General features: G+C 44.1%; 1 pseudogene; it reads left to right on the top strand.

Annotated features, from left to right (window-relative positions):
* Positions 1–22,609: 22,609 nt before the first annotated feature.
* Positions 22,610–34,752, top strand: LOC109028747 (nucleophosmin-like; annotated as a pseudogene).
* Positions 34,753–51,937: the final 17,185 nt, after the last annotated feature.

Genomic DNA, 51,937 nt, shown 5'->3' with positions numbered 1-51,937 from the left:
GAGATCACTCTGAGTTAAGCCTTGCCTCTTCTGCAGTCAGTGTACTCCATACTACCTTCTGCTATCTTGGAACAACTCCTTCCATCCAGAATAGGAAAGAACCCTGGCTTGGAGACAGACAGAACTGGGTGTATCTCAACGGATATCCCCAATAAATTACTTTCATAGATTTTATACTCTCCTTTCCAGCCCCATCGGCTTCTCCCACCCCTTTCTCAGCCACTGCCAAAGCCCAAACCAAGTAAAACCAGTGTGCTTGATATAAAATGAGGCTTCAAAGCAAGTCTCCATCCCACCCTACTTCAGAGCAGATGCCTGTATAGAAATTCTAAAGCTTCTGCTGATTTGCATCCAACCTGGCTGGCTGAGCTGGGGCTAGTCACAGCCTCTCCAAGTCTTGGTTTTCTCATCTGTAAAATGGGGATAATACTACCTATCTTATTTGGTAATGATGTGGATCGAATAGATAATGTGTGAGAGGGCTTTGTAGGTGGGAGGACGCCAGCCAGATCTCATGGGACTGCATCTTGATGGTTGGTATCACAACCTTTTCTCTTGCTCCATGTGAGCATCTCATCTCTGTAGCTGGACTGTCCATAGCCAGGCAGAGTGGGGCCTCTCTCCACACCTCTCTATGTGTCCCTCAGTGCCAAGCATACAGGGGGCCTTCAATTAATGTTTGTTAACTGTTCCTTCCCACGTCCCACCATGTTCTTCCCCTTAGCAGTAAAAGACATCACCACCTATCTGGGTCCCCAAGTCACCCAGGAAGTGTCCTTGATCCTTCCCTTTCCTCACCCTCAATGATCAGGACCTATTAGACATCCTGCCTCCTGCTCCATCTCCTACACCTCCTAACCACTGTCAACTCCCACCCTGTCCCCAGAAGAGCCTCCTACCTGCCTTCCTTACCAATTCTCTTGCCTCTGCAATCCATTCTCCACACAGCAGCCAGAGTACACTTTGAGAAACTTAAATCAGATCCTGTTGCTTTCCTGCTAAGACCTTGCAATGGTTCCCACTTAAAATAAAATATCAACTCCTTAACTCTACCTCTAGAACACTCTAAGTCTGTTCTTTCATTAGGACAATGTTCTTTCAAAGGACACCTTCTTGGCGGGAAAGATAATTTATCACTGGACGTAACTAAATTAAAAAAAACAAATTTTTGAAGCCTCTCAGGCTCATTTATCCATTGTGCCTGAAGCTGAGGCGTTAGATCAGGTGGCAGAAAATCTTTATGGACTAAACCCCACGACTTTGATTAAGTCTATTGGAGGCCCCACTGTAGTAAATTTTGGAATTATGTTTCTCTGTTTAACCAGCTTGTCTTTAGTGTGCCGGACAAGTCAAAGAATCCTGCATCAAAATCGAGAGAATGAACAAGCCTTCATCGCCATGGCACATTTATATAAAAAGAAAGGGAGAGATGTTGCGGGAAGTCAGGGACCCTGAATGGAGGGACAGGCTGAAGCCATGGCAGAAGAACATAAATTGTGAAAATTTCATGGACATTTATTAGTTCCTCAAATTAATACTTTTATAATTTCTTATGCCTGTCTTTACTGCAATCTCTGAACATAAATTGTGAAGATTTCATGGACATTTATCACTTCCCCAATCAATATTCTTGTGATTTCCTATGCCTGTCTTTACTTTAATCTCTTAATCCCGCCATCTTCATAAACAGAGGATGTATGTTGCCTCAGGACTCCGTGAGGATTGCGTTAACTGCATAAATTGTTTAAACAATACGAAATCTGGGCACCTTGAAAAAAGAACAGGATAACAGCGATGTTCAGGGAACAAGGGAGATAACCATTAGGTCTGGCTGCCTGACAGCCAGGTGGGACAGAGCTATATTTCTCTTCTTTCAAAAACAAATAGGAGAAATATCGCTGAATTCTTTTTCTCAGCAAGGAATATCCCTGAGAAAGAGAATGCGTTCCTAGGGGGAGGTCTCTAAAATGGCCGCTCTGGGGGGCATCTGTCTTTTACTGTTGTAGATAAGGGATGAAATAAGCCCCAGTCTCCCGTAGCACTCCCAGGCTTATTAGGATGAGGAAATTCCTGCCTAATAAATTTTGGTCAGACCGCTTGTCTGCTCTCAAACCCTGTCTCCTGATAACATGTCATCAATGACAATGCGTGCCTGAAACTTCATTAGCAATTTTAATTTCGCCCCGGTCCTGTGATCTTGCCCTGCCTCCATTTCCCTTGCAATATTTTATTACCTTGTGAAGCATGTGATCTTTGTGACCCACACCCTATTCATACACTCCCTCCCCTTTTGAAAATCACTAATAAAAACTTGCTGGTTTTGCATCTTGGGGGGCATCATGGAACCTGCTGACATGTGATGTCTCCCCCGGACACCCAGCTTTAAAATTTCTCTCTTTTGTACTCTTTCCCTTTATTTCTCAGACCGACCGACACTTAGGAAAAATAGAAAAGGGCCCACGTTGAATATTCAGGGGCGGGTTCCCCTGATACCTTTGCACCTGCCATTGCCTCTGCCCACAATGTTCTTCTCTGTGATCTTCACACAGCTGGCTCCTTCTCCTCATTCATGCTTTTCCTGACCACTCATAGAAAGTAGTGCCCTCCCCTCAAGTCACTCTCTGTTCTCTCCTGATGATTTATTTTCTCCTAAGTACTTTCATGGCTGAATTCATTCATTCATTCATTTGTATGTAGTGTCTGTTTCCTACCACTAGAATGTAAGCTTCATGAGAGGAGGGACTTTTCTTGTTTAGTCCTCTTTGTCTAGTACCCAGAATATTTCCCAGCACATAGTAGGTGTTTAATCCATATCTATTGAATGAATGAATTAATTAATTAATGTGACCTCTCTGCATGATCTGGCCCACTATGATATTGTGATATAAGAAATGTATATTTGGTCTTTGTCCCCAATTTCTGGCACAGAGCTCCTAAAACCCTGAAAATTTCTTGAGAAATAGGGGTTCTAGGTGCATCTCTTGTTCTAATGTTTAGCCTTTGACCCTAGTTTTGACACAGAACTCCTAAGCCCTTGGAACTTCCTGGGTACTAGGAGCATCTTTTGTTCCAAAGAGGTGCCTCTTTGTGGGCATCTGGAGGGGGGTTGGTCACCAGAAAGACCAAGCCATGATGAGAAGTTTGGAACCTTCAGCTCCACCCCCCATCCTCTGGGAAGGGGAGTGGGGCTGAAGACCAGGTTAATAATTAATCATGCTTATGTGGGGAAGCCTGCATAAAAGTCCATTAACTAGGCTGGGTGCAGTGGCTTATGCCTGTAATCCCAGCACTTTGGGGTGCCGAGGCAGGAGGATTTCTTGAGTTCAGGAGTTTGAGACCAGCCTGAACAACCTTGACCTCCTGAACAACTAGGTCTCAACCTAGTGAGACCCCCTTTCTACAGACAAACAAACAAACAAACAAAATCCATAATCCAGGGGGTTTAAAGAGCTTCAAGGCTACTGAACACATGGAGAGAGGAGAGCAGCTCCAAGCCCCTTCCCATCTTCCTTGCACTATGCATCTCTTCCATCTGGCTGCTCCTCTGTATCCTTTGTAATATCCTTTAAATCAATGGGTCAATGTAAGTAAGTGTTTCTGTGAGTTCTGTGAGCTGCTCTAGCAGAGGAAGAGCAGAGGAAGGGCGTCATGGGAACTCCAGTTTTTAGCTGCTTGATTGAAGCACAGCTCACCACCTGGGACTTGTGATTGGCCTCTGAAGTGGGGGCGGCCTTGTGGGACTGAGCCCTCAGCCTGTAGATCTGACTCACTCCAGATGGATAGTGTCAGAATGGAATTAAATTATAGGATACCCTGTTGGTGTCTGCTGGAGAGTTGTTTGGGTGTGGAGAGAAATCCCCACACCTCTGGTCTCAGAAATGAAGTATGGAGAGTGGGTGTGAGAATAGAAGGAGAATACAGTCAGTTTGTGTGTTTTTCCATTAGGCCACCCGCCTACCTCTCAGCCTTGTGCTGGTCATGCCACCCTGAGCACCCCAGTTCTATTTCATGAATGTGAGTGTGTCAAGCCTTTTCCAATCTCAGGATCTTGGCACAGCACCCTTTGCCTGGGATGTGTTCTCCTTCTCATTCTCATCCTCCAGGGCTGGTCTCTGCTGTCACCTCCTCAAGAGGCTTCCCTATATCTGCATATTTCTCCATGGCAGGGCAGTCCTGCTACTCTCTCCTGAAAAGGTGTTTATTTTTCCTCCCCAGACCTTATCCTAATTTGCAATTACATATTTATTTTGTGAGCTTATGTATTTAATGTCTGTAACTCTCTCTAGACTGGAAGCCCCAAGAGCAGTGACCGTGTCTCTTTGTTCATTGCTGTGCACCAAAAACCAGGTGCCTGTATAAAGAACTGACCTCAATAGACATCTGTTGAATGAGTTGATTATTGAATACTATTCCTTCAACATCCCTTGTAACTCAACGTCAAGTGTTTAGTAAGAAGCTGGTTGATGTGAGAAGTGCAAACCACCCCTTAAGACCTCTTAATGTATTAGCAGAAGCTATGCTCCCCATATTGCAGTGGAAGAAAGAGAAGCCAAAGAATTTGCAAGCCTTCCAGAGCTAAAGTGGAGGCTTTCAGGTTCTTCCCTTTCCATTTGGTTATCTTTGGACAGGCCTGGCTCCCAGGCAGAGGTGGAGCTAGTGGCTGCAGGCTGGTGTGGGCTTCGGTCATGCTGAAACTCATATCCTGGAGTCAGGGCATTCTCTGGGGACAGAAAGCACCTTGAATCCTCTCTGGCCACGCGGATTCTGGCCTTGCATGTCTAAACATCAGCCTGTTTCCTGTTTCCAGTGGACTATATCCCAGTGGTAGTTGTTTCTTTCACCATTAACAGGTTTGAGCCTGAAGCAGTTGGCATGTAGTGGGCAGTAGAACTAGAAGGGGAGAGTCAGGCCTAGGTCATGAATGTGGGCCAGGACTGGAAGTACAACCCATTCAGACCCCTACACCTCTCCCTGACCTGCTGTCTTCAGATACCTGACATTCTGCATGGACTCCTTCCCTCCTCCCCACCTCCTTCTCTCTTTCTCACCCCCTTTCTCTCTGTCCCTCTCTTTTTTCTCTCCTTTCTGAATTTCTACACATAATTATTGTTGTACAATAATAATGTCCCATTGCAGCATTTCTTAAAATAGCATAAACCTAAAACTGCCTTAAGTGTCACCAACTGGAGCCTGAAATTCCATACTTCATTAAATTGAAACAAAAATGTCCTCAATATATTGTTAAAGGAAAAAAGCAAGGTGTACCCATTTCGTGTGGCAGATTGAGCACAGGTATTTATCTCCACTCTCTCCTGAAATCCCTTGAAATCACAGTTAAAGGAATAAAATGATATAAATCTACTAGGACAAAGCAAACAGAAGAGGAAATTAAAATAGATAAGAGATGCCAACAAATGTTTGGAAGGTGAAAACAGAATGAGCAGGTGAAACTGTTTGTGAAAACAGAATGAACAGGTGAAACAGGCTTCACAGACCTGAAAAAGCTGAAACCTTGGTCTTTCATGTGGGGCCTCTTTCCTCAAATGTCTGGTGAGCAGGCTGCAGGTGGGGAAGCCCACAGGAAAAAAGAGAACTCAGGACAAAGGACCCTGAAAATGTGCAGGAGTCAGCAGAAAGTTACCAAGTGGGCTAAAGCTGACAACAGTAAGTGTGGGTGACCTGTTGGACCCCTGGATCTTCTTCATCCCCATTAAATATGGGGATGGTCCAGAGGGACTGAAGACTCGGTAATACCTGGCCCAGCAGAGGATGGTGTGGGGGCTGTAGTGGGTGGGGAGGGTGTTAGACTGAAGACTGAGAAGAAGGACTGAGGAATTAAATGAAAGTCTGTACATGGGATGCTCAGAACTTCCAGCCTTTCCCCCCACTAGGCTCCCAGAGCCCCAGTAAGAGGACTGAAAATTTCCTCTCAAGGAAAAGCTGGCCAGCCTAAGAGAAAAGTTACCAAAACTCAGACTACCAAACTCAAATGACATTCGAGGGCCCCCAGCAGAACAGCCAGGTTCTTCTCCATCACCCGAAGGTGGGGACCTTGGATAAGAAGCCCACCAAGCCTCTAGAGCTTCCAGTGGGCTTCTGTTGACTCATATGGAACAAAAAGCCTGGTGACTAGACATTCGAGGAAAGAGTCCCCACAGGAAAGACCAAAATAAAAAAAGAAGGAACTCAGAGAAATCAGAGTGGGCAGCTCCCAGCGATTCTGACTTTCTAACCTCAAACAACTATATTCTGCCCATTAACAATGCATTACTTTTATTCTTAAAAATTACTTTATGATAATCAGTGGGCATAAAGTTTCAGTCAAGCAGGATGAATAAGCTCTAGAGATCTGCTGGACCACACTGTCCCTACAGTCAGCTATATTGCATTGTATACTTCAAAATTTAACAGGGTAAATCTCATGTTAAGTGTTTACCACAAGTAAATAAAAAATTTTAATATGCGTATTCATTGCACACTTTCTAGGTAACAGGTGCTTGCCAGGCACTGGGGACCCTGAGATGAATTCACAGTCCCTGTCCCAGTGGGGTTTACAGCCTGCAGCGTTAAGCATTGCTTTTGGCTGGAGTGATTTCTCAAAAGGCAAATCCCCTGAGCGGTGCAACCCTCTGAGTTATTCACACCTCAGCCTGTTTTCCCCAGGAGGAAGAATTTTTGATCTCCACCATGGGCCCTGCAGTTTTTCTTATCTTCCCCCACATTTTTTGAAGCTGAGACTCCTCATTACTCAAGGTTTTAAACATGCCAAGGCAGGGGGCTTTAGCTTGGGGCCTTGGGCCAAGGCCTGCTGGTCCCTGTGAGGTGGGTTCTACCTGGCCTCTGGGGACCCAGGCACGGAGGACGGGTCTAAGAAAAGACCCTTGTGGGGGCATCTTGGCCCTAGGTTTTCTCAACCCCCACTCAGGGACTGTGCCCAGGGTTCTATTTCTGGGCTTCCACCCACTCCCTGCCTGCTGACTGAATGACTCTAAGTAATCTGTTTCCTCTCCCATGGGTTCCCCAAGATCATCATGAGATGTACTATCACAGGGTCTGAACTGGGCTGGGCGGGGCTGGGCCTGACGGGACACGCTACACATTGTGTCCTTGTGTACTTGTGTACTTGTTTACTCTAACATCTAGGTATTTGAGGGTTCTTCTTTTAAAAATTAGCATTGTCAAAGCTTTGTCTGTTTCATTCATCTTTTAAAGGAAAAAGATCATATATTTACTAAAGGATTCTATAACTTTTAATAAACTGGCAGAAATACTTAAATGGTGACAGTGATGAATTGCTTGAGAGTTAAAAACTCCTGGGTGCCCAGTCTGAAAGAGAGACACACAGTTTTGTGGATTTTACCTCTAGAAGTCCACCAAGTTCTCATGTTGAAGACTGGAAAAAAATATCCTCATGTTACCTGCAAGAGGGAGGGGGAAAGTAATATCTTAAAATATTCCCAGAGCATCTTGTATAACAAAGGCTTGCCCTCCAAGGGAAATTACTTTACCGGAGCCTTATCTTACCTGGGGAAAAATCCACTAGCCCTGTAGCCATCCTGTATCATGTAAGGATAGAAAACACAAAGGTTAAGAAATTATTTTGTAATGCTAAATGACGAGGTAATGGGTGCAGCACACCAGCATGGCACATGTATACATATGTAACTAACCTGCACATTGTGCACATGTACCCTAAAACTTAAAGTATAATTAAAAAAAAAAAAAAAGAAAGAAATGCAGGCAATCTAAAAAAAAAAAAGCAATTATTTTGAAAGCCATGGCCCAGGGACTCAGGTCCAGTAAAATACTGAGATTTAATCATAAGATTATAGAACTCTCGACCGGGGGTGGTGGCTCACGCCTGTAATCCCAGCACTTTGGGAGGCCGAGGTGGGTGGATCACGAGGTGAGGAGTTCAAGACCAGCCTGGCCAACATGGCGAAAACCCTGTCTCTACTAAAAATACAAAAATTAACTGGGCATGGTGGTGCACGCCTGTAATCCCAGCTACTCAGGAGGCTGAGGCAGGAGAATCGCTTGAACCTGGGAGGCGGAGGTTGCAGTGAGCAGAGATGGTGCTGTTGCCCTCCAGCCTGGGCAACAGAGCGAGACTCCGTCTCAAAAAAAAAAAAAAAAATTATAGAACTCTTGCCCTCTCCAACAACTTACCACTACATCAACAAGTCTCCAGCATAGTAACTGGATACAAATTCTGAAAGCTGGAAAACACAGATCTTATTTTTTAAAGAAATACTAAACAATGTAGAACCAGTTTATAGAAAATTAAGTTGGAAGTGTCATTTCTCAGCCCTATCTTCCATTACCTCCCTGTATCATCTGCACTGTTAGCCACTCTTGTCACAGCAGAAGGTCTTCCCTTTTCTTTCATGACTTCATATTCTCACCCTGGCTGTTTCTCCTCAGATATCACTTTAGGCTGCCTTTCTTTTTACAGTCTCTTTTTTTTTTCTTCAACTTTTATTTTAAGCTCAGGGGTACATGTGCAGGATGTGCAGGTTTGTTACATACTGTAAACGTGTGCCATGGTGGTTTGCTGCACAGATAATCCCATCACCTAGGTATTAAGCCCAATATCCATCAGCTATTCTTCCTGATGCTCCTCCTTCTCCCAGCCCCCCACCACCGGCAGACCCTAGTGTGTGTTGTCCCCCACCCCATGTGTCCATGTGTTCTCATCATTCAGCTCCCACTTATAGGTGAGAACCTGTGGTGTTTGGTTTTCTGTTCCTGTGTTAGTTTGCTGAGAATAATGGCTTCCAACTCCACCCACGTCTCTGCAAAGGACATGATCTCATTCCTTTTTATGGCTGCATAGTATTCCATGGTGTATAGGTACCACATTTTCTTTATCCAGTCTATAACTGACAGACATTTAAGTTGATTCCATGTCTTTGCTATTGCAAGTAGTGCTGCAATGAACATGTGTGTGCATGTATCTTTATAATAGAATGATTTATATTATTTTGGGCATATACCCAGTAATGAGATTGCTGAGTCAAATAGTACCTCTGCTTCTAGGTCTTTGAGGAATCGCCACACTGCCTTCCACAATGATTGAACTAATTTACACTCCCACCAACAGTGTAAAAGCCCTCCTTTTTCTCTGCAACCTTGCCAGCATCAGTTTTTTGACTTTTTAATAATAGCCATCCTGACTGGTGTGAGATAGTATCTCATTGTGGTTTTGATTTGCATTTCTCTAATGATCAGTGATGTTGAACTTTTTTTCATATGTTTGGTTGGCTCCATGTATGTCTTCTTTTGAGACGTGTCTGCTCATATCCTTTGCCCACTTTTTAATGGGGTTGGGTTTTTTTTCTTGTAAATTTGTGTAAGTTCCTTGTAGACTCTGGCTATTAGACTTTTGTCAGATAGATAGAATGCAAAAATTTTCTCCCATTCTGTAGGTTGTTCACTCTGATGATAATTTCTTTTGCTGTGCAGAAACTCTTTAGTAAGACATAGACCCTATTTTAAGAAGGAATTATAAGGGAAACCCAAAGATAACAGGGGAGGATAAAAAAAATTAACCAAACCAGAAAACTGGAGGAAACAGGAGCCTCTGGCACTTACAGCTCAGGAAACTAGGGAAAGAAGAGCAATATAATCCTAAAGCAAGCAGAAAAAATAAATAAAAATTAGGGCAGAAACCAACACAACTGAAGAGAGGAAATCAATGAAACCCCAAGCTAGTTCTCAGAAAAGATCAATAAAATTGATAAACCTCTAGCCAGGCTAATGAAGAAAACCTAAATTACCAATATCAGAAATGAAAAACAGATAATCACCACAGATTCCATGGAAATTAAAAGAATGATGAAGAAATATTATGAACAACTTTATGCCCATAAATTTGATAATTTAGATTGAGTCAATTCCTTGAATGATACAAACTAAAACTCACACAAGGGAAAATAGATAATCTGAATAGGCCTATGTGTATTAAAGTAATTGAGTCAGTAATTATTAATAATAACGTCCCAAAAAAGAAAGCTCTGGGGCTGGATGGGTTCACTGATGAATTCTAACAAATATTTAAAGATAAAATTATGCTAATTCTCTATAATCTCTTCCAGCAAATAGAAGCAGGGTAAATACTTCCTAACTTATTCTATGAGATTTGCATCACTGTAATAGCAAAACCAGATAAAGACATTAGAAGCCAATATTTCTCATGAACATAGACATAAAAATTTCCCAAAAAATTAGCAAAATATTATAAACCACAACCAAGTGGGATTTATTCTAGGTATGCAAGGCTGGCTCAACATTTGAAAATCAATTAATGTAATCAATCACACCAATAGGCAAAATAAAGAATAAAAACCATATGATCATATAGACAGATGCAGGAAAAGCATTTGACAAAATCCAATACCCATTCACGACAAAAACTATCAGCAAAGTACAAATGAAGAGGCATTTATTCAAATTCATTTAAAAATCTGCAAAAATCTACAGTTAACATATTTATTTATGAGAAACTAGATGCTTTCTCCCTAACAAAGGGGGACAAATTGGGAACAAGCCAAGCATGTCCTCTCTCACCATTCCTATTCAGCATTGTACTGGAAGCCCTAGCTAATGCAATAAGAAAAGAAAAGGTATAAAGATTGGAGAGAAATAACTAAAACTGTTTTTGTTCAAAGATGACATGATTTTTCTGTGAAAACATTCCACAGAATCAAAAACAACAACAACAAAAACAACAACAAGCTCCTGGAACTAATAAACAATTATAGCAAAGTTGAGGGATACAAGATTAATATACAAAACTCAATTGTTTTTCCGTATACCAGAAATGAACAACTGGAATTTGAAATTAAAAACACAATACCATTTTACATTAGTATCAGAGAGAGAGAGAGAAGAAGAAGAAGGAAAGGAAGAAGAAGAAGAAAGAAAAAGGATAGGGAGAAGAAGAGGTAGAAGGAGAAGAAGAAGGGGAGGAAGGAGGGAAGAGAAATACTTAAATATAAATCTACTAAAATATGTACTATGTCTATGTGAGGAAAATTACAAAATTCTGATAAAAATAAAACAGGTTTAAGCAAATGCAGAGACATTCTATGTTAATAGGTAGGTATAATCAATATTGTTAAGATGCCAATTCTTATCAGTTTGACCTATCAATTCAACACCATCCCAACCAAAATCCCAGCAATCAATATCATGGATATTGATAAACTGATTTCAAAGTTTATATGGAAACACAAGAGGCCAATATTGAAGAAGAAGAAAATCAGAAGACTGACAATACATGACACTTATTTGGAAGATATAGTAATCAAGACAGGGTGGTATTAATAAAAGAATAGTTGAATAGATTAATGTATCAGAATAGAGAGCCCAGAAATAAACCCATGCAAATATAGTCAACTGATCTTTGACAAAGGAGCAAAGGCAATTCAATGGAGAAAGGATAGGCTTTCCAACAAATGGTGCCAAAACAATTGGACATTGTGCTGGGCATCCCCATAACTACCCTCAGGTTGAATGATTCACTAGGAGATCTCAAAAAACTCAGAAAAATTGTTATAGTCATGGTTATTACATGACTACAAATTTATTACAGAGAAAGGATACAGATTAGCATGGGCAAAGGAGAAAAACACACAGATCAGAGTCCTGAGGAGACCAAGATTACGCTTCCAGTGGTCCTCTCCCAGTGGAGTTGTACAGGCAATATTTATTTCCCCCAGTAATAATATGTGACAATACGTTGGAGGTATTATCAACAAGGGAAGCTCACCTGAGCCTTGGTATCAGTCACATAGGCATGTAATATCCATGTGACTGACCTTAGGTACTCAGTCTCCAGCCCCTACAGAGGTCAAATTGATACAGCATTGAACAAGACTTTCACATAAACCACATTGTTAGCATAAGCTATCTGGCATGGCCCAAGGCCCCAGATATGCAAAGACAGGCAGGATATCCCAATGGTGTAGAGGTTAACTGTCAGAAGCAGGTCAGGAGCCAGTGTCTTCTTTGCAATGTGCAGCCTCCTTAGTTAACTTTTGCTGCACAGGCATCTAGATGCCAAGAAAAAAAAAAAAAACCAAACACAGATCTAGCACGTTTTATAAAAATTAGCTCAATATGAATCATAAATCTAAATGTCAAACACAAAACTATAAAACTTATAGAAGATAAGAGAGGAGAAAATCTAGGTGACCTTGGAGATGAGTTTTTAGATACAGCATCAAAAGCACAATACATGGAAGAAAAAAATGGTAAGTTGGAATTTACTAAAATGAAAAACTTCTGCTTTGTGAAAGACACTGTTAAGAGAATAAAAAGACAAGCCACAGATTGGGAGGAAATATTTGTAAAACACATATCTAAAGAAGGATTTATGTTCAAAATATACAAAAAACTCTTAAATGCACAATAAAAAAACATCAATTAAAAATGGGCAAAAGATTTAAAGAAACACCTCACCAAAGGAGATATATGGATGACAAATAAATATACGAAAATATATTTAACATCCTATTGATACAGCACAGGCAAGCCCCCAGATTGGGGATTATCTAGGGAGGGTTCTTGGCTTTGCCTAGGAAAGAATTCAAGGGCGAGCTGGTGGTGTTAAACAGTAACTTTTATTGAAGCGGCAGTGTACAGCAGCAGCAGACGTACTGCTCCTTGCGGACCGGGGCTGTCCCATAGACAGTGTGCCCAGAATAGCAGCTCAGAGGCAGGGCTGCACTCATATTTATACCCACTTATAATTATATGCAAATTAAGGGGAGGTTATGCAGAAATTTCTAGAAAAATTGTGGCAACTTTTGGGTTGTCAGGGCCATTGCATGTCATTAAGGAATTGCAAATTAAAACAATAATGCATACCTATTAGAATGGCTCAAGAAACAAGCAAACTGGACAATATCAAATGCTGACAAGGATATGGAGCAACAAGAATTCTCATTCATTGCTGGTGAAAATGTAAAATGGTACAGTCACTTTGGAAGACAGTTGGGCAGTTTCTCACAAAGCTAGTGTTAACGTACAATCTAGTAATCATGCTCCTGGGTATTTGCCCAATGGAGTTGAAAACATGTATACACAGAAACCTGCACTCTAATGTTTATAGCAGCTTTATTCACAGTTGCCAAAAACTGGAAGCAATCAAGATGTCTTCAATAGGTGAATGGATAAACAAACTGTGGTACATTCATACAATGGAATATTATTCAGCAATAAAAAAGAAACGTGCTATCAAGCTACAAAAAGACATGAAGGAAGCTTAAGTATATATTACTAAGTGAAAGAAGCCAGTTTGAAAAGGCTAAATACTGTATGAACTCAACTCTATTACAATCTGAAAAAGACAAAACTATAGAGACAGTAAAAAGATCAGTGGCCTGGGTGCAGTGGCTCATGCCTGTAATCCCAGCACTTTGGGAGGCCAAGGCAGGCAGATCGCTTTGAGCTGAAGAGTTCAAGACCAGCCTGGGCAATATGGCAAAACCCCATCTCTACAAAAAATATAAAAATTAGCTAGGCCTGTAGCCCCAGCTAGCTAGGAGGCTGATGCTAGAGAATCGCTTGAGCCCCAGAAGTGGAGCTTGCAGTGAGCTGAGATCTTGCCACTGCACTCCAGCCTGGGCAACAGAGTGAGAGTCTACCTAAAAAAAAAAAAAAAAAAAATCAGCAGTTGGCATGAGGAAGTGGGGAGAGATGAATAGGTGAATCAGCACAGGGGATTTTTAGGGGGTAAAAACTAAAGAAGGGTACATGACATTAAGCAAAACCCATGGAACTGTACGTCACAAAGAGTGAGCCCTTAATGTAAACTATGAATTTTAGTTAATAGTAATGTATCAGTATTGGTTTGTGAATTATAACAAATGTATCACACAAATGGGAGATGTGAGAAAACTGGAGTTCACATGGGAGAGAGGGGATTTGGAAAGTCTTTTGGACTACTGGCTCAATTTTTAAATCTAAAATTGTTCTAAAATAAAGTCGGCCGGGCGCGGTGGCTCACGTCTGTAATCCCAGCACCTTGGGAGGCCAAGGCAGGTGAACCATCTGAGGTCAGGATTTCGAGACCAGCCTGGTAAACATGGTGAAACCCCATCTCTACTAAAAATACAAAAATTAGCCAGGCGTGGTGGTGGGTGCCTGTAGTCCCAGCTACTAGGGGCGTTGAGGAGGGAGGATCACTTGAACCCAGGAGGCAGAGGTTGCAGTGAGCTGAGCTCGAGCCACTGCACTCCAGTCTGTGTGACAGAGCAAGACTCTGTCTCAAAAAGAAAAAAATGAAAAGAATAGAATAGAAGTAAATTCTATTAATTAAAAGAATTATGTCTTCCATAACGACAGTTTTAAACCTTACTTTCTAATCTTCTTACTGGTATAGTTTTCTCTTGACCTCCATTACGGCAGTGAACAGTAGTCATACAAGCCATCCTTGCTGTATTCACAATCCTAAATCTTAAAACTTTCAAAATTTCACCATTGACAATGGTGTTTTGGGATACTCTTTCGTATCAAAAATGTTGCCTTATTTTCCTAGTTTGTTAAATTTTTTTCAAATGATAGGTAATGAATTTTATCAAATGTATTTTCTCATCTAATGAGATTATCATGCCTTTTGTTTATCCTATACTCTTTGTGTGTGTGTATGTGTATTTTTTTTTCCTTACCCAATAGTAAGTAAGCAACCAATCCTATACTCTGCTAATACGGTGAATTCTACTGATTGATTTTCTATTGTTAAGCCGAGGATAATATTACAGCAATATACCAACTTGGTCATGATGTATCCTTTGCATACATATTGCCGGATCTTTTGCTAATATTTTCTTTAGGACATTTGCTTCTATATTCTTCAGTGAGATTAATCTGTAATTTCTTTTCTCGTAATATCCTTGCCAGATCATGCTAGCAAGTTAACAATAGCCCCATAAAATGAGCTGGGGTGAGATTTTTTTGTTTGTTTGTTTTTTAGACAGAGTATCACTCTGTCACCCAGGTTGGAGTGCAGCAGTGCGATCTTGGCTCACTGCAACCTCTGCCTTCCATGTTCAAGTGATTCTCATGCCTTAACCTCCCAAGTAGCTGGGATTGCAGGCACATGCCACCACACCCGGCTAATTTTTGTATTTTTAGGAGAGATGAGGTTTCACCATGTTAGCCAGGCTGGTCTCCAACTCTTGACCTCAAGTGATCCACCTGCCTTGGCCTCCCAAAGTGCTGGGATTATAGACATGAGCCACCACACCCAGCCTGAGGTGAGATTTTTATTCTTCTATTCTTTAGAAGAATTTGAGAAAGTTTGGCATTTGGTAGAAATTGCCTACAAATCCACTTGGACTTTTGTTGAGGAAATTACAGATTATTTAATTAATTTTACTTATAGGACTAGTCATCATTTTTATTTCTTCCTGTGTAAGTTGTATTTTATTAAGGAATTTGTCCATTTCATCTAAATTTACAAATATATTTGTATATAATTAATTTATATAATATCCTTCTGTTATCTTTTTGGTGGCTTTATGATCTATAATGATGCGCCTATTTATACTGCTAACTTAGATTGTTTGTATCTTTCTTTTATCTAATATATGTTAGCAATACCTCTCTAAGCCCTGTTTAGCTCCACCCCACAGGTTTTGATTTCCAATATTTTTCTAATATTTCACTTCAAAATATTTTCTTATTTCCATTATGATTTCTTCTCTGATCCAAAAGGTTTTTAGAAGTGTATTTCTTAATTTCCGAACATATGAGGATCTTCTAATCATCTTTTCTTGTTGTGATTCCTGGCTTAATTGCATTGTGGTCACAGAACGTTTTCCATGTAATTTCAACCCTTTGTGTTCATACTTGCTTCACAGCTCAATGAATGTATAGTAAATTTTTGTCAATGTTTCATGGATGTTTGAAAGAATGTGTCAATTAAATCGTTTGTTAATAGTGTTATTTAATATTTTATATCCTTACTAATTTTATGCTTGCTTAAACCATCTATTATTGAAAGAAGGGTGGTAAAAATCTCCCATTATGGGCCCCACTCATGCCTGTAATCCTAGCACTTTGGGATGCCAAGGCAGGTGGATCACCTGAGGTCAGGGGTTCAAGACCAGCCTGGCCAACGTGGCGAAACCCCCTTTCTACTAAAATTACAAAAATTAGTTAGCCGTGGTGGTGCACACCTATAACCCCAGCTACTTGGGAGGCTGAGGCAGGAGAATCGCCTAAACCCAGGGTGCAGATGTTGCAGTGAGCTGAGATCGCCCCACTTCAGCCTGGGCAAAAGAGCAAAACTCCATCTCAAACAAACAAACAAACAAACAAACAAACAACTCCCATTATGATTGTAGATGCATCTATATTTCCTTGCAGTTCAATCCATTTTTTTTTAAATTAAATAAACTCCATGCTTTACTTGTATTTCACTGTTTTCTCCCTAATGTCGTTTTTAAATTCAGGGTCCCATCTAGGATACCACATTACATTTAGTTGTCGTGTCTCCTTTAGCCCCCTCTTGTCTGTGACAGTTTCTCAGACTTTCCTTTTTACCTTTTCCAATACTTTGAAAGTTTTGATGAGTATTAGTCAGGTATTTTATAGAATGTCCTTCAATTTTGGCTTGTCTAGTGTTTTCTTCATGTTTAGACAGGGGTTCTATGTTTTGGGGAGGTAAACCACACAGGTGAAGTGCCATTCTCATTACATCTCATTAAAAATGTAGGTATTATCTACTGGATGCAATGACTCACACATGCAATCCTAGTACTTTAGAAGGCCAAGGTTGGGGGATCACTTGAGGTCAGGAGTTCAAGACCAGCCTGGCCAAGTGGATTCATAGGCAAATTCTACCAAATGCCAAACTTTCTCAAATTCTTCTAAAGAATAGAAGAATAAAAATCTCACCCCAGGCTGGGTGTGGTGGCTCATGCCTGTAATCCCAGCACTTTGGGAGGCCAAGGCAAGCAGATCACTTGAGGTCAAGAGTTGGAGACCAGCCTGGAGAACATGGTGAAACCCTGTCTCTACTAAAAATACAAAAATTAGCCAGGCATGGTGGCATGCACGTGTAATCCCAGCTACTTGGGAGGCTGAGGCAGGAGAATCGCTTGAACCCAGGAGGCAGAGGTTGCAGTGAACAGAAATCTTACCACTGCACTCCAGCCTGGTGACAGAGTGAGACCTTGTCTCAAAAAACTAAAACTAAAAGGTAGGTATTATCCACATAACTGATCTTTTTAACCTTGATCACCAGGCCAGGATACTATTTGCCAGGTTTCTACTTCTCCACCTGGCTTCCCTATTCTACTCTTTGGAAGCGAGTCAGTAAGTGCAGCCCACACTCTAGGGGTGAGGAGTTAAGCTCCACTTCCTTGGGGAAGAAGCAACTACATACCTTTATTATATAATTCTGTATGGGACATTTGTCCCTTCTCTCCCATTTATTTACTATATCATTTATTTATATCCATATGGACTCATAGATATTTATTTATGTTTTGAGTTATAATCAAATACTATTAGTACATTATTTATTTTGCTGCTCAAATTTTTCCAGCTTTGGCCACTAAGAGCTCTTTAATGTTGGCTTGTTTCAGTCAGCATAAAGTTTTTGAGACTCGTCCATTTTGTTGTTATCAGTAGTTTGTTTCTTTTAATTGCAAGAAGTATTGTATTTTATGAATATATCCCAGTTCATAAACATTGGGTTATTTCCAGTTTTGGCTATCAGAAATGCAAAGCTTCTATGAACAGTTATGTATATGTCTCTTCGTGGACATATGTTTTCATTTACTTTGAATAAATACACAGGTGTAAAATTAGAGTCATCAGCTAGCTTTATGTTTAATTTTATAAGAAGCTACCAAGCAAGCAACTTTTCAAAGTAATCGTGCCATTTCACACATCCAAGAGCAACGTGAGAGTTTTCGTTATGTCAAATACTTGCCAACATGTGGTGTTGACAGTCTTTATAATTTTAGACATTCTAGTAGGCATGTAGTGATTCGTTATGGCTTTAATTTGCCTTTGCCTGCTGAGTAATGATGTCGAGCACTTTTTTATATGTCTTTGTCTATTCATATGTCTTTGTTTGCTTCTGAAAATGTTGCTCAAGTCTGTCATCCACATTTTTATTGTGTTAGAAGTTCTTTATTATTCTGGATAGAAATCCATATTCAGATATATGTACTGTGAATGTTTTCTACCAGCCTTTGGTTTTGCCTGTTCGTTTTCTTAGCTGAGTCTTTTTTTTTTTGTATTGTGGTAAAAACCACACAACATTAAACCATCCTAAACATTTTTAAATGTACATTTCAGTACTGTTAAGTATATTCACTTGTGCAACAAGTCTCTAGAAATTTTTCTTCTTGCAACACTGAAACTCTATACCTACCAAACATGAATTCCCCATCCCACCTCCCACAAGTTCTTGGCAACTACCTTTTTACTTTATGTTTTGAGGATTCTGACTTATTTAGATACTTCATATGAGTGAATTATACAGTATTTGTCCATTTGTGACTGGCTTATTTCACTTAGCATAATGTCCTTAAGCTTCATTCATGTTGTAACATGCCCTTTTTTTAAGGGCACATAAAATTCCATTATGTGCATATACCACATTTTCTTTATCCAATTACCTGTTATTTCCTCCTGTTGGCTATTGTGAATAATGCTGCAATGAACATGGGTGTGCAAATATCTCTGAGATCTGCTTTGAAGCCTTTTGGATATATACCCAAAAGGGGGATTGCTGGATCATATGATAGTTCTATTTTTAATGTTTTGAGAAACTCCATACTGTTTTTCATAACAGCTGTATAATTTACTTTCCCACCACCAGTGCATAAGGACCCAAACTTCTCTGCATCCTTGTCAACACTTGTTATTTCCTGTTATTTTTATAATGGCTATCCTGATGGGTGTGAGGTGATATCTCATTGTGAGTTTTATTTACATTTCCCTAGTGATTAATGATGTTGAGCATATTTTCATGTACTTAATAACCATTCATATATCTTCTTTGGAGAAATGTCTATTTAAATCCTTTGCCCATTTTTAAATTGGATTATTTGGGGTTTTTCTTGTTGTTAAGTTGTACAAGTTCCTTATATATTCTGGATATTGACCCCTTATCAGATATACGACTTGCAACTCTTTTCTCCCATTCCATAGGTTGCCTTTTCTCTCTGTTGACTGTTACTTTGATGTGTAAAAAAACTTAAGTTTTATGTAGTACTATTTGTCTATTTTTTATTTTGTTGCCTGTGCTTTTGGTATCATATCCAAGAAATTATTGCCAAATCCAATTGTTGGCGTATAATTGTTCATAATGGCATTTACATTTTAAGAAATTGCTGATAGTGAAGGACTTACTGTTGCCATTTTGTTCATTGTGTTCTGTTTCACTTGTAGCTTTTTTTGCCCCCCCCTTTTTTCTTTTGATAATTTCTTTTGTGTTTCATTAATTTTTTTTTGTGGTCACAGATTTTGATTCCCTTCTCATTTCCTTTTCTTTACAGTCTTTGTCCATTTTCTGTTGCTATAACGAATACTTGAGACCAGGTAATTTATTTTTTAAAAAGAGGTTTGTTTAGCTCACAGTTCTTGATGCTGGGAAGTTCAAGATCAAACAGCTGCATCTGACGAGGGCCTCATGCTGTGTCATAACATGGAGGATGGCATCACATGGTGGTTATGCATGTGAGAGCACTGAGCGGGTACACACACAAGACAGAAAACATGAGGGGTGACCTCACTTTATAACAACCCACTCTTGCGGTAACTAATCCAGTCGCTGAAGAGCAATAATTCACTCCTGTGAAGGCTTGTGACCCAAATGCCTCTTAAAGTTCCCACCAGTTCTCAACACCATTACATGGGGAACAAGCCTTAACATGAGTTTCAGTGGGGGATAAACCATATTCAAATCATAGCACTTACATTCTATAGTTACTGTCTTTGTGGTAACCATTGCAATTACGTGAAACATAACCTCTTAATGTTTTAACAATCTACTTTTAACGAGTACCATGTGGTGGTTTCCTGATTAAAGCCCCTTAATTCGGAAAAACTGCTTGCTTTCTTGTTTGCCTGTTCTCTTACATAGGTGTGTCTCCATAGATAAATTAGGGGAAAATCTGTCCCTTTGTATTTCAAAAAGGGCAAAGAAAGTTGTAATTAGATTTCTCCATAGACACACTCTTTCCTCCCTGGGGGAAACTAATAAGAAGAGGGTATAACACTTTCCCTAGCTAGAATTCCCTACAGAAGTTTGCCTTTGGACTGCAAAGAAAATGGCTCTTTCATTCTTAATCATCAGATAAGTCATTCAGTACCATTGGGACAATTGTAGATTCAGATCTTTTGGCAGAAGACTGGAAGAATATGGGTAATATCATAACAATCTATTTTAAGCTGATAACAACTTAGCTTCAATTGCATCTAAAACTCTGCCTCTTTACATCTCAGTCCACCCCACCTTTATGTTACTGATGACTCAAATTACCTTTTTTATATTGCATATCCATTACCATAGATTTATAATTACTTTCTATGCTTTTGTTTTTTGAATTCTATGAGATTTAGAAGAGATTTACACACATTACAATACTACAAGATTCTATATTTATCTATATATTTACCAGAGAATTTAATATTTTCTTCTTTTTTTTTTTTTGAATTGCATTTTATCCCTTTACCTCAACTTCAGGGACTCCCTTCAGCATTTCTTGTAGGTCAGGACTAGTGGTGATAAACTCCCTCAAATTTTATTTATCTGGGAAAGTTGTAGTTTCATCTTTATTTTTGAAGGACGGTTTTGTTGGATCTAGCATTCTTAGTTGGCAGGTTTTTTCTTCCAACACAGGCATATCTCATTTTATTGCACTTTATTTTATTGTGCTTCACAGATATTACATTTTGTACAAATTGAAGGTGTGTGGCAACCCTGTGTCAAGCAAATCTTTTGGCACCATTTTTCCAATAGCACATGCTTACTTTGTGTCTCTGTGTCACATTTTGATAATTCTTAAAACATTTCAAACTTTATTATTAGCAGTAGCATATCTGTTATTGTGATCTGTGATCAGTGATCTTTGATGTTACTATTGTAATTGTTTTGGGGTGTCATGAAAAGACAGCAAACTTAATTGATCCATCTTGTGTGTGTTCTCACTCCTCCACCAACTGGCTATTCCCCATCTCTCTTTTCCTCAGGCCTCCCTATTCCCTGAGACATGAAAACATTGAAATTAGGCCAATTGATAATCTTACAACAATAGCCTCTAAGTGTTCTAGTGAAAGGAAGAGTCATATGTCTCTTGCTTTAAATAAAATGCTAGAAATGATTAAGGTTAGTGAGGAAGACATGTCAAAGGCTGAGATGGGCTAAAGACTGGTCCTCTTGTACCAAACAGCCAAGTTTTAAATGCACAGAAAAATTTCTTGAAGAAAATTAAAAGTGCTACTCCAGTGAACACATAAAGCAAAACCACTTTATTGCTGATGTGGAGAAAGTTTGAGTGGTCTGGATAGATCAAACCAGCCACGACATTCCCGAAGCCAAAGCCTAATTCAGAACAAGGCTAACTCTCTTCTGTACTATGGAGGAAGGCTGAGAGAGGTCAGGAAGCTGCAGAAGAAAAGTTTGAAGCTAGCAGAAGTTGGTTCATGAGGTTTAAGGGAAGAAGCCATCTGCATAACATAAAAGTGCAAGTGTTGATGTAGAAGCTGCAGCAAGTTATCCAGAAGATCTAGCTAAGATCATTGAAGAAGGTGGCTACACTAAACAACAGCTTTTCAATGTAGATAAAACAGGCTTCTATTGAAAGGAGATGCCATCTGGGACTTTCACAGTTAGAGAGGAGAAGTCAATGCCTAGCTTCAAAGCTTCAAAGGACAGCTGACTCTCTTGTTAGGGGCTAATGCAGCTGGTGGCTTTAAGTTGAAGCCAATGCTTATTTACCATTTTGGAAATTCTAGAGCTTTTAAGAATCATGCTAAATCTGATCTGCCTGTGCTCTATAAATTGAACAACAAAGCCTGGATGACAGGACATCTGCTTACAGCATAGTTTACTGAATATTTTAAGCTCACTATTGAGACATGCTACTCAGAAAAAAAGATTCATTTCAAAATATTATTGCTCATTGACAGTAAGCCTGGTCACCCAAGAGTTCTGATGGAGATGTACAAGGAGATGAATGTTGTTTTCATGCCCACTAGCACAACATCCATTCTGCAGCCCATGGATCAAGAAATAATTTCAATTTTCAAATCTTATTATTTAAGAAATACATTTTGTTAGGCTATAGCTGCCATAGATAGTGATTCTTCTGATGGATCTGGGCAAAGTAAATGTAAATCTTCTGGAAAGGATTCACCATTCTGGATGCCATTAAGAACATTTGTGATTCATGAGAGGTTAGAATATCAACATTAACAAGAGTTTAGAAAAAGTTGTTTTCAACTTCATGAATGACTGTGAGGGGCTTAACACTTCATTGGAGGAAGTGACTTCATACATGGAAATAGCAAGATAACCAGAATTAGAAGTGGATCCTGAAGATCTAACCGAACTGCTGTAAACTCATTTTAAAACTTGAATGTGGACATGAGCCCCCTGAGGCCCCAGAGCTATCTTTTTGGTTGTGAACTAAAGGTCGACAAAGATTATCACTTTAAGGTGGATAATGATGAAAATGAGCACCAGTTATCTTTAATAACGGCCAGTTTAGGGGCTGCTACAAAGGATGAATTGCACATTGTTGAAGCAGAGGCAATGAATTATGAAGGCATTCCTGTTAAAGTGACACTGTCAACTTTGAAAATGTCTATACAGCCAATGGTTTCCTCTGGGGGCTTTGAAATCACACCACCAGTGGTCTTACGGCTGAAGTGTGGTTCAGGGCCAGTGCATATTAGCGGACAGCACTTAGGAGGAAGATGCAGAGCCAGAAGATGAAGAGGAGGAGGATGTGAAACTCTTAAGTATATCTGGAAAGCGGTCTGCCCCTGGAGGTGGTAGCAAGTTTCCAGAGAAAAAAGTAAAACTTGCTGCTGATGCAAATGATGATGAAGATGACGATGAAGAAGAAGATGATGATGATTTTGACGATAAGGAAACTGAAGAAAAAGTGCCAGTGAAGAAATATATATGAGATACTCCAGCCAAAAATGCACAGAAGTCAAATCAGAATGGAAAGGACTCAAAACCATCATCAACACCAAGATCAAAAGGACAAGAATCCTTCAAAAAAAAAAAAAGAAAAAAACTCCTAAAACACCAAAAGGACCTAGTTCTGTAGAAGACATTGAAGCAAAAATGTGGGTCCCCATTCCAAGATGGCCAAATAGGAACAGCTCCGGTCTGCAGCTCCCAGTGTGATTGGTGCAAAAGAGGGTGATTTCTGCATTTCCAACTGAAGTACCTGGTTCATCTAATTGGGACAGGTTAGACAGTGGGTGCAGCCCATGGAGGGTGAGCCAAAGCAGGGCAGGGCATCACCTCACCCGGGAAGTGCAAGGGGTCAGGGGATTTCCCTTACCTAGCCGAGGGAAGCCATGACAGACTGTACCTGGAAAATCAGGACACTCCCACCCAAATACTGCACATTTCAAATGGTCTTAGCAAATGGCATACCAGGAGATTATATCCCGTGCCTGGCTCAGTGGGTCCCACGCCCACGGAGACTTGCTCACTGCTAGAGCAGCAGTCTGAGATTGACCTGTGAGTCAGCAGCCTAGCAGGGGGAGGGGCATCCACCATTGCTGAGGCTTGAGTAGGTAAACAAAGTGGCCAGGGAAGCTCGAACTGGGCAGAGCCCACCGCAGCTCTGCAAGGCCTGCTGCCTCTATAGAGCCCACCCCTGGGGGCAGGGCATAGCTGAACAAAAGGCAGCAGAAACCTCTGCAGACTTAAACGTCCCTGTCTGACAGCTCTGAAGAGAGCAGTGGTTCTTTCAGCATGGTGTTTGAGCTCTGAGCTCTGAGCTCTGAGCTCTGAGAATGGACAGACTGCCTCCTCAAGTGGGTCCCTGACCCCCATGTAGCCTAACTGGGAGATACCTCTCAGTAGGGGCTGACCGACACCTCATACAGGAGGTGTCATAGAGGAAGGATCAGGCAGCAATATTTGCTGTTCTACAGCCTCTACTGGTGATACCCAGGCAAACAGGGTATGGAGTGGAACTCTAGCAAACTCCAACAGACCTGCAGCTGAGGGACCTGACTGTTAGAAGCAAAACTAACAAACAGAAAGGGATAGCAACATGAACAAAAAAGACATCCACACCAAAACCCCATCTGTAGGTCACCAGCATCAAAGACCAAAGGTAGATAAAACCACAAAGATGAGGAGAAACCAGAGCAGAAAAGCTGAAAATTCTAAAAACCAGAGCACCTCTTCTCCTCCGAAGGATCACAGCTTGTCACCAGCAATGGAACAAAGCTAGATGGAGAATGACTTTGATGAGCTGACAGAAGTAGGCTTCAGAAGGTCGGTAATAACAAACTTCTCTGAGCTAAAGGAGGATGTTCGAACCCATTGCAAGGAAGCTAAAAACCTTGAAAAAATATTAGACGAATGGCTAACTAGAATAAACAGTGTAGAGAAGCCCTTAAATGACCTGATGGAGCTGAAAACCATGGCACGAGAACTACATGACGCATGCAAAAGCTTCAATAGCCGATTTGATCAACTGCAAGAAAGGGTATCAGTGATGGAAGATCGAATTTTTTTATTATTATTATTATACTTTAAGTTTTAGGGTACATGTGCACAATGTGCAGGTTAGTTACATTTGTATACATGTGCCATGCTGGTGTGCTGCACCCATTAACTCGTCATTTAGCATTAGGTATATCTCCTAAAGCTATGCCTCACCCCTCCCCCCACCCCACAACAGTCCCCAGAGTGTGATGTTCCCCTTCCTGTGTCCATGTGTTCTCATTGTTCAATTCCCACCTATGAGTGAGAATATGTGGTGTTTGATTTTTTGTTCTTGCGATAGTTTACTGAGAATGATGATTTCCAATTTCATCCATGTCCCTACAAAGGACATGAACTCATCATTTTTTATGGCTGCATAGTATTCCATGGTGGATATGTGCCACATTTTCTTAATCCAGTCTATCATTGTTGGACATTTGGGTTGGTTCCAAGTCTTTGCTATTGTGAATAGTGCCGCAATAAACATATGTGTGCATGTGTCTTCATAGCAGCATGATTTATAGTCCTTTGGGTATATACCAAGTAATGGGATGGCTGGGTCAAATGGTATTTCTAGTTCTAGATCCCTGAGGAATCGCCACACTGACTTCCACAAGGGTTGAACTAATTTACAGTCCCACCAACAGTGTAAAAGTGTTCCTACTTCTCCACATCCTCTCCAACACCTGTTGTTTCCTGACTTTTTAATGATTGCCATTCTAACTGGTGTGAGATGGTATCTCATTGTGGTTTTGATTTGCATTTCTCTGATGGCCAGTGATGGTGAGCATTTTTTCATGTTTTTTGGCTGCATAAATGTCTTCTTTTGAGAAGTGTCTGTTCATGTCCTTCACCCACTTTTTGATGGGGTTGTTTGTTTTCTTCTTGTAAATTTGTTTGAGTTCATTGTAGATTCTGGATATTAGCCCTTTGTCAGATGAGTAGGTTGCGAAAATTTTCTCCCATTTTTTAGGTTGCCTGTTCACTCTGATGGTAGTTTCTTTTGCTGTGTAGAAGCTCTTTAGTTTAATTAGACCCCATTTGTCAATTTTGTCTTTTGTTGCCATTGCTTTTGGTGTTTTAGACATGAAGTCCTTGCCCATGCCTATGTCCTGAATGGTAATGCCTAGGTTTTCTTCTAGGGTTTTTATGGTTTTAGGTCTAACGTTTAAGTCTTTAATCCATCTTGAATTAATTTTTGTATAAGGTGTAAGGAAGGGATCCAGTTTCAGCTTTCTACATATGGCTAGCCAGCTTTCCCAGCACCATTTATTAAATAGGGAATCCTTTCCCCATTGCTTGTTTTTTTCAGGTTTGTCAAAGATCAGATAGTTGTAGATATGCAGTGTTATTTCTGAGGACTCTGTTCTGTTCCATTGATCTATATCTCTGTTTTGGTACCAGTACCATGTTGTTTTGGTTACTGTAGCCTTGTGGTATAGTTTGAAGTCAGGTAGCGTGATGCCTCCAGCTTTGTTCTTTTGGCTTAGGATTGACTTGGCAATGAATTAATGAAATAAAGTGAGAGGAGAAATTTAGAGAAAAAAGAGTAAAAAGAAATGAACAAAGCCTCCAAGAAATATGGGACTATGTGAAAAGACCAAATCTACGTTTGATTGGTGTACCTGAAAGTGATGGGGAAAATGGAACCAAGTTGGAAAACACTCTTCAGGGTATTATCTAGGAGAACTTCCCCAACCTAGCAAGGCAGGCCAACATTCAAATTCAGGAAATACACAGAACATTACAAAGATACTGCTCGAGAAGAGCAACCCCAAGACACATAATTGTCAGATTCACCAAGGTTGAAATAAAGGAAAAAGTGTTAAGGGCAGCCAGAGAGAAAGGTTGGGTTACCCACAAAGTGAAGCCCATCAGACTAACAGCGAATCTCTTGACAGAAACTCTACAAGCCAGAAGAGAGTGGGGGCCAATATTCAACATTCTTAAAGAAAATAATTTTCAACCCACAGTTTCATATCCAGCCACACTAAGCTTCATAAGTGAAGGAGAAATAAAATCCTTTACAGACAAGCAAATGCTGAGAGATTTTGTCACCACCAGGCCTGCCTTATAAAAGCTCCCAAAGGAAGCACTAAACATAGAAAGGAACAACCGGTACCAGCCACTGCAAAAACATGCCAAATTGTAAAGACCATTGATGCTAGCAAGAAACTGCATCAACTAACGGGCAAAATAACCAGCTAACATCATAATGGTGGGAACAAATTCACACATAACAATATTAACCTTAAATGTAAATGGGCTAAATGCCCCAATTAAAAGACACAGACTGGCAAATTGGATAGTCAGTGTGCTGTATTCAGGAGACCCATCTCATGAGCAGAGACACACATAGGCTCAAAATAAAGGGATAGAGGAAGATCTACCAAGCAAATGGAAAGAAAAAAAAAAAGCAGGGGTTACAATCCTAGTCTCTGATAAAACAGACTTTAAACCAACAAAGATCAAAAGAGACAAAGAAGGCCATTACATAATGGTAAAGGGATCAATTCAAAAAGAAGAACTAACTATTCTAAATATATATGCACCCAATTCAGGAGCACCCAGATGCATAAAGCAAGTCCTTAGAGACCTACAAAGAGGCTTAGACTCCCACACAATAATAATGGGAGACTTTAACACCCCACTGTCAATATTAGGCAGATCAACGAGACAGAAGGTTAACAAGGATATCCAGGACTTGAATTCAGCTCTGCACCAAGCAGACCTAATAGACATCTACAGAATTCTCCACCCCAAATCAACAGAATATACATTCTTCTAAGCACCACATTGCACTTTTTCCAAAATTGACCACATAGTTGGAATTAAAGCACTCCTCAGCAAATGTAAAAGAACAGAAATCACAACAAACTGTCTCTCAGACCACAGTGCAATCAAATTAGAACTCACGATTAAGAAACTCACTCAAAACTGCACAACTTCATGGAAAATGAACAACCTGCCCCTGAATGACTACTGGGTAAATAACGAAATGAAGGCAGAAATAAAGATGTTCTTTGAAACCAATGAGAACAAAGACACAACGTACCAGAATCTCTGGGACACATTTAAAGCAGTGTGTAGAGGGAAATTTATAGCACTAAATGCCCACAAGAGAAAGCAGGAAAGATCTAAAATTGACACCCTAACATCACAATTAAAAGAACTGGAGAAACAAGAGCAAACAAATTCGAAAGCTAGCAGAAGGCAAGAAATAACTAAGATCAGAGCAGAACTGAAGGAGATAGAGACACAAAAAACCCTTCAAAAAAATCAATGAATCCAGGAACTTGTTTTTTGAAAAGATAAACAAAATTGATAGACTGTTAGCAAGACTAATAAAGAAGAAAAGAGAGAAGAATCAAATAGATACAATAAAAAATGATAAAGGGGATATCACCACTGGTCCCACAGAAATACAAACTACCATCAGAGAATATTATAAACACCCCTATGCAAATAAACTAGAAAATCTAGAAGAAATGGATAAATTCCTGGACACATACACCCTCCCAAGACTAAACCAGGAAGAAGTTGAATCTTTGAATAGACCAATAAGAGGCTCTGAAATTGAGGCAATAATTAGTAGCCTACCAACCAAAAAAAGGCCAGGACCAGATGGACTCACAGCCAAATTCTACCAGAGGTACAAAGAGGAGCTGGTATCATTCCTTCTGAAACTATTCCAATCAATAGAAAAAGAGGGAATCCTCCCTAACTCATTTTATGAGGCCAGCATCATCCTGATACCAAAGCCTGGCAGAGACACAACAAAAAAAGAGAATTTTAGACAAATATCCCTGATTAACATTGGTGCAAAAATCCTCAATAAAATACTGGCAAACCGAATCCAGCAGCCCATCAAAAAGCTTTTCCATCACGATCAAGTCAGCTTCATCCCTAGGATGCAAGGCTGGTTCAACATACGCAAATCAATAAACATAATCCATCACATAAACAGAACCAAGGACAAAAACCACATGATTATCTCAATAGATGCAGAAAAGGCCTTTGACAAAATTCAACAGCCCTTCATGCTAAAAACTCTCAATAAACTAGGTATTGATGGAACGTTTCTCAAAATAATAAGAGCTATTTATGACAAACCCACAGCCAATATCACACTGGGCAGGCAAAAACTGGAAGCATTCCCTTTGAACAGTGGCACAAGACAAGGATGCCCTCTCTCACCACTCCTATTCAACGTAGTGTTGGAAGTTCTGGCCCAGGGCAATCAGGCAAGAGAAAGAAATAAAGGATATTCAGTTAGGAAAAGAAGAAGTCAAGTTGTCCCTGTTTGCAGATGACATGATTGTGTATTTAGAAAACTCCATTGTCTCAGCCCAAAATCTCCTTAAGCTGATAAGCAACTTCAGCAAAATCTCAGGATACAAAATCAATGTGCAAAAATTACAAGCATTCCTATACACCAACAGCAGACAGAGAGGCAAATCATGAGTGAACTCCCATTCACAATCGCTACAAAGAGAATAAAATACCTGGGAATCCAACTTACAAGGGATGTGAAGGACCTCTTCAAGGAGAACCACAAACCACTGCTCAACGAAATAAAAGAGGACACAAACAAATTGAGGAACATTCCATGCTCATGGATAGGAAGAATCAATATAGTGAAAATGGCCATACTGCCCAAGGTAATTTATAGATTCAATGACATCCCCATCAAGCTACCAATGATTTTCTTCACAGAATTGGAAAAAACTACTTTAAAGTTCATATGGAACCAAAAAAGAGCCTGCATTGCCAAGACAATCCTAAGCCAAAAGAACAAAGCTGGAGGCATCATGCTACCTGACTTTGAACTATACTACAAGGCTACAGTAACCAAAACAGCATGGTACTGGTACCAAAACAGAGAGATAGACCAATGGAACAGAACAGAGGCCTCAGAAATAACACATATACAACCATCTGATCTTTGACAAACCTGACAAAAACAAGAAATGGGGAAAGGATTCCCTATTTAATAAATGGTGCTGGGAAAACTGGCTAGCCATATGTAGAAAGCTGAAACTGGATCCCTTCCTTACACCTTATACAAAATTAATTCAAGATGGATTAAAGACTTAAACATTAGACCTAAAATCATTGAGGAGTGACAAGGTTTGAAACATATGGCATCAGAGGCTAGTCTGTGGAAAATTCTTCACACATCTAAAATTTTTTTTTTTTTTTTTTTTTTGAGATGCAGTCTCGCTCTGTCACCCAGGCTGCAGTGCAGTGGCGTGACTTGGGCTTACCGCAACCTCTGCCTCCTGAGTTCAAACGATTCTCCTGCCTCAGCCTCCCAAGTAGCTGGGACTACAGATGCATGCCACCACACCTGGCTGATTTTTGTATTTTTAGTAGAGACGGGGTTTCACTGTGTTGGCCAGGCTGGTCTCAAACTCCTGACCTCGTGATCCACCAGACTTGGCCTCCCAAAGTGCTGGGATTACAGGCGCGAGCCACCGTGCCTGGCCTCAGAAATTTCTTTATGCTGTACAGTCCAGCTGCCAGCTTTTTGAACTGTGGGCATATGCCACCTGACTCTAAAGACTGGCTGCTAGCTTTTGGATCTTTGGGAAGATTTTTTTGCTCTGTAATCCAACCCCTGGCCTTCTGTGCTTTGGGAGATCTCTCTCCACCCTGATTCCTGTCCCTAGCGGTGAAGCGCCAAGTCAGTATATTCACTGAAAGACCAGAGTGTCTGTGAGCGGCTTTCTCAGTTCTCCTTTCCTGTTCCCAGCTTGAGCAGACTCTGCGTGTCTTTCCTCAGGAAGGTCTTTCTCAGCCCTCCCGTCCTGTACCATCTCAGGCAGCCTCCGAGAGGGCCCAGTTTCTCAGAGGGTTTCTCTCAGTTAACGACCCTGTCCTCAGCAGGCCCTGTGTGTGTCCGCCTGAGGAGAGAGTCTCTCGATTCTCTGCCCTCAACCTTCACACCCTGGGAAGGTCTGTGTGCGGCTTGGTGAGCAGGTGCAGACTCTCTTCACGGCTGGGGCTTGTTGGGACCCTGGCCCAGTATGCTAGCCCACACTGGTTTCTTTTTGCCCTGATCAAGGGTGGCCTCCTTTCCCTCCTCTGAAAGTGGCTGTAATAAGTGGCTGTAAAAGTAATAAGTGACTTATTACTTTGAATTACTTATTACTTTCTGGAATTTTAATTAACTTTTTTTTGTTTTGCTTTGTTCTGTTTGCAGCCTCACTTCTGCTCTCTGATGGCTTTTAAAAACTATGCTGCTGTAGGTGTTCCAGCTGTCACGTGATGTTATAATGAGAGCCATTGTTCTCGCAGGATTTTTTAAGTGGGAGCAGAACGCCCCCAGTTGTTTTTTTATTATGTTCGGGACATTGTGCTTGCAAAACTGTAGGAATAATTGAGGCCTGGGATGATGTCATTTTCTTCCAGAGATGATTTTTATTTGCTTCTTCCAAGCCTAACAAGCCTAGGAGTCCTGGCAGTTGGCAGTCTGGAGTAAGTTTAATCCAGCTTTAAAAATTGAGGTTTTTCTGGGCCGCCCAGATGACTGGAAGCTGGGCTGCAGCATGCAGGGAATAGATGACCTGCTCTTGGGATGCAGCTGTTTTGGATTCCAACCCACAGTATGTGTCAGGGCGGGGTGTGGGGTGTTATCAGGGCCCCCACCTTGTTGGGTTCTAGACTCCAATTTTTTTTTTTTTTTTTGACGGAGTCTCGCTCTGTCACCCAGGCTGGAATGCAGTGGTGTGATCTTGGCTCACTGCAATCTCCGCCTCCCAGGTTCAAGCTATTCTCCTGCCTCAGCTTCATGAGTAGCTGGGATTACAGGCATGCGCCACCATATGCGGATAATTTTTGTATTTTTAGTAGAGATGGGGTTTCACCATGATGGTCAGGCTGGTCTCGAACTCCTGACCTTGTGATCCACCCGCCTCAGCCTCCCAAAGTGCTGGGATTACAGGCATGAGCCACCGCACCCGGAGACTCCAACTTTTATCCCCTAACCCCATGTGGCTCTCATGAATAATGTTCAACCTCTCAGCTGTCTTTTCTTGATTGGCAAATATTGTTAGGGCAAAAGTGGCCCAAATGCAGCTCACCTGTCAGGATATCTCCTTTCTTCCAGATCTTAGCCCAGGATTCTGTACTATTTTGTCAGGGCTCCTATGCTTTCAAGCAAGCATTCAGCTCACCTCGCTGTCGTTAGCAGGAGGGTTGGTCCAAATTAGCTAATTTGCTATTGCCAGAAGCTGCCATTTCTGTATCTTAGTTTATTCTTTCAAAAACTCAATCTTTGACAGCTGAGAGCAGTATTTAAAAATTTCTCTTCTCCTATATGATTTGTGGTTTAGGCAACTCCTGAATTTTTGATATATTTCACATTTTATCTTTTGAGATAGCATTATTTAATGTCTTAAGGTTTATAATGGTTATAAACACATGGTGAATATTTTATGCCTTCTATTTCCCAGCCATTGCTTTTTTGCCTTAAATTTTATGTTCTGTTTTTTGTGTAAATTTCATTTACTTTGTATATCTTTGCCTATATTATTATTTTGTAACCATTCAAAAATATTTTGCTTTAAACCTGTGTTACAAAAACATTCACATTGCTTATCATTACTAGCATGATTTACCTACTGTAATTTTATGTTACACATTATATATCTTTTGTTCCTCTTTATTATTTTCTTGTCTTTTGCTATATTAATCCATTTTTTTCTTACTCTTTCTCTCTAGGTTCTTGGGAATTTTCCATTCAGCTTTTATTCTATTAGTGGATGGATACCTTTTATTTATTTTTTATCTTTTTATTTTTGAGACAGGTTCTTTCCCTGTTGCCCAGGCTGGAGTGCAGTGACTCAATTTTGGCTCACTGCAGGCTTGGCTTCCTGGGCTCAAACCTCCGAGGAACTGGGACTACCAGCTTGGCACGCACCATCTTGCCCGGCAACTTATCTTTTTTGTAGAGATGATGGGGGTGGGGGGTGGTTCTCAATATGTTGCCCAGGCTGGTCTCAAACTCCTGGGCTCAAGCAATCCTCCCACCTTGGCCTTCCAAAATGCTGGGATTATAGGGGTGAGCTACTGCACCTGGCTGATACCTTTTATTTTTAAAATCTCTTAACTTCCTTTTTTTTTTTTTTTAGATGGAGTCTCGCTCTGTCGCCCAGGCTGGAGTGCAGTGGCACACTTTCGGCTCACTGCAACCTCCGCCTCCCAGGTTCAAGTGATTCTCCTGTCTCAGCCTTCCAAGTAGCTGGGATCACAGGCGTACGCTGCCACGCCTGGCTAATTTTTTAAAAATTTTTTAGTATTTATTGATCATTCTTGGGTGTTTCTCGGAGAGGGGGATTTGGCAGGTACATAGGACAATAGTGGAGAGAAGGTCAGCAGATAAACATGTGAACAAAGGTCTCTGGTTTTCCTAGGCAGAGGACCCTGCGGCCTTCCGCAGTGTTTGTGTCCCTGGGTGCTTGAGATTAGGGAGTGGTGATGACTCTTAACGAGCATGCTGCCTTCAAGCATCTGTTTAACAAAGCACATCTTGCACCGCCCTTAATCCATTTAACCCTGAGTTGACACAGCACATGTTTCAGAGAGCACAGGGTTGGGGGTAAGGTTATAGATTAACAGCATCCCAAGGCAGAAGAATTTTTCTTAGTACAGAACAAAATGGAGTCTCCTATGTCTACTTCTTTCTACACAGACACAGTAACAATCTGATCTCTCTTTCTTTTCCCCACATTTCCCCCTTTTGTATTAGACAAAACTGCCATCGTCATCATGGCCCGTTCTCAATGAGCTGTTGGGTACACCCCCCAGACGGGGCGGCCAGGCAGAGGCGCCCCCCACCTCCCAGACAGGGCGGCTGCGGGCGGGGGCGCCCCCCACCTCCCAGAAGGGGCGGCTGGCCCAGGTAATTTTTTGTATTTTAGTAGAGACGGGGTTTCACCGTGTGGCGTAGGCTGGTCTCGAACTGGTGAGCTCAGGCCATCTGCCCGCCTCGGCCTCCCAAAATGCTGGGATTACAGGCGTGAGCCACCGTGCCCGGCCTAAATGTCTTAACATCAAGAATAAGGCCATATTGATCAATAAGATACATGCATACTATTTTGCCACCTCTCACTTTTTATTAATAGTATACTCTTTCTTTGCTACCTCCCAGTTTTTGTCAAATTGTGATACAAAAACCCCAATTTATAATCATGAAATATTTATTATATTTAGTTTTAATAATAATGATTAGTGTTTCATATTATATTAATTATAATTATTTCATTCCTTTAGTTTTATTGATTTGATTGTTCTTTGCCTTTTCTTTTACATTTTTTCTGTTGAATTATTTATTTTGATTCGTTTCTTAGCTGGCAGGACTATGTCCTCAAGTACTATTTTTCAAAAAGGGCTTATAGAAGAGCTCTCCCATCCCCAATGGAGTTGGCTAACATCCTGTACCAGTTACCAATTTATTACTCTCTGGCTCCAAACGTTTCTCCCTTGCCAGCGGGCACAGTGTTAAACTGTGTCAGTAGAGGGCGCTAGAGGACAGAGAGAAGAAGAGACTTCTCTTGCGGTTTCTTTAAGCTTTCCTTCCTACTTGCTTTTGGGACTCTGAACCCCCGGGGTTCTCAGCTCAGTTTCAGGGCACTTCCGCAGGCATCTTCACGGCTAGTTCTGTGGGTGTCCCACTTAGTTTCCCAGTGGCGAGTTCAGCCGCACCGTCTTGGGTGGATTCCTGGTGGAGTCGACTTGACCCCGCCAGTTTCCTGCGAAGTCCCGCATGCGCACTTCCCCGGGGGCAGCTTCCCAGCAAGTTCTGCGTGAGTCCTAGGTGGCTTTGCCAGGAGTTCAGCGCATCCCCCAACAGCAACTTCCGGAGGAATTTTGTGGGCACCCCAGCAGGGGGCTTCCAGCCCCCGAGCCGTGGCCTGCCGTTCTCTTCCCCACAATGTTCGCTCTCTGACTGTGGCCCGGTTCTGTCCAGGGACAACCCGGAGAACTCGTCTGCCCTCAATGGGCTGCAACGCACTTTCTCCAGCAAGGACTGAACCCCAGTCTTGGAGAGCTAGCCTTCTTCACGTTCGTTCTTTCTTTTTGGGTTCTCCCCCACCCCTGCGAGATCATCTAACATTCCTCTTTATTCCCACTGCACCATTAATTTCTGTCCTGACTGATTCACAACCCCGAGTTCCGAAGCAAGGGCAAGCTGTGGGGCGCTTCTTGCCGTCTCTACTCAAAACGGAAAAAGCTGGCCAGGCGCGGTGGCTCACGTCTGTAATCCCAGCACTTTGGGAGACTGAGACAGGAGGATCGCTTGAGCCCGGGAGTTCAAGATCAGTCTGGACAACGTAAGGAGACCCTGTCTCTTCAAATATATATATATATGTATGTATATACACACACACACATACACACACATATGTATATATGTATATATGTGTGTATATATGTATATATGTGTATATAATTATATATACACACATATATGTGTATATATGTATATAATTATATATACACACATATATGTGTATATATGTATATAATTATATATACACACATATATGTGTATATATGTAAAATTAGCCAGGCATGGTGGTGCATACCTATGGTCTCAGCTACTCAGGAGGCTGAGGCAGGAGGATCGCCTGAGCCCTGGGGTGTTGAGGCTGTGGTGAGCTGTGATGGTGCCACTGCACTCCAGCCTGGGGCAGGGACTGAGACCCCATCTCAAAAAATAAAAATAAAAAGAATGGAAAGAACAATGACATCTTGATGCTATTAACACCTCTGAATATTTCACTGGTTTCTAGAATCCACACAAAACAGGAATCCTACAGAATGATGGCTTGCAGAGGACATTGTAACAGGGCAGTCAGACCAGTTGGAGAAGTGTGGTCTGTCCTATAAAAACGTGCTCCTTCCTGACTTCTACCCCATGTTGGTGGGCCCATGATCTCCTCCTAGATCTCTCAGCTGAAATCAGTCCTGTCCCTGTGTTTGGTGTCCTTCATACCTTCTCATGGCTGCCTCCCTGCCATGGCCCTGGCTCAGGCCCTGGTCACCTTGCCTAGGGTAGTGGCTTCCCTGGGAATGCCATCTTCACTCAATACTCCTTCTGGTTCTAGAGTGCCCTGCTCAAGGCCTCACCTCCCACGAAGCTTCCTGAACAGCTTAACTCACTGTTTCTTCCTGTTCTGCCCTCTCCTATTATCTGTGCAAATCTGAAGGCACTTTCTGCTCTGTCATGTACCTGATCTTTCCTGCCAGCCTAGACGGCTTTGATGAAAACTGCATCAGATAGCAGAGGAAACACTTATTTGTATGGAAGTGGCGTCCTCTGCTGGTAGAAGTATGTAATGACTGGAACTTTTCCCTAGCTGTGTAAAGGACCCTCACTACCCAAAGCTGAGACAACCAGTGATACCCAAGGAAACCCAGCTGCCCTTCTCTCTGCCCACCCCAGTCCCTAAGCATGTAAAATTCAATCCGCTGACTCACTCACCAGATTTCCACACCTCACTATTACACTAAGATGTTCCTGATGCTCCAGTCTCATGGATAATGGCAATCTTTAACATTAATTGGATATGCACTGTATATGCCAGGCACTGGGCTAATCTCTTCATCTGTATTATATTATTTAACCCTCATAGCAACTTCGTAAGGCAGACAAGTGGACCAGATTCCTTAAAAGCAGAGCCTGGGACAGATTTCATGCATATCTTCTTCTGTTGGGGAAGAACCCTCAGAAGAAAGAAAAGGAAGGAGAGTGGGGTGGGGAAGGAGGGAGCCAGGCTGTGGTGTCAGCTGTGGCTGAGCTGCGGCCTGATTTCACGGGGAGCCCTGAAGCATGTGCTACACCAGAGTTCATCTTGTCTTGAGGTTGGGGACTGGCCTTTCCTGCCCCTGTGTCAGACAAGCATTGGCTGCAAGCCCCAAGCAAGGCAGCTTCCATTCCCGGGGAAGTCTCTGCAGAGGGAATAACTGTGAACTGTTACCAGCCAAACCTCACAGCAGCCGGTGGGCAGGGATGGAGGGTTGCACCAGACCAGTAAAGGGGGTTTGGCTGGGCACTAATAGCAACCATGGTACTGTTATTTCTACTGTACAAATGCAGAATTATAATCTTCCGGGTTTGTAGATACTTTATAGATTTTGAGTGTTTTCATATTCATTACCTCATTCAATGTTACAGTAACCTTGAGAGGTAGTGATCATGATCCCCACTTTATGAACGAGAGTGAGAGGTGGGAGACTTCCTCAGGATTGTCCAGCCAATAAATATCTTCTCTGTTTATAAATAGCATCTTCCCAGATACATAGGCAGCTGTATTGGGTCCCAGTCCAACCTCTTCCCTGTGACATTCAGGCTCTGGTCATTTACCAAGGATCTTACAGCCCTTTTAACTCAAAACAGCCATGAAGCTGGCAACCTTCCTTGCTGAGACTAGGTACGAGGATACACCTCCTATCAGGTGAGGCCTTACCTTGCCTGCCTGACACTTTGCTGGGCTCAGAATGCTTCTCCAAATTCCCCCATGGAAAGAAGACACCCGGGCACTTCTCACCTGCTCCTGCTTCTGCAGTTCCCTTGGCAGTTTCCTTAGAGGTGTCCCAGCAAGCTAGAGTCTGTTAGAGGACATTGAGGGCCAGGCCAGAGAAGTTTAGAAAGAGTCCCAGGACTACCTGAGCACTGCCTTCACCTGCCACAGGGGTAGCTGTGCAGCCAGTCTTGTGGCAGAGGCTGGGGTTTCCTGGATCTTAGAAGTGTCACCTCTTCCACCCTCTCAGGGCCCTGGACTTTCGCCCTCAAGCTGCCTCTGGATCTAGCAAAGGCCCTGAGCCATCTTTGGAATGGATGAGTTCGAAAAGCTGCATTAGAGTGGCTCCCCTCCTTCAACGCCACCTCATCAGAGTTCTAAGGGATGCTTCACACCTAAGAGCTGATGAGGTACAGCAGGAGCACACAGGGGACCCAGAAACCTCGCATTGTGTTGAGAAACAGCTCACTGACTCAGGTTCAAATCCCCCACTCTATCACAGGGCATCTCAGTTAAGATGAGGTAGAAAAGAGAGTAACAGAAAATTCACAACAGCAGCTATTGTGTTGTTATTGAGTGGCCCTTGCCCTCATGGTCCAAGGTAGCACCTGCCTACCAAGTAGCAAAACAGAGGGAGGGACAAAGAAGAAGGAGCAGACAGCAGATGCACAACCTGTGTCTTAAGAAAGGTTCCCAGACACTGCTGCATAACGCGTCTACTTACTTCTCTTTGGCCAGAACTCAGTCATGTGACCACGCCTACCCACACAGGAGACTGGGAAATGCAGTCTTCATTCTGGGCAGCCATGTTTCCTGCTACAACTTTTCTTACCCTGATAAAATAGTAGAAAGTTATTGGAGACTAGCAGCTTCTACCACACTAGATTTTGGCCTCGGGCAAGTCTCATGGCCTCTCTAGGCTTGGAGATAATGCTATCTTACCACAAACAATTTGTATTAACTGAAGTCTCTGATGCAAAGGATCTAGCACAGAGCCTGGAATATACTATGCACAACCTCCCCTTCTCTGTTCCTGCCTCCAGATATTCTGAAGTGTGTGGCAGTAGCTCAAGTGCTCTCAAATGTGGCCACAGTTCCTGCAGCCCGTGTCTGAGTGCTTTCTCTATGCAAACTCACAGGATCACCCTGTAACTTCTTACCGGAAATTCTGAACCAGACCTCAGGGTAGTAGAGTAAGTCACAGTGACATTTAAAGAAGAAATAATGCCACTATCACACAAACGATTTACTCCGTGGAGTCCATGCATTATCCCATTCCATTCCTGCACAACCCCAGGCCATAAGAACTATTATCCTGACTGACAGATTTGGAAACTGAGGTTCAGAGAGGTTAAGCAGCTTGCCCAAGGTGACAGATAGTAATTGGCTGAACTGGGATCAGATCCCGGTCTATCTGGCTCCAAGTCCTTGTCCTGTAATCATCATGGTACAGCAGTGAGGGGTTTCCCTGTATGAGGCATCTACTCACTGCCCAGTGATGGGAACTATTGTTAAAAGATCTCAGGCACACAAGGGAATCAGGGAGGAGTGGGCCCATGAAGGAAGCCTTTTCCCAGGTGAGGAGACTTAGCTGATCTTTGGGGCCTGTGTGAGACACTGACTACAGTTGTTACCAGGCAGGCAACCTAAGAAGACACCTGGAGCCTGGAGACATGATGGGAGTCATAGCCTTGGACTTGCCTACACACTCCTCATATTGCCCCAGCCTCAAGGGCAGACCGCCAGGACCAGATGGGAGTGGGGACAGCCCTGGCCCCTGGCCAACAGCTCTGAAAAGAAAAAGTTTCTTTGTAAGCTGCAGTAAATCCTTAGGGTTAATTGCAGCCTGAACGTTCATTTCAAAGACCTCACTTCCTGAATCCCAGGAGCATCCAGAAGAATGGCACCAAGGTGGCCCAGCCCCAAAAAGCAAGACACGAACACTGTCTCAACCTGTACGTTCTCAAGGATAAAGAGGGCCCCTACTAGCAAGACAAATTGGTGGCCCCTATGATCCTGGAGGGGCTGAGCACAGGGGAAGGATGGCATAGGAGACTCCCACCAAGAAGGCAGTGATCCTGGGCTTGGGCGCCCACTCCCTGCCAGAGAACCCAGCCTGGCCTGGCTTCAGGAGCCCTCTAATCTTCACCCTCAGCCCACTTGACCTCCACCTAAATCCAGCACTGCTCCCTGTAGGAAGGCAGGGGTGTGACTTCTTGGTAGTCTCATCTGGCCTGTCTCCCCCAGGAGTGGGAGCTCCCCGAGGGGAGGGCTGTTGCAGGCCCCTTCAGGACCTCAGTTCCTGCAGTGGTCCCCCAATTACGCTTCCTCACTAAGTGTCTGAGGGAGCATTTGCCCAGCATCGCGATTCCTTTAGCCCAGAGCCCTCCCTGAGCAGGCCCAGGATATAGAAATGGTCCAGCGTTGGCCTTTGACCCGGGAGAACAGGGTGAAGGGGACACCCAGGTGCGGACTCCTGCGGGGGTCTGAGTGGGCTCAGTGACGTCAGTTCCGGTTCTCCAGTGAAGGAGACCAATTCCAGGACTGCCCCCAACTTGCTGTGTGATCCTGGGACATTTGCTTAAACTCTCTGAGCCTCATCTTTCCTTTCACATGACAGGGAGACGATCCTGCCTTTGGGAGAATGACTTGAAGTAAATCACTCTTAACCCCTAGACGGAAAGGAGGGAGCGGGAGAATTTCTGCCATCCCACGGGACGCAGCGCAGAGGAGGCGGCTCCCCCAGCTTATTAACCACAGACCAGGTGTGCACGCCCAAGCTCACCGGCAGAGGGCGCCAGGCCTCCGCTTGGTGCTCGAGCCTCAAGGCCCAGAAAAGGTAACCTGGTCCCCAGAGGTCTGAAATCGCTGATTGTGTTTATTCAAAGCCAGTCACCATTGCTCACTCGTCTGACTTACTCTGGGTGTGTGTGGACGGGCGTGCATGTGACCGCGTCTGTGCACCGGGGCTGTGCTGTGGGCTTTGTGCTGAGCCAAAGGTGGGGCTTCTCCTGTCCGCCCGGTCCTGGACTCCCGGCAGCGGCCGGCAGGGGCGGTGCTGATGCTGTAGGAGTGTCAGGAGCCACTGCCTCGTGCTCAGCCCCACGGGAGCCACTCTGTGTGCCCTGCAGCGGGGAGGACCCACAGGGTAGACCGCCTCCTTGGCCGGTGACCCCTGCAACAGAGCCGTCTCTCCGGTGCTCCTGCTCGCCAAGTCAGTGTGAGGCCCGGACGGAGGAAGCCCTGCTTGCTTCTCTGTTCAGAGGAAAGGGGCCAGGGGATTGTAAAATAGGCCTTAGGTTATTGGACAAGAAGACAAAACCAAACCAAACCAAAAGCCTGGTGAGATCACGGTCTCACCCAGATGCAAGTGATTGCTCAGGTCAAATCAGCCAGCCTGGGCTCTGATAACTGCCGGGCCAGGTGGAGCCCGTGCACAGGGGAAGGGGGTTAGCATGGCCTCTGCCTGGGGCTCCCAGCCTGAGGAGGCAATGCATCCTTACCCCAAGAGACCACTGTTTGCAGGACGATACTCCCCAGGATAGTCAGGCTGGTCTGGGAGGCAGTCTGTGGCCACACAGGGTGGAGAAGGCGAACTCAAACTGTGAAGCAGACAGGGCTCGCGGAGGCCCCTCCCATGTGCCCCGCCAGCATCCCCTTTTTGCTTCTGCACTTCCCAGAATCACCCTTTTCATAGACACTTACGGAAGGGCCACCATGTGATCATCCTTCCCAGGCTGAGGGTACAGACAGGAGCTGGCAGAGCAGGGAGGGTGCTGGGCAACTACCACAGGGTCAGGAGCCCTGGGGAAGTCTCCTGATGGTGGTAGGTGGCTGGGGGTGGGGTGGGGGTAGAGGGCTGCCAACAAAAGCTTCCAAGACCCTGAAGGAGGCAAGGCACGCTGAGTTTTAAGGAGCCAGAGGCATCATCTTATCGGGTGACAGGAGTGAGGCCCCACTGCAATGCCTGCCGTGGAGGGGCCAGTGGGCTAGGCAGGCACACACAGCAGCTGTGATAACTTTGGGCAGACCATAAGGCAGTTTACGGTTTGTTGAGTTATTTTACAAATCTTTATTCTGTGAGGTTGGTAGAAAAATGAAGCTCAGAGAGGTTAGGTAACTTGTCCCAGGACACAGAGCCAGGACTTGGGCCTGTATATCCCAAGCTCTAGCCTGAACTGGCTCCTTAGGTAGCCTCTGCCCCTCCCACTACCCCAACTCCCTGAAGCAGAACCTTGGTTAGAGCGGCAGGGCCCGTCTTGTTTTGACAGGTCTAGAACTTGTCTTTGTTTTATTTTTCAGGACACCAAATTGGTTAACATCTACAGGCCTGGCTCACCCAACCAAACATACAGGAGGTGGGTGGATGGATAAACAATGCCACTGTGACCGCTTACAATGAGCGCCAGTTCATTTAGAAGGCTGGTGTCAGGAATTGGCTCAAGTCATCCATTCCCTCCTGGTGATGCCGGGCAAATGCAGAACCAGAGCAAATGGAGCCAGCCTTTCTCGAAGGATTTCTCAGTCTGTCAGACTGGGCTACAGAAATGTGTGACGTGCTGGGAAGTGTCAGGGAAAGTGTGGCTCAGGAGTGACCTGGGTTGTAATCTTAGCTCTACCAGTTCTTAACAACATGTCCTTGGCAGGTTGCTTAAGCCTTGGCCTGTTGTTCATCTGATACATGGAGATGATCATAGAACAACCCAGAGAGTTGCTGGGAGGAGCATACAGATGATGTGCTGTGCAATGACTAGGTCCAGGCAGATGCAACATAAACAGTAGCTCTTGCTATTACTGGACAGCTGGGTGACTTCCCTGTCTACAGAAGACGTATTTACAATGTCCACTGTCTGCAAGCTGTTCTTCTTCACCCCGGTCAGCCCTGGGTCCTCTCACAAGCCCTTGCTATTCCTCGAGCCCTTCTCTTATCACAGTGTCTCTCCAGTCAGGCAGGTGTCAAATAATTCATTGGGCTACAATTTGATGTAGTGACATTCTTTTTTCTTTCCTTTTTTTTTTTTTTTTGAAACAGAGTCTAGCTCTGTTGCCCAGGCTGGAGTGCAGTGGCATGATCTTGACTCACTGCAACCTCTGCCTCCTGGGACAATAGGCACACACCATCATTCCTGGCTAATTTTTGTATTTTTTGTAGAGACGGGGTCTCACTGTGTTGCCCAGGCTGGTTTCTCAAACTCCTGGGCTCAAGTGATCTACCCACCTTGGCCTCTCAAAGTGCTGAGATTGCAGGCGTGAACTCCATGCCCTGCCAACTGAGTGCCATTCTTACCTTAAGGGTGCACAGCACTCAACTTGAGGGAGATGTTCTCTGGTTCCTAGAGTGGATTTGAAGATATTGTATCTCACTTCCCTCAGCCACATGCCTTCCCTGAGTGACAGGTTTCCCAGGTGACAGGTTTCCAAGTCTGGGGGACCTGGGATGACAGCTGATCCTGCCACTTGCCACAGCATGTGAACTTGGGCATGTTTCTTGCTCTTATGGAACCCCAGATTCCTTATGTGTCAGTCGGGGCACACTCAGCCACAGAGCTGGGAGAGGATTACATTTGAAATGTGTAAAGTGTCTAACGCCTGGCCCAGTGTGAGGAGGGACTCGGTAGGCAATCATTGTCTTGGCCGGGCGCGGTGCCTCCTGCCTGGAATCCCAGCACTTTGGGAGGCCGAGGTGGGTGGATCACGAGGTCAGGAGATTGTGACCATCCTGGCTAACACAGTGAAACCCTGTCTCTACTAAAAATACAAAAAATTAGCCGGGTGCGGTGGTGGGTGCCTGTAGTCCCAGCTACCGGGAGGCTGAGGCAGGAGAACTGTATGAACCCGGGAGGCAGAGCTTGCAGTGAGCTGAGATTGCGCCACTGCACTCCAGCCTGAGTGACAGAGTGAGACTCCATCTCAAAAAAAAAAAAAAAAAAAAAAGATAAATGTCTCATAGTTATGACACAGATGCTGGTTTTTAAAGTTTCAAATATAGAGATTTTACCAAGCCCATGGGAGAGAAAGATCAACTTCACAAACAGGGCTATGGGGCAGGTTTCCTGTAGGCATCTGAACCAGGTTGGCTGAGTCCCTCTGCTCCTTGGCCTCAGCTCTGTGTCCCTGATCCTGCTGGTATGAGCCCACCGGTGGAGAAGGGAGACGAGGGAGGAGGAAGTCCCGGAGTGATCTGCTTCCCCCATTCCCCCCAGACTGTTTCTTACCTGGAGACCTGAGGGACCAAGGAACTGAGGCCGGAGCTGCCCAGAGAAATCTGAAGATTTGGGGTTGGTGGGTGGAGAAGAGGGTGTGGGGTGCTGCTTGGGCCAGGGGGATGGAAGCCTTTTGGAAGAGCCTTTCTTCCCGGCGATGGCCCCCTCCCAACCTCTACCCCACCGACACTCTCTACACAAACCTCTGAAGGAGAGAGGCAGCCCCCAAACAGATCTTCTTGAAGATACCCCAATTCAGGGTCACCCTTCAAGAAAACACACCCCTAAGAAAGCTAACTCCTATCCCTGCTCCTCTTGGAAGCCTGCTGTGGGTGACACGAACACAAGCCAGCCTAGAGCAGGTGGGACATCGGGATCCCCTGAACTGTGCTGCACACACAGCTCACAGACGTCCTTCACAGCTGGCACTTCCATCCCTGCTCATCACTATCCTGTGGGTTAGCAAAGCAACTGTTTTTATTCCCATTTTACAGACCAGGAAACTGGGTCCCAGGAGGGAAGGGGCCTGCTGAGGTCACACGGCCTATCCTTCATGCTAGAGTACATGGAGAACAGGACTCGCTGTCTCCCAGGGCGGCCCCTGATGAGCCGAGGGCCCAGAAGGGTGTTTGGCTGACTCCAGTGCTCAGCTCAGCTGCCTGGTGAGATGTGCCAAGTCTCAGTACTTTAGAAGGGTGGGAGGCAGCCCGTGCCTGGAAACAGCACCCTGGCCGCCCCCACCCAGGCCCTGACCTGCTGGATGGGGCTCAGACTCAGGAAGAGCTGCTGGAAACCTGGGTTCCCCCTTGGCTAGGAACAGAAGGGTTAGGAAGTGCTTGGGGAGGAAGCTGCCCTCAGTGCTTACCTGTGGGAGTCTGGGGTTTCCCTCTGTTTCCTTGTCCCTCTGGGTTTTTGTGTTACTTTGTTTTTGGTTTTCTTTTTGTTTTTTTCCAGGGCTGACAAGAAAAGGGGAGACAGGGGTATAAATTTCTGAGCTGGAAATCTGGAAGGGGAACTGAGCTAGACTCTGATATGTATCATATTAATCCTGTGTAACATTTCTCATAGGCCTGCCCTTGCTGTGTCTTTGAAAATTGTCATGGCTAGCCAAGGTGGGTGGATCACCTGAGGTCAGGAGTTCAAGACCAGCCTGGCCAACATGGTGAAACCCCATCTCTACTAAAAATACAAAAATTAGCCAGGCACGGTGGCGTGTGCCTGTAATCCCAGCTACTCAGGAGGCTGAGGCAGGAGAATCACTTGACCTGGGAGGTGGAGGTTGCAGTGAGCGAAGATCGCATCACTGCACTCCAGCCTAGGCGACAGTGAGACTCTGTCTCGAGAAAAAGAAAAAAAGTTGTCATGGTTTGAACCCATACTTGGTGGCCCCATCTCTGTCTCTGACTGTCTGCCTGCCTCTGCCTCCCTCTGTCTCTGCCTGTTTCCTGTGTCTGTCTTTGTCTCTATGTGTGTGTGTACAAATACATATAGGTATATATATTCTGTCTTTCTCTGTTGCTGTCTCTCCCCCGACCAATCTGATCTGAAGGATCACAGAGCTGGATGGGACAAGGGTCACCATCTCATCCATTCACAGCCTTTGACCAAGATGGTCTGTGAACCATTGGATGTGGGTTAGGTTTTGAAACAAACTTCCCCTTCCCGCCCCACTCGGGCATCAGTTCATGCTCAGCTTGGGTTTAACAGTCTCCAGATTTCCTCTTTGAGCCAAATTCTCACCCTTCCTGCTGCTGTTTGGACACTTGCTTTGGTGTCCTACAGGGAATAATGATAAGGCAGAGGTCACAGTCCTGGCCCCCAGCCAGCCTTGCCTGCTGCGCAGTGAAACTGGTGTTTGCCGGGGCGGTCTTGGCCAGGAGAGAGGAGGAGGGGTGGAGGCAGCTGGGGAGTGTGAGCAAGATGCCACGGGGGCTCGGGGGAGACTGCAGCCAAGTGCTGCGTCTGAGGATATTTATAGACGGACACACAGAGAGACATGCACGCAGGGACAGAGTACTGTTTGTTTCCTGGAAACATGGACTGTTCTCTCAGTCCTACCAGATTTCCCAGGGAGCATCATACTGAAATAGGGAAAACTGTGTCTGCTGCCTGGTGTCCGCCCTCCACATAAGGAGAGATCTGATTCGCTCCACTCCCCCTTGGTAACTGCAACGACTGCCCCTAGCCTGGGGAAGCCCTTTCCAGGCGTTCCTGACTGCCCCACTCACTTCTCTGTCTCATCTCGCCTGCCAGGCCTCTTTGCGCTACTCCCACAGCAAAACACTGCACCAGTGCTTGCCCTTGTCGGGGGCCTCCTGGGCTTTGCACACACAGCTCCGTCTGCCAGGAATGCTTTTCCATCCATTCCTATTCTTCTGGCAAAGCCCTACTCATCATCTGCCCACACGTCACCTCCTCTGAGGGGTCTTTTCTCACCTCTCCTCTGAGAGCTTAGGACTTTGCATGGTTATGTCGCTGTTGTTATTTCTATTTACCTCTGTCTCTGCCTCCAAACCATAAATTCCTCAAAGTCAAGGACTTTCTCTTACTCATCTGTGCGTCTTCAACATGTAGACCAGTGCCTGAAGCAGAGCTGATGAGCAATGGAGAATTGTTGAACGAATGGATGAGATTTTTACAGTATAGCTGCTAAGAGTTCAAGGTCTGTGTTCAGTGGAAGATTTGGTTTAAATACCAGCTCTATGTGAACTTAACCTGGAATTAGAAAACAAAACAAAACAAAAAACAAAAATAAATAAATAAATGCCAGAGCTCTGCCTCTTGCTAGCTATGTGATTTTTCCAGTCACCTGGCCTCTCTAAGCGATTCCACGTCTATAAAGTGGCCTATAACAATAGAACCTTGCAAAGGTCGGGCACGGTGGCTCACGCCTGGAATCCCAGCACTTCGGGAGGCCAAGGCGGGCAGATCATGAGGTCAGGAGATCGAGACCATCCTGGCTAACACGGTGAATCCCTGTCTCTACTAAAAATACAAAAAAATTAGCCGGTCGTGGTGGCAGGCACCTGTAGTCCCAGCTACTCGGGAGGTTGAGGCAGAAGAATGGTGTGACCCTGGGAGGCGGAGGTTGCAGTGAGCCGAGATTGTGTCACTGTACTCCAGCCTGGGCAACAGAGCAGAGCGAGACTCCGTCTCAAAAAAAAAAAAAAAAAAAAAAAAAAAAAATAGAACCTTGCTTACGTGATTAACGTAAAATTTTAATGACATTACATATTCACATAGTGCCTGGCACACGTGGGTTTTTCTCACAACCCACATTTTGTCAGCAAACCCTGTAGATTCCGCTTTTAAAATGTCCAGTCTCTTCTTACTTTCCAACTGCCAACAACCCAATCCAAACCACCACCATTTCCCACTGACACCCAGCCCTCACTTATTTCCAGCACAGCTTTCAGAAGCAGTCTCTTAAAAATAGGTCACATCATCTGACTCCTCTGCCAAAATTCTCCTTGGCCTCTCCTTCTCACTAGAGGAAAAGCCCAGGTCCTCATCATTCTCATCATGGCCTACGAGGCCCTTTAGGATGGCGTCGCCCACCACTACTGACTCCATCTCTTCACTTTCTCCCCTGCTCTCCTGGCTCCAGCTGCATGCCACTCTGCCCAGTGCCCTTCTGCGTGCCATTTCCTCAGCTTGGAATTCTATTCCTTCAGAATCCTCATGCCTCCCTCAAAGGCTGCCTTCTCCATGAGGCCCTCCCTGGCTGTCCAATTTAAACTTTCAATGATATGCTCGCTGTTGGCACATTCTTTTCTTTTTCTTTTTCTTTTTTTTTTTTTGAGATGGAGTCTTGCTCCTGTTGCCCAGGCTGGAGTGCAGTGGTGGGATCTCAGCTCACTGCAGCCTCCACCTCCCAGGTTCAACGATTCTCCTGAGTTGAGTAGTCCATGAGTAGCTTGGACTACAGGCATGTGCCACCATGCCCAGGTAATTTTTGTATTTTTAGTAGAGATGGGGTTTCATCATGTCGGTCAGTCTTGTCTTGAACACCTGACCTCAAGCAATCTACCTGCCTTGGCCTTCCAAAGTGCTTCTTACAGGCGTGAGCCATTGCGCCTGGCCTCACTATTGGTACCTTCTATCCCACTTTGCTGCTGGATTATTTCACATTAGCCTTTATCATTAATAGTATTTATCATTAGTAAATATCATTAATATTTATCAGTAGTAAATATCATTAATATTTTAGGTATTTCCTTATTTACAGTCTGTCTTCCCTGGTAGAATATAAGCTTCAAGGGAGCAGGGATTTTTGCCTCTTGTGTTTGTTGCTGTATCCCTAGCATGTAGAACAGTCTGGCATGAATGAGTACTCAGTAAATACTTTGTTGAATAAGTAGATCAGATCTGGGAAGTTTTGCTAGAGTACATTTCCCTCTGTTTACAAGAACTTGGTGCCCCGAGACTGTGAAGATGAGAGTTTATACTGATGTAAAATACGAAAATGTAGCATCCCAGAGATCTGGGTGGGGCTCGGCCACTCCTCCTTGCCCCTGGGCAGCCAGAACTGACTCAGGAGGCAGAACCCCAAAGCATGCTTCTGCCTCAGACTGGATTTTCCCCTCCTTCCAGCCCAGCCCAGCTGCCTCCAGTAGAGGGCTTGGCTGGGAACTTCAAGCTTGTCCTTTTCTCTGGAGAGGATGGGCATTGGGCCTCCACCCTTGGAAGAGGGAGTGGCAGGTGAAGATGACCCACAGCTAAACGGCTGCTAGCTGCCTTTTGTCCAGTTTTCTTGGGATTCACACAGGGCCTTCCTAGGGAAAAAAATCAATGCCATCCTCCTTAGACTTGGTTTTCCAAAAAAGCAATGCTCTTCGCTGGGCATGGTAGCTCACGCCTGTAGTCCCAGCACGTTGGGAGGCTAAGGCAGGAGAGAATCACTTGAGCCCAGGAGTTCGAGACTAGACAGGGAATCATAGGGAGATCCCGTCTCTACACATAATAAAATAAAATAAAATAAATAATTAGTGGGGCATGGGGTGGCACGTTCTTGTAGTCCTCACTACTCAGGAAGCATCCGTCTTGTCTCTCCAGATAAACTGAACATTTGCTGACAGCACAGACCCTGTCTTATTCACCTTCATTTGCCAGTACTTTAGAGCATGGTAGCTGCTCATTAAGTTTTTGTGGCTTTAAGGAAAAGCACATGGAACACAATTATGCTCAGGGCTTGGTGTGTGCTAGAGGCTGGAGAGGGGCTAACCAGTGAGTTTTCCTTAAAGTGAAGATCTATGATACAGGGATTAGCCATGGATGGGAGGACTACACAGCAACATGCCTTGAGGTTGGAGCCGAGCTGCCTGCCTCCTTACCATCACTGCTGCCTCTGTAACACGAGCTGACTTACTAAGTTAACTGTGCGCTAAGTGTTGGCCTAGGCATTCCACACAGAGTATCTCACTTAATTCTCATAGCATGTTGAGGTAGGGACTGTTGTTACACATATCACGTGCATATCAGGGGCTGTGCTGTTTTTGGGGGTAAAGGCTATGAAGCAGCTGGCGCAGACGCCACGCATGGATGTTGAAAGTAAAGGGAGGAGTCAGGAAGAGGGACTTCATCGGCAAGGAAGCCTCAGCAAGTGACACATGAGGTAGCATGTGCTTTTCAGAGCAGAAAAGCCCGATGTCTTCTATCCTAACAGCATTGGTATCAAGCTCCACAGGGTCTCAGAAATATCTTTCAGGATTCCCCAGTCCCTGGAAGTTCAAACTTCAAAAGCTCATTCTAGGAGTCAAGGGTCCCAGCCCTGTGAACATTTGTCTGACGTGCTGCCTATTATTGATCCAGTCAGCCAGATTTCTTCCCATTTGAACTAGGAGTGAAATAATTATGAAATCACCCTTACCGCCCCCCACCCCCAACCTGCCAAAGTCTTCCTAGAAAAGCATCCTGCTGTTTTTCACTGTAACTCTCATCAGGCAGAAAGCCCGAGAACTCGGGGCAGGGAAATGTTCACCCAACCCAACAAGGCCTTCCTGGACCCTCCTTGCCCCTCTCCCACTCCCAGTTCTCTAGCCCCATGTCTAGGAACCTCTCTGGGTCATCTGGCACTGGTGGTGTGTCCTCTGTTCTGCTCCCACTCCCCTCCCTCTGTCCTAAGAACACTCTCTCCAGGCTCCTAGCTGTGAGTGACACATCAGATACCGCAGCACAGGGTGCTCCTGGATGGAGACAAGGTAGGAGGGTGAGGGACGGTGACAGGATATAAGAAATTCAGAGAGCAGGAGAAATTGGAGAAGGCAGCAAGCCCACTGCCCTCCCTCCCAGCTTGGAGGCTAGATCTTTAGACAAGGTCTGTAAATAACATCAGAGTGGCCTCTGGTTCTGTGTTTGAACTGTGACGTTCTACTCCCCAAATAGAACTCGACTATCTGATCCAGGCATTCCCTGGGCCTGGGGGAGCAGCGAGAACCTGTCTCTCCCTCTCAGGGTACTCTAGAGCCAGGACCCAGGACCCTGCCCCCACGACCCAGCTCACATATCTACGAATCCGTGAGGTTGTACTGAAGGTATGGTTTGTGTGACTTTTGCAACACACCCATGTCTCTGGAGCACCCGAGGTTAGAGTTTTCAACAGTTCATAAGAGAGACAAGTAGTGCTGTGTTTTCTCCCTGAAAATAAGCAGAGATTCTGATGCCCAGGGAACACCAGAGTGGGCTCAAAGGTCACTTTCTGTGGTCAAGCTCCACAGAAATTCAACCACTCACTCCCCTGTGTTTTGGGTCTCCCAGGAGGGCCTTGGGAATGTGTGCAGTGGGCAGCCCCTATGGGAGGTGGCTGAGAATAGGGAAGGTGGAGAACACAGCCAGGGCCATGCAAGCGTGCAGTGAGGCGTTCTGTCCTGTTACAGTGTGTCTCCCTGCCACTCTCTGTTTCTCCCACCCTCTCGCCCTTTCTGCTCCAATAATCCTTCCTCCCTCCAGAGAGCAGAGGGGTGACTGATGGGTCTGCCATCTGCTGCCTTCCCTCATGCTCCAGGTACCCTGCACAGGAGTAATCTAAACGACTTGGGTAACCGAGATAAGATCCTTGCTGCCATTAAACATTGACAGGCTCCAGTGTGATGAGAATGCTCAGTTGCAGAGAAACTCCTGGACTAGTCCATGGGGAGGCAGGGAGACCACAGCAGCTGGGCCATTAAAAATGAATGGAAACCAACCCTTCTAAGGGGCTGTGCCTCTTAAAGTGGCAGTTCTCCTATTGGCTGGGGGAGAAGCCAGGAGGATTCAGAAAAGGCCAGGAGGCCCAGGCCCTACCCAGTATTCAAAGTCACAGCTATTTGTGCCCTTCACACTCTGTTAGTTGGGCGGAAAGAGCGTGGGTTCGGAATCAGGCAGATTTGAATTTGAGTCTCAGCTTGACCCTATAGCGTGGGTTTAGGCACCCTGAACGTTAGTTTGTTCATCTGTAAAATGGGCTTAATACTTACTCAAAAGGCTATAAGAATGAAGTGAAATAATACATATAAGTTGTCTAGTATGGTGTTTGGTCTATTAGAAATAATTACTTAAGGCTGGGCATAGTGGCTTATGCCTGTAATCCCAGGACTCTGGGAGTCTGAGGCTTGAGCTCAGGAGTTTGTGACCAGCCTGGGCAACACGACGAAACCCCATCTTTACAAAAAATACAAAAATTAGCCAAGTATAGTGGTGCGTGCCTGTAGTTTCAGCTACTCGGGAGGCCGAGGTGAGAGGATCACTTGAGCCTGGGAGACGGAGGCTGCAGTGAGCTGAGATCACACCACTGCACTCCAGCCTGGGCGATAGAGCCAGACCTTGTCTCAAAAATAAGTAAATAAATAAATAATAATAACTTACAAGTTAGTCCTCCCAGCCAGTTGTAATGGCTTACACCTATAGTCCCAGCTACTCAGGAGGCTGAGGTGAGGGGGATCCCTTGAGCCCAGGAGTTTGAGGCTACAGTGCATTATTATTGCATCTGTGAATAGTCATTCACTTCAGCTTGGGCAACACAGTGAGACCCCATCTTAAAACAAAACAAACAAAAAATGTTAGTCCCCTTCTCCCTTGCCCCTGCTTCTCCTGGAATGGGGTGAGTTTCTTCTCAGACCCAAGTCACCTCAGGAAGACCCCTTCTGGCCTGGTGGGATCTTTTCCCTGTTCTTCTCCCTCCCACAGCTTCAAGAGACCCTGGTCTCATTGTCTGTTCTCTTGCCTGCCTTCCTCTGCTAGACTGGAAGCACTCTGAAAACAGATATCTCAGCACCATTGATTTTCCAGTATCGGGTCAATGTGGGGTGTATGCCAGCTGCTTGGAGAATGTTGAATTTAACTAAACTGATAAAATCCTTTATAAAGATGTATATAAGACCAATAAGTGGAAGGCAAATGACACAAGATGGAAGGAATTAGGGTAATTTGGGACAGAGAAGGTCATCCCGGCTGTCCAAGCTCACGGCTATCTTAGGTATGGTTAGTCCGACGTCCTCACTTTATAATGAAGA

The sequence above is a fragment of the Gorilla gorilla genome, chromosome 1 (assembly GCF_029281585.2).
Source record: "Gorilla gorilla gorilla isolate KB3781 chromosome 1, NHGRI_mGorGor1-v2.1_pri, whole genome shotgun sequence".
Lineage (NCBI taxonomy): Eukaryota > Metazoa > Chordata > Mammalia > Primates > Hominidae > Gorilla > Gorilla gorilla.
The sequence above is the reverse complement of the archived record's forward strand: the minus strand, read 5'-3'. Positions and strand labels throughout refer to the sequence as shown.